At 37.9% G+C, this 72089-nt stretch overlaps 1 protein-coding gene, 1 long non-coding RNA gene and 1 pseudogene across 3 annotated transcripts; 1 reads left to right on the top strand and 2 right to left on the bottom strand.

Annotated features, from left to right (window-relative positions):
• Window positions 1–32560: 32560 nt before the first annotated feature.
• LOC110912888 (L-ascorbate oxidase homolog) lies at window positions 32561–34305 on the top strand. Its single transcript, XM_022157718.2, has one exon. It carries the CDS (start codon window positions 32597–32599, stop codon window positions 34253–34255), a length of 1659 nt encoding a protein of 552 aa, XP_022013410.1. The 5' UTR covers window positions 32561–32596; the 3' UTR covers window positions 34256–34305.
• Window positions 34306–42639: 8334 nt separating this feature from the next.
• LOC110912887 lies at window positions 42640–44774 on the bottom strand (annotated as a pseudogene).
• A 2792-nt stretch (window positions 44775–47566) lies between these two features.
• On the bottom strand, window positions 47567–53952 carry LOC110912886. 2 transcript variants are annotated; one of them, XR_004880666.1, is made up of 7 exons: window positions 53880–53952; window positions 51062–51232; window positions 49666–49759; window positions 48832–49081; window positions 48272–48330; window positions 48090–48143; window positions 47567–47738 (listed from the first exon to the last, which is right to left on the bottom strand). It is a non-coding gene; the product is annotated as an uncharacterized LOC110912886 (long non-coding RNA). The 2 variants fall into 2 exon arrangements; XR_002578240.2 differs by having other exon boundaries at window positions 48090–48330.
• Window positions 53953–72089: the final 18137 nt, after the last annotated feature.

The following is a 72089-nucleotide window of genomic DNA, read 5'->3' as shown; positions in this document are numbered from 1 at the left end:
ATCTGAACATCGAACGGATTGCCGTCTGATCGGATTGCCATCCGATCGAACGACAATCCGATCGGTTGACATTTGGACCTCAACACTTAATCATTTTATAATTTTCAAAGATCAACAGTTTCTAACGGATTGCCATTCGATCGGAAGACCATCCGATCGAGTGACCGTCCTGCTGTGAACTTGTTCTCAACTGAAAAGTCTCGCCAATCGGATCGCTATCCGATCGAACGACTGTTCGATCGATCGACCTGAAAGGTAGAGATACTTCTCTGTTTTCAAAATGCTACAACAAAAACTTCAAAGCCATCATACACAAACACATCCTTCCCGAACGAATGTCAATCCGAACGAATGGCCATCTGATCGGATGACCATCCGAACGGATTGACATCCGATCAAATAACCATCCGATCGGATTACCATCCGATCGGATTACCATTCGACACTTGGTTCTTTTTACCGTTTAACGCGCCGTTCTTCGCTTATGCTATCGTTAACTGTTCAGGCTAATCTCTCAGCGCTCCCTTCAATCCAAGAGAGTGTTTATTTACTTAAAAACAATCTGTGAGTATACTCGTACCCTTTTTGCTTTACGCACCTGTGGGTGTTACATACGTTAATTATTCAAATCACAATTGACACATAACGCAACACTATTTATACGCTGACTGTTATTGCATGTTACGTGTTATTCGATGAATGCTTGTATGTTATGTTAACACGGTGATTGTTGCTTGACACCTTAGCAACGATAGTACTATAGTTTGGACTCGGCACCTATCGTGGGCATGGGTTGTTAAGGGCCTTACTTCACGTGTCCCAGTGGGGATATGAGTTCCGCATTCTACAACTCGCAGTTACGTCTTGCATATTTCTTTGTCGATAACCTACTAGCCTTCACTTTACTACATGTTATATGTTGGTTATACGTAAACTATTTCGAAATCTATTATACTATTAAACTTGTATGCTCACCTTTACACTATGTGTATTGACTTTATTTTAACGTATGTGACAGGTGTTTGAGATGCTAGGATGTTGCTTGCTTTCGTGGAATTGAGTAGGAGAGTCTAGAAACAAAGACAATTTATTTATTTAATCTGAGTTGTCGGAACAATGATTTGCCTAGAGATATCTATGTCTGTAATAATTGATTTACTTGATGGGTTATGGTATGGGACATAATATTAACTACCTGGTAATTTAGTTGTTATGGAATTTCTCTTGGACAATCTGTTTCGCTCAGTGTCGTGCCCCGATGTTTCCGTCATCGGTTGGGGTGTGACACTTGTGACTATACCTACTGATTACCATGTTGATTAGGCGTAGTGACGAGTCAAAGTTTCGGTCAAAATGCGTATTTATGCCAATTTTGCGACGAAGCTATTTTCAGGTATCAAAACACTTTGTTTTGATATCAATTCAGTTTTCTAACTTAGTTAAACATGTTTTAACATGTTTAACTCGTCACTTTTAGTCTAGTGCTTATATAGGGTCGTAAGTTAAGCGGTCTAAACAACCGCTTAGACTTTCAAACCCGACCCTTTTGGTCAATCATTAGGATCCGACCAAACATATTTTATGACCATAGTTGTATAGGGAATAACCTTTCGAGGTTATACCTTATGATCGCTTAGCTTAATTAGTTGTATGATAGGTAGTTTATATGCCTTAGGAAAATGACCAAAATGCCCTTTTTGCGCATAATTTCATTTTAACATATATAACTTAATTTTTGACACTTAAACTGATTAAGCAATATTATTAAGCATGTTAAGGCATATAATACTTGTCATAGGGCTAGTTAGACCGTCCGAACGCGCTTTTGCGCGAAAGACGCGTTAAAGTAGCAAAAACTACCTTAACGAGTCGTAACGGGTCATAAGCACTTAGGATAGGTTCCGTCTTAGAATATAGGCTTTGTTAAACCATATCATATGAGTTCCAATACTCATTTGTTTTACGAGACCTCATTCTATCCGATCTTCCGATTTAGGTTCGGTTTATTAACATAGTTACCTATATTAGGTGCCGATTAATTCTGTGATCCTTCGAGCGTCACTTGGTTGTTATTCCAAGACTATTAAGCAATATCAAGTGAGTACATAGTCCCCTCTTTTACCGCTTTCAAATATTTTGGGGTGATACACATGTGCCTAGTTGTTACTTTTGTGCTTTTCATGTTTTTCATGACATATACTTGCTATATTCACGTAGTACACATATAGTACATGATTTTAATTGACATTTGCTATGTATGTTGACTGAGCATGCTAGCACATTGATTTCATAAACACATTTGTTGCATATGTTTACTCAGCATATGGACACATTGATTTACATTACATTTCTGCTGCATATGTTTACTCAGCATATGGGCACATTGATTTACATGACATTTCTACTTCGTATGTTTACTTAGCATACTTAGTACATGGTTTTCACATAACATGCTTACATTGGTTATGAAATTTGGTATGTTTAACGGGACAAAAATACGTTCATCAACATTGATCACGCTGCTCGGTAGTATGTAGCGGTACCATAGGAATTGACAACTCTCGTTCCTGGCTTCCTAGGTTTGTTTGGAAGTAAGGAATGACAGAATCCGATATACATAATTGATAAGTCTTTAACTTGTTAAGGGTTTGTCCGACAGTCGTAAGGCTTGAATGTATGCGATAAACATTACTGCATAAGTGTGTGTATCCATAAAGCATTCGTCTTGCAAAACATAACTTTTGATTTAAACTACGGTTCATTCAAAGACATTGTTTGTACATGACATTGGTTTCACATGACATTTGATTATACATTGACATATACATGTGGTTTGAGTAAATACTTTTTATTCACCATACAAGACATTGTTGTTACTTGACATTTGCTATACAATACATGATTATACATGACATTGAAACATTAAACATTGTTATACATGAACATTTGACATTAGTTTGAACATGACAATTTTGATGGTTTATTGGTAAGTGATTTAAATAACAAGGCGTGTGTAATATGATAAAAGCATGGTGGATACGCCGCTGGTACTTCCTATTTATAAGTGCTTTTATGATATTACATATCGTAGCGTTATCTGAATCATTTTGACAAAGACATTATACATTTTCTACAAATGACATATTTTCACAAGACATTGTTTTACAAACGACATATTTTATACAAACTCATTTTTACTTGGTTATTTATTTGACCATGCATTATTCTTTTATATCATCTGATTTCTTATCGATTTTCGTATGATTTATAAAAGAAAACATTTTATAAGGTTCATGACTACTTTTTGTTAAACATTTCTTTTAACTTACAAGTCATGAATCCTGCATCAACAAAACCTATGTATCTCACAGGCATTTTTATGCTGACGTACCTATTTTCACATGTTTTTTCAGGAGCTAATACATGATAAGGATCGTGAAACACTTAGGCGGACTCGGGCCTTAGTGACTTAAAAGATGCAAGAATACTTATGTTATGTTTTCTTTGTTTTAAGACAATGTAATCACTTTAATTCTAATAAAACTAAACTTTGAATGCAATGGTTGTGAAACAATAATTCTGTCGCTCCATTCCCCGACGTTTCCACCGCGGTTTGTTGTTTTACGCGGTCGGGGTGTGACAATCGTCGGAGACGCCGTAGATGGCGGTTGGGTTTTCAAATCGTCGTTGTTTTAGTAGAACAACCTTTGGCATCGCCCTTGATCTGTAGAACAAGCCTCACTGTCACATTCTCCTTTAGCTGGAAAAACCGGTCATCACCATATTCATTGGTACCACCGCCGCTGTTATTAAGAAGTGGTGGATTTGGATTTTACAGGATTCTTTATGTGGATTGGGTAAGTATTGACTAGCTATGATATTGTTTCTAGGGTTTTTATATGAGGCTAGATTATGCATTTTTCTTGCAACGGTTAGGGATTATCCATCCTGTTACAATGTTTGGGGCTGGAAAGAGTTAGCTACACATATAACCATGGTGAGATTAGGGTTTGGGGATGTTCAAATGAAGAAGATGAATGATGGGTATGTTTTTATTAAAGGGTTTATAAGTGGCTAGATGAATTGACATAAATGCCCCTCATGTGAGGGGCACATGATCAGGTTTTAACTGAATAAATGGATGGAGTTAGTAAAGAGGGCCAAAATGGTTAGAAAATCAGACGTTGGGGGCTCATATATTAAAAGATTCTTTTTCAGGCTAAAAAGGTAAAAGTGATATAACTACAAGGGCCAAAATCGTATTTTACTCTTTTAATAGTTATATATCTATATTTGAGACATCAGGTAATAAAAACAAGAATAATGTGACTCGATCAGCAGGTTCTATTTTGATACGTTATCTTCGTTTTATAAAAGTAGAGAGTTCAAATGAAAAGAATTAAAAATTAAGAATAAAAAGAAGAAATGATACAAAGGTAATTTGAACAAATTATTTAATGAGTCTATTAGTTATTTTTTGCTATTCAAATTAATGAACTCTAGTAATTTAATGAGCTTATCTTATAAAATAGTTGTGCACCTTATACAATAAAAACAATCATGCACATGATCTTACATTTTCAGCGTTTCCTACGCCATTAAAACAATATTTTGGTGCAGGATACAGAATGTGTAGGACTCAAACACTTTTAAGTAATTTTGCGACTCGTAATAAAATATATGTAGGACACAAAATTTTTAAATAATTTTGTCACTTCTAATAAAATTTGTGTAGGAGCCAATACATTAATGATAGTGAAAGGGGAATTTATGGTTGCATTAGAGCATTCACATCCAATCCATCAAATTATACATACATTCCACTAAAAAACAACTCCTATATCAATATATTTCCACTAAAAACAAATACTTTTTCTCTCTCCTTTCAATTAAATAATATTATCATTACATTTTTCTCTAACTTCCACTCACAACCACTTTCAAAATATATTAAAAAATTATAACGAGTGAACAGTGTCCCCCCAAATATACAGATGAACAGTAACATTTTCTCTCTCCTCTACTCACAACCACTTTTTATACCTTTTATAATATAAAAACCACTCCTCACATAATTTGATGGTTAGGATGTGAATGCTCTTAATAAGATTTGAGTAACTCTTTAAAATAGTTATTAATGTTCTACATCAAAATGTCTATACTACTCTTAGTAATTAAAGTATTAATTAAAAGTGGACAAAATGATATCTTGATTCATAACCATTGATAAAAAAAATATAGGGTCTAGATTAATTTATTTTTTCTTCTTTTAAGAAGATTTTTCTCAAATGAATCCCTGGGTTTATCATTCATTGTCATCTTTTATATATTTTAGATTTACTCTGGGATTAAATTTACGTCACATAGAAATTAAGTTTAACTGAAATGCAACATAATTACATTTTTAACAATATAGAGCTTTTAGCAAGTATGTTTACCAAAAAGATTTTTCTGATACATTCAAATATGAATAAAATGTTAAATCAGTTTCCAATGTTTTAGATATGACCTTAATTTATAACTTTAAAACAGAACTTATATGTCAAAAATAATATATTTGTTTGTGATATAATTAAAAATAATAGAATGCCATATCAAATATTAATTTTTGTTGATGACTGGTCTACCGAACCACTAAGATTAGTTAAACCTAATCCCCACACCTCACATTCAAAATCTTTTATACTAGTGATTCTACATATACAAATTATATAGGTTTTAAAATAATTCGCACCCTACAAGTTTTAAAATATTTCTGAATTTAATTACAAACTTTTTGCTTCTTCAAAAGCAATAGCAATTTCACTCACGGAATCTGGATTTGTTTTGTCCGTGATCAGTATATATTATCGACTATATTCACATGATCCAATTCATATTTTCCGTTAATGGATAACTTATGACATAAGGTAAACTTTGGGTTTCGAGTTCACACAAGTTTAATCGACACATATAATAATTTTATAACAAAGATGGTGTGATTGAACTTGATCCATTACCAAATATTAGATTAATAGATAAGGTGTATACATTATATTGTATTTTAACAAAAGTTTCATACTTCTTAAAGTCAAAGTATGTGCATGTTACATTGGAGCAAACCTAGTCTTATGTCAATTATTTGGGTGCCCAATCTGTGAGAGGAAGAACCGAAGAACTGGGATATTGATTTATAGATTATTAATATTTTTGAAAAATGAAAAGTGAAAATCAATAAGGTCAAAGGTATAACAATATTTGAAGCATTTTATTGTGATAAACAAACGAACAAAATTATCAGGTATTTGTACTATGTTTATAAATTTTCGAGTAAATTATGATTTTGGCCCCTGTGGTTATATCATTTTTACCCTTTTAGTCCAAAAAGGAATCTTCTAACATCCAAGTCTCCAACGTCTTTTTTTCTAACACTTTTGGTCTCTAACACTAACCCTATCCATTTACCTGGTTAAAAACTTGTCATGTGCCCCTCACATCAGGGGCATTTATGGCAATTCACCTATTATCTAACAAACAAACACAACTTTTCTCTCTTCTCTATCTCTCTGAATCTAAACTTCCACCACCACCTACTTCTACCACAACCACCATCACCACCTCCTTCCGCCACCACAACCACAACCATCACCACATCTAATTTGTGGTCTGATGTTTCAGACTATTAATATCCGCTTAAGATGTAGTCGGTTCCTGAGTGTGCACTTCAACAACATCTTCCTCAAAATCTTTATATTCCTCCTAGTTAATTAACATCAGCGAGCAAAGCAGACCAATTGGGCAGAACATGTTTAGTTTTGGCAGCTATTCGTTTTGTTTCTTCCACAAAACCTTTTATCCGCAAATCCGATAGAAGAGGGCCAAAACTAACAGGAGGTTTTGCTATTTTGTTGTTCCAAAGCTCCTTAATTTTAACACCTACAGCTTTAGGGTTCGCACACTTGTACCCCCAGGAGCCAGCCCTGCCTCTTGTATCAATTTCATGTCATGAGCGATTTTTTAGGCACGAATTTAGGTTAATTCATCCTCCATAGAGAGATGAACAATGTGGGAGTTCAAATTTGCTACACCAGCCACTTGAACAATACCAGTTGAGGTCGGAATCGATTCACCTTAGTTGTTTGATGCACTAGCACTATACACAATGACTTTAGGTGCTGAAATTGGTTCAATTGCACAGCTTGACGAGATTGTGATACCGATTGGACCTTTAATCTTTTCAAAGAAGGCACAAGCTCCCTGAAAAGTTCCCAGATTTGGGTATCCACCTCTATCAGAAGGTGCGGCGCATGAAACCCCCACATATGGGGCTGAGGTTTTGTTAGATGTGGCGATGGTGGAAGGAGGTGGTGGTGGTGGTGGAAGTTCAGATTCAGAGAGAGAGAGAGAGAGAGTAGTGAATAGGTGAATGACAAGTTTTTAACCAAGTAAATGGATGGGGTTAGTGTTAGGTGCCAAAAGGGGTTAGAAAAAAATGACGTTTGGGGCTCAGATGCTAAAAGATTTTTTTTGGGGCTAAAAGGGTAAAAATGATATAACCACAGGGGCCAAAATTGTAATTTACTCTAACTTTTCGATACTTAACATAATAGGGATGGGATCGGTACAGTATCCATACATATACTTGTATCCGTACCAAAAATACCAGTTTCATAGTTGAAGAAAACTAGGTACTACTATACTTAATATATTGGTATGGTACCAGTACTGGTACGGACGGGTATTGGTAAGAATATTTCAGTACGGTACAGGTTTTGGTTCAATCGTCGTTCTGATCAAAAGTCATAAAAAACTGTTTGTAATTTGGAAAAAAAAAACATAACTCCGTTAAGTTTTTTAACGGGGGACCGATGTAGGAAAAATAGGTGAAATGTGGGACTAGTGGAGGAAATATTTAAAAGTGGGACTGTCAATGACCTTTGACCTCTAGTTGGGATTATTGCAGGCCAATTCCCCCTTTTTTAAAAAAAATTGTTGTGGCTAAAACAAACTTATTAGTCACTATATAATTAATAGAAATGACCACACTCATAGTAAAATCATGTTGCCGTTGCTACCCTTTAACCACAGTTATTGGACAAAATTCTTAGTCCTAGCAAGACCCTTTAGCCACACATTTATGAGCTACGACCACACAAAAGTGAATGTGGCCGTATGATACCTACGATGACTCGACTTTTGGTCACATTTGAGTTGGAAAAAAGAAATGTGGCAAAAGATGCATAATCACATTTTTTTATGTGGCCGTAAGCCTTTTTTTTTTTCACTTAGTGTATGTAGTCCACTCTTGGAAAATGCATCCACAACAAAGAAACATGAGGTATTTATTTAACATTAAAGGTTGATACAAATCTATTTAAAAGATTCTGGAATGAGGTATTTATTTAAAAAAAATTATTATCTAAATGGTATATAAAAATCGTAAAATGTTACAAATTAGGCGACGAAGATTCACTGTCACAACTTCAAGAAAACATCTCGCAAAATTAAAGACATCCTGTAACAGTCAACATCGAAAAACATAACATCGTCAGTAGTCTCTCACTCTATGTATTATTGTCTTGCGAAATGCATGTAAAAAAAAAGCGTGACGTAGATAATCGGTGTTTCACTGTTTCCACATACACACTAAACATACGTTATGCTCATGGGTAAAAAGAAAGTGAACCACGTAGAAATGCTCTACACCCATAACACATAATTTTCGATTTGTCTCCATTTTCAAAAGGATGCTAAGCCCAAGGTAAAACTTAAAAAGTTAGCCCTATGTAAAGAAAATAATGTAAATTGGGCCTTAAAAATTTTAGGCCTAAAATCCAAACCTTTTACATCTTCTCTGAGTCCATGGCGAAGGCTAACGAGTAACGACATAACTAGAGTGACAATCGTAGTAAATAGGGCTGTAAACGAACCGAACGTTCAGCGAACAGTTCGTGAATCGTTCGGCGGGAAGTTCGTTTATGTTCGTTCGATAAGCTTAACGAACGAACACGAACAAAAAATTCCGTTCGATAAGCTTAACGAACGAACACGAACAAAGGTCTTGTTCGTTCGACTGCGTTCGTGAACGTTCGATAATATGTTCGTTCGTTTATGTCCGTTCGTGTTCGGTTTTCTATGCTTATTTTTCTTAAAGTTTTTAATGTTTTATTAATTTTTTACTTTCCCCATATGTATTTCCCTCTCTCTGGCCCTCTCCCTCTTTGATATCACGCTCCTTCTTTCAGCCTATCTCCAATCGATTAAACCCAATATCATCCATCCCTTTAATCTTTAAATGGTTATATTTATTTTCTTTGTGTGAAATGTTTAAGATTAACGTTGCCTTTTTAATTTCCAAAATTAAAGTTCAATTGTGTTTGTTTGCGTTCGTGGTTAGTGTTCACGAACTGTTCGCGAACAACCAAAATTCCTTAACGAACGAACACGAACACAAATTTTTGTTCGTCATGTGTTCGCGAACAGTTCACGAACATCCAAAATTACTTAACGAACGAACACGAACATAGCCTTGTTCGTGTTCGTTTGGTTCGTTTACAGCCCTAGTAGTAAACATACATGATACTTTATTTTGTTGCAATTAATAAGCTTCTTTTTTTAATTTATGTGTTGTTTGAATCTTTTTAAAGTGTATTGTGTCCACTAGGGCTGTTCAAATCGTTCATCGCTCATCGCTTTCTTGCCGATTCCTCGGAATATGCTCGCTCAGTTTGGTTCAATTTGCAAATGAGCCAAGCATGAGCAAAAGTCAGTTCGGCTCGAATTAATTTTTATTAATTTATTACATATATAATTATATATGCACACACAAATTACATGTATATTCATATTTTAACACATACCGCTCTATTAGATTTTGACCACTATACTCAAATATACAATTATATTTATCCAAACTAGCCTAAGCATACCAATAACAAATTTAACACTAAATTTAAAACTAAAATTTTAAGTCGTGAAGCGACAGTATTTGACATCTTTCTCTCATCAATCGTCCCTCGCTCTCACCATACGCATCACCTGCCTTAACCAAAGCCTCATCCTCGGACGATCCAACCCCAATCTTATTGTCATCCTCGGACAGTTGGACCTTAGTTGTGACCCGATAACGGAGACATCAACAGAAACATGCTAAATCTATGGTTGTCCAAATTACTCGTCGCTCGCACGGAAATTTATGCGCTCAAATATGATCGTTCGGATTTCGCTTGGTTGTAAACGAGCCAACCACGAGCAAAGGTCCACTCGGTTCGGATGGGCTTGTGAACAGCCCTAGTGTCCACCACCAACACTATTATTATTACTGTGAGTCCAAGGGCCCACTGTACCCACTGTAGGTATTTAAGTTTTCATATTTGTGTGTAGCGCGACGTAAACGATATAGAACCTAGGCTAACTCGGATACCATGTTATAATATGAAAGACTCAATTGATTATTATTGAATAAAGAGTTACAATATATAGAGTCTTTCGTATTTTAACATAATCAAAGCTAGCCTAGGCTCTATATCGTTTATTCAAAAATAATATCAGTTTATATAAGACTAAAAAACATAGTATTAAACTACCAATATAAAAAGAAAAATAAAAGATATATAAGATACCAAACCAATATAAAAAGAAAAATAAAAGATGGAAAATTATTCGACGTAAGAGATCGACTCAAACTCGGTTAGAATTTATAAACAAGCTAATCTTTTTTTTTAACAACAAATTTGGATCATTGATAGATCACTAGAATATCATCGTGCCACCAACGGAACCACCCGATCATATCCATCTCCACTAGACATAATGCCTATGTAAGATTAAATATATTTTATGTTATATTTAATCTAGTAGTCATTATAATCATTTACATTATATGGATCAAAATATATAACAATCTATTAAATAATTAGTTGGTAATTGTTGATGGCCTAATTACCCTTATTAACTAATTAGGGTTTCCTCTTGGGTGCATATATAAGGAGACTTATGTAGAGGTTCTAATGGTTAGACAGATAACCTAATTCTCATAACATCAATTCGACCTCCTCTCCATAGCCGATTCCCCTTTATCGGTTTTCTTCATCGCCATCATTAGATTGCACCCTAAGGAGGAACCAGATCAAGCTGACAATCATGTCAAACACTGTTGCTGCATCTCCATCTGGATTCTCTGCTGGCCTATACTGATACAATCAAAGGTATGTTTTCATATTTTCCATTATGTCTAAACAGAACTGATCAACATGTGGTATCAGAGCATATGTTGATTAGTCAGTTCTGTTTTGTATCCATAAATCTGGTATAAAACTAGAAAACTGTCTTGAAAACCCTAATAAAATTCCGTTTTGCCATCTGAAATCTCCATCACGGATCTAGGTTTTATCATCTCGAATGCATATCGGATCATTACAGATCATTACGGATCATTACGAATCATTACGGATCTGGGGTTTTTATCATTACGGATGAATGTTTGAATATTTTATCTTAGGGTTCATCACATGTTCATAAGAAAATTCGAAAAATTCCTTTAGTTTTGGAATAAAGTCGGATTATAGGGTGTTTGTTTCTGTTTTGATCTATTTTAATCTACTTAAGTTTTTTCGAAATCTGTTATCATTATTAATTGATATAATTTTCGAAATAAACAGATAAATATAATTAATATCTAAACAGAAACTTAATCCCATAATCCCTAAGATTTCGGATTTAAATCTTATCAATTAATAACTGCTTAAATTAAGGATTGTGTGGCTTGAGGAACACATCTCGGATGAATCCGAAATCATCAAGGACTGATCATTCCGGATGAACTTATGCTCGTCCATCACAGATCAATAACTGCTTGAACATTTCGGACTTAGCATCACGGTTCATTTCGGACTAAGCATCATCATCCGAAATCATCCGAAATATATCTGAAATCATCCGAAATGACTCGACTTACGCGTCTTGGACACATCCGAGATCATTCGAAATCATCCATTTCGGATAGTCCGAAATGAATCGAAATCATCATCTCGGATGAATCCAAGACAAGATTCATCTGAAATCATGAGTGTTCATAAAATTTCAAGACTTATTCGAAATCCTGTTACTTTATTGAGCAGTTAATGTGAACTAAATTTTGGTTCGGGGCTCAGCCCCGAACCCCTTGCGGGGGCACGCTGTCCCCCTGCAACCCCAACAAACTCACCGCGGAGTTCGATCCGCGCTAACAAGTGGCTTGTTACTAAATAATTGGTTTTGTAAATACTTAGTTAATTAATAAGGATCAAATAATATTTTACAAAACCAAAATGGCTTTACTCGAATGGGCTTCTGATGTATCATTTTCTGGCCAAAGCTGATTTGATACGTATACTTATCGTTCAAGTATTACGAAAGCTATGTTAAGTGTGCATCATAAACATGAATGTCTTAATATCTGGCCAAAGCTGATTTAATTCCTTCATAGATAGCATACTTAACAAGTGCATAACTAAAGTGATTGTCTCAATTTATGGCCAAAGCTGATTTGTTACAATCATTTTGCACACATGCTTAAATGATTACACTTCTGGCCAAAGCTGATTTGTCTTCGTTTAAGTAGAACTTTAAATAAGTATATTATTTTGATGTTAGTAATAGACATATCACAACCTCTTAATGATCCTTCTTTAATTTTATGATCATTTCGTCTGCCTATTTTTTAGTACCTGTTAGGACTGGATTTTTATGACTTATGATCCTTACATGTGATCCTAACCAGTGATCCTTGTTTCTTTGGCAGATAGTGATCCTCAGAAGAGTTCCAGGATCAGGATCACGGAGTATCCTAGGGATCCTCATACTAACGGTTGTTCTCTTTGGATTTAATGTTGTCTTGCAGGAATTTCGAGTAGGATCCGCTCTTCACAACGTAAACAAGGAACCTGTCACGCTACTTTGGCATGTGCATAGTCAAAGATGGACGTTGTGGACGATATGGAAACTCAGCATAATTTAAGGGCGATAATTTAGGCTAGATTTACTTCTATTCCTAAAGGGGTAACGAGCTAATAGTTAGGTTATTTACCTAAATTACGAACATTTACACTTGTATAAGTAGCACTCTTCCACATTCGGAAGACACAACACACTTCCCACACGCTTTGACACACGATACTATAGTGATCCTTGTACTTAGCTCGTTACCATCCGAAGTTGTAACCTTTATTTGTTATATTGAAGTTTGGTGATCGGTAGTTTCCACCACCCGAGGTTTTTTATGCCGGAGATCATTCATTGATCAAGGGCTTTTTCCTCGTATAAATCCTTGTGTCACTTGTGCATTTTACATTTAAGTGATCCTTCACTTTGTTCATCATACCAAGCATCATTCCCCGTTTACATAAAGTTTGGTTGCATTATCTTTAAGTGATTTTTGACCAAAACAGTTTGGCGCCCACCATGGGGCAATTGGTGCTTCATTCATAAGAAAACTTTTCTGTTGGTGATCATTCCGGAAGTGAAGCATGGCTTCATCGTTGAAGAATACTTCCACAGCGATGTCTGCAATCAATTCATCTAATGGCATTCCACCTTTGCCTCCACCACCAGCTGGATCTCAGAAAAATGCTGAGAAGAGACCAACTCCTATCTCCTCTAAACCATCATCTTCTGCTCTAACTTCTTCTGTTCCCAGTACTAGTGATATATTTACTTTGATTTTGCAGATGAGGGATCGTATGCAGCAGCAGGATGAAACTAATGACAGGATCCTCAGAGAAATCGGAGATCTCAAAAGGCAAAAGAAAACGGCAGAGGATCATTCCCCACTGATGCCCAAATCTTTGAATTTTGATACTCCAATGATTACTTCTCAGCCATCAGAGGTCCCAGGCATTCAACATATGGGTGGATCAAGAGGAGTACATTTCGGCCCAGCAGCAATGACTCAGGCACCAGGATCATATTTCCAACCGGCAGGATCCTACACTCAGCATATGGGATCCCTCATGAGTTTAGGATCCTCCTTTGTTCCAGGATCATCCCAGGTTCAAGGATCCTCCTTTGTTCCAGGATCATCCCAGGTTCAAGGATCCTCCTTTGTTCCAGGATCATACCAGGTTCAAGGATCCTCCTTTGTTCCAGGATCATCCCAGGTTCAAGGATCCTCCTTCGTTCCAGGATCATCCTAGGTTCAAGGATCCTCCTTCGTTCCAGGATCATCCCAGGTTCAAGGATCCCTTCAGATACCAGGATCCTTGAAGAATTTGCAAACAGGAAGTCTAGATGTCCATCAAGGAGATTTTATTCCAATGCAAACCATTGCTTCCACTGGTCCCTCCATCATCCCAGAATCCCAGCAACATGGATTCACATCCAATGTTCCTAACTTGAACCCGATGGGAGGTAACACTTTTAATAATTCTTATACCACTAACCATGGATTCATGCAGGATACAGGTATCAATCATGCTATGGCCAGAGAACTACAAAAACTGAAGGATATGATATCAAGTGTCCCAGGGGTAGTCAAACCTATCCCGGAGATTGCAGATGGAAGCCATAAGGTATCTCGTTTTGCACCACCAATCTGTGATGCTGAGATACACAAAAGGTTCCACATCCCTACTATGAAGCTGTATGATGGTACAACGGATCCTGAGGAACACATAGCACAATACAGGGAAAGGATGGAGATCAATCCAATTCCAGAAAAGCTAAAGGAAGCATGCCTATGTAAAGGATTTGGATCCACTCTTACTGGATCAGCTCTTAAATGGCTGCTAAGTCTTCCCCCTTATTCTATTACTTCGTTTGCTAACTTAGTTAACTTATTCAATAACCAATTTTCTTGTAGTAGAAAATTTGAACGATTAACTAGTGATTTATATAGGGTAACTCAGGGTCATAATGAATCATTAAGGGATTATATAACCAAATTCAGTAAAGAATCCTTGGACATTCCCAACTTGGATATGGCCACAGCTGTTGAGGCCTTCAAAATGGGATTGCTTAGGGATTCACTGTTCTATGATGATCTTGTTATGACACCATGCAGGAACCTAGATGAAGTAAGAACTCGTGCACTCAGGTTCATCCGGCTAGAGGATGACAAAAGGATCCAGGAAAGACAAGTAGGATCCTCAAAACAAGAAAAGCAAGGATCCTCTTTCAAAAGCAACAGATTCAAATCCTACAATAGGAATGACAACCAGAACGTGCACGCCGTTGACCAAGAAGAGGATGATGAGGATTATCCTCCGATTTCTGAATATTGTTTTTCCGTTGATAATCATGAACTAATCCTTGCAATGCAGAATCTAGGAGAAAAAGCCAGATGGCCCAGAAAAAACGACAAACCAACTGGAACTAAAGACAAATCGAAGTGGTGTGCATACCATGAGGATTTTGGGCACTTAACCGAAGAATGCATCGCGTTAAGAAAGGAAATTGGATATCTGCTAAGCAAGGGGCATCTAAAAGAGTTGCTGGGAAGAAAAAAGCAAAGGACTCAGGATCCTGAGAGGATCCCTGAGAAAGCTCCAGCTCCTCCGGCAGATGCACAAGTAATCAACTTTATTTCTAGAGGATCAGACATATGTGGTACATCCTTCTCGGCAGCTAAAAGGCATGCAAAGGAAGCTAAAATGGATAACGGAGAAAGACCTATTCGAACATCAAGTGTCTCGGAAGGAAAAGTTATAACCTTCGATGAGGATGATAGAATTAACATCCAGGATCCTCATCATGATAGTCTAGTCATCACTCTCTTTATCTCTAACCATTTTGTCCGCAGGATCCTTATTGACGGAGGAAGCTCAGTGAATATTATCCAACTTGATGTTCTGAAGAAGATGGGTATCCCTGAATCAGATATCACTCCAAGATCCTCCGTGCTTGTGGGATTTAGTGGCGAAACTAAGAAAACCCTGGGGGACATCAAACTCCCAATTTATGTGGAAGGATTACATAATTATCAAAAATTTTGTGTTATTGACTGTTTGTCTTGTTGTAATGTCATCCTTGGCAGGCCCTGGATACACGATATGAAGGCAGTCCCATCCACCTACCATCAATATGTGAAGCTCCCTAGCCCATGGGGAATAATCAAGATCGATAGTGATCAGCAGGAGGCTAAGGATTGTTACACCTCGTCAATGAAACCAGCCTCGAAGCCAAGGGAGCAATAGCAATTACAGTATCCTCCAAGGAATGTCTTGGAGGCGAGAGAGCAGGATGTGGACGAAATCCTTTTGGATCCTAATGATCCTGAATCAAAAATCTATATCGGATCAGGGATCCTTAGCAAGATGAAAGAAGACATAGTATCCTTCCTCAAAAGAAGAAAGTCTACCTTTGCATGGAAACATGAGGATATAACAGGTATATCTAAGGATATTATAACTCATAAACTTGGCATTGACAGGACAATCAAACCAATCCATCAAAAAAGGAGGAAGTTTGCACCGGAAAGAAATGCCATTATCCAGGAAGAAGTAGAAAGATTACTTCGAGCAGGTATGATTAGAGAGGTAAAATATCCAAAATGGCTAGCCAATGTGGTTGTTGTTCAAAAGAAAAACGGAAAGTGGAGGGTATGTGTCGATTTCACTGATTTAAATAAGGCATGTCCCAAGGATCCTTTCCCATTACCCCACATTGACTCCATGGTGGATGCAACGGCGGGTCATGAACTGTTAACCTTTATGGATGCATCATCTGGATTCCAACAAATTCAGATGGAACCATCTGACCAGGAGGATACGGCTTTTATGACCCCAACCGGTTTATATTGTTATATTGCTATGCATTTTGGATTAAGAAATGCAGGTGCAACATATCAAAGGCTGGTGAATATGATGTTCAAAGATCAAATTGGACAAACTATGGAAGTATACATAGACGATATGGTAGTAAAGTCAAAGAAAGCTGAGGATCACCTAAGGGACTTGGGGGAAGCATTTGATATCCTTGATAATTATAACATGAAGCTTAACCCTTCAAAATGTCACTTTGGTGTTAAAGCAGGTAAATTCTTAGGATATATGGTGTCACACCCCAACCGATGGCAGAAACATCGGGATGAGACGAAATAGATTGCAAGAGACTTCATAACGCTATTTATGTCGAGGATTTAATAATTACTTTTTTTTTGAATCGATTGAACCAGAATATAACAAAGTTGAATAACGACAAGTGTAAAAGAACTAAAATTTCATTTCATTAATAACGGTTTAATACAAGGCTTGGAAACAAAATACAACATGTTTGAAAATAAAATACAGTACAACAAGTATTAAAGTTTAAATGTGTTTCTAGGCAATCCTACTAGATTCCTTGCATCATCAAAATCCTACAACATGTATTAAAAGCATAGATCAATACAAAAGTACTGGCGAGCATACAAGTTTGAAAAAAAAAGATATGAGTATAAAAGTTTGTCTCAAATCCAACATGTTAAACTTACATTCAAGTTGTAACTAGCATACATAAACAACCTAAGCATAACAAATAGCATGGATCTACAAGTTGAAACTAGCATACATAAATAGCCTAAGCATAACAAATAACATGTATGATGGATTGAGTGGTTGAATGCGTTTGATTGTGTATATTGTGAATTTTGTTAATTGATACATGTTACACCCAAAAATATATTAAAGCGTAAAAGGGTCAAGTATGCTCACATTGATTGCGTTGCGATTTCTTGTAATAACGCACGAGTAAAGATGGAGAATCCAAGAGAATGAACCAGATACGTTTATCCTAGATATTAGAATACCGCAACGATCTCGTTAAATAAAATTCCTAACATTCATTGTTTCCATAATAAAAGAATTAAAATATATAATTCATTTTTTTTATTAATAACTTATGGTAAAAGAGATAAAATATGTTTCTTTTTAATCCATGTTGTTCTGCATAAGTTTTTGTGTTAGATTAAGAAAGTTATATATATATTTTTTTTAAAACATATCATCCTGTCATCTTCTTCCTTTCTAACAGAACCATTCGAATGCAAGTTGTTACTTTACCAAAAGTTCATTTATATTCGAGGTGGTTTTGGTCATATTGACAAAACACATTTGAAAAGAAGGATAATGAAACTTATTTTATTTTACCTAGAACTGCTTTGCCTCATAGTTCATTTTCTTTACTAACAAAACCAGTTACGTAAACTGTTAAGGTAATAAACTCATGGATTTAATTATTACATATAATTTTCATAGTTTCAGTTGGTTAGAACAAGTATAACGTCTAGAGAAAAATATGCATAACAACAGGTGATTAAACGAAAAGAAAGTATACCGAACACGATGACAACAGTTCCCGTTGACTTCCGTACGGCCCCGGCGAAGCTCGGTTTCTCCGGTGTAACTCCGGTTACTGCGGCGAAACCACAAGGAAAAGCCACGGGTCTCGAAGGTGAGTCGTCGTACTCCCGTTATGCACCTCCGATTCTGGCGAAGTGATTGGAGTCTCCGGCGGCGTATGGTTTTTCCGGCAAGTGCTTGAAGTGTAACGAAGGGTGTTGCGGAGGTGGCGACTCCGTTTGCTCCAACGACGTTTCGAATTTTCCGGCAACGTATTATTGTAACAGAGAGATGAGAGGGTGATGAGGGCAACCAGTGGGTGGAGATGTGTGTTCAAGTTTTGAGAGATGAAGTTTTTTCTTTGTGTGCTTGTGTGTGTCTGGATGTGAGTTTGAGAGGAAAACAAAGAAGGAGGATAAGGTGTCGGCTGATTAGTGTGAATGAGTGTAGGGTTTACTTCTCCTTTATAGCTAGGTTAAGATTAGTGGGCTTGGGCTTGGGCCCAAGGCCCACAAGCCCAAATCTCGTGTTTTAAGTGGCCCGCCAACTCCTACGAACCCGTTTTCGAAACCCGAAATCATCGGAACGTCATAGAATAAAAATTTAGTATTTAAATCATGTAAAATCGCGTAATTTGCGTCGTTGGCCGCGTGTCATTTTGTTTTTTTTTATCCGTTTTTTTTTTCGTTCCGGTTTCGACTGTGGTTCTAAAATTAGAAACCAAACACGAACTTTATAAAAACAGAAAATCACGGAAATACGAGGCGTTACAGTCTCCCCTACTTAGGAAATTTCGTCCCGAAATTTATTCAAGAGTAAAGATTGTGAGTGATTAAGGTTTGTATTCGATAAGGTCTAAGGAAACACCGAATTTCTCATGGCACGTTTTTATGAAAGTTTGGTAATATGGTAGGAACACTTATATATAGGAAGTACCAGCGGCGTATCCACCATGTTCATATCATGTTACGTCCGTTTCACGATTCGGTGTCATGGTACACAGTAGAACCTACTATGGTTTTCATGCATCTACCAATATAATCCCGTATGCATCCGCGATTATTTTGGTATGTGCATGATCCGTATAGTTTGTACTAGTAGTGTACGGGTCCGGGTACATTAACGTTTTACGAGTGAGAATGATAGAGTATAGAAATTTTAAGTATGCATGTATGATTGGTATTCAAGTATGAGAGAGGTTATAAGTATGGGTATGATTAAAGTCTTTGAATAGTCCACACAAAATATTTAGTTAACTAGATTAACGCATTACTGGCATGTGATCTCACTGGTCAAACCATCGTGTCCGCAAGTATGTATGAATGTCTTAACATGACCGCAAATCCATGCGGCGGGCGTTACTCCTATAGCGCTACACAAGCGCTATATATGTTAAGGTGAGGCTTCATCCGAAGTTAATGACAAAATGTGAACCCAACGTTTAACGCAAGCGTCATCTAATCATAGCACATGTCATCATTTCGTTGCTATGAAAAGATCCGTAAATGTTTAACTTAACATGACCCCAAGTCCATGAGGCGGTGCGCTACTCCTATAGTGCTTCACAACACTATATATGTTAAGGTGAGGCTCGAACAAATCGAACCAACGTGTCCGCTAGTATAATCTCTATAGCACATGTCATCATTTCGTTGCTATAAAGACCGTAAAAGTTTAACTTAACGTAACCACAAGTCTACGGGCGGTGCGCTACTCCTATAGTGCCTCAGAAGCACTATATACGTTAAGGTGTGGCTTCTTACGAAGCTAATGACCAGTTCATCACATAAAGAATGTCCAGTAATCCCGAATCAAGTGTAGCGTATCAGTATGCGTGTATTAATTTATTGTGTAAAATGATGATTAGGTAACAAGTATTAAATCGCATAAAAGTTAAGTTAATATAAAAGAGAGGCTTGACAAGTATTGGAGTGCTTCGGGTTTAGAAACTTCGACTAATCCAAAGTGAATCGCAAGTCCTTCCGAATTAGGGAGACATGCTTTGGCCTAACAGGTATAATACTCTCTTCGCCAGGCGATGAACGGTATTTTACCCTTCCAGTTAGTACATGTCCATAATTTGATCGAAAATACGAAACTTTGGCGAGATTGAAAATCGTAGAGCGGGACCAGTCACCAAGGTGTGGATATCAATCCTAGCTTGACAATTTCGTCCCCAAAATGTGGTTTATTGAACGAAACAAGATAAAATCTCGACTCGTCAATAAGTAACCACTAGAGTATGAAATGGAAATTCCCACCAAGATACGGATATCACTCCTGACTTGATGGTGAAATTTCGTGCAAAATAACATGTAAGGTGGATTGAAATTCGTCACCAAAGGCGGGAATCACCCCTATTTTAGTGAGTCGTTTCGATTGTGGAATATGAGTATCTTCAAGTATGTATTGTGTGAAATGTCTTAGAAAAGACGCATCATTTATTTAGACAAAAGGAGAGGTAGAAGCAAAGAGGAAGAACTACATATCAAGCAAGAATTTGAAATGGTCGAATTTTGGTACTTAGACTATAGACTAGGTCGAACATGGCAATTCTACCTAATTCCCTATAGTTATGGCTCTGATACCAATCTGTCACACCCCAACCGATGGCGGAAACATCGGGATGAGACGAAATAGATTGCAAGAGACTTCATAACGCTATTTGTGTCGAGGATTTAATAATTACTTTTTTTTTTGAATCGATTGAACCAGAATATAACAAAGTTGAATAACGACAAGTGTAAAAGAACTAAAATTTCATTTCATTAATAACGGTTTAATACAAGGCTTGGAAACAAAATACAACATGTTTGAAAATAAAATACAGTACAACAAGTATTAAAGTTTAAATGTGTTTCTAGGCAATCCTACTAGATTCCTTGCATCATCAAAATCCTGCAACATGTATTAAAAGCATAGATCAATACAAAAGTACCGGCGAGCATACAAGTTTGAAAAAAAAGATATGAGTATAAAAGTTTGTCTCAAATCCAACATGTCAAACTTACATTCAAGTTGTAACTAGCATACATAAACAACCTAAGCATAACAAATAGCATGGATCTACAAGTTGAAACTAGCATACATAAATAGCCTAAGCATAACAAATAACATGTATGATGGATTGAGTGGTTGAATGCGTTTGATTGTGTATATTGTGAATTTTGTTAATTGATACATGTTACACCCAAAAATATATTAAAGCGTAAAAGGGTCAAGTATGCTCACATTGATTGCGTTGCGATTTCTTGTAATAACGCACGAGTAAAGATGGAGAATCCAAGAGAATGAACCAGATACGTTTATCCTAGATATTAGAATACCGCAACGATCTCGTTAAATAAAATTCCTAACATTCATTGTTTCCATAATAAAAGAATTAATATATATAATTCATTTTTTTTTATTAATAACTTATGGTAAAAGAGATAAAATATGTTTCTTTTTAATCCATGTTGTTCTGCATAAGTTTTTGTGTTAGATTAAGAAAGTTATATATATATATTTTTTTAAAACATATCATCCTGTCATCTTCTTCCTTTCTAACAGAACCATTCGAATGCAAGTTGTTACTTTACCAAAAGTTCATTTATATTCGAGGTGGTTTTGGTCATAGTGACAAAACACATTTGAAAAGAAGGATAATGAAACTTATTTTATTTTACCTAGAACTGCTTTGCCTCAAAGTTCATTTTCTTTACTAACAAAACCAGTTACGTAAACTATTAAGGTAATAAACTCATGGATTTAATTATTACATATAATTTTCATAGTTTCAGTTGGTTAGAACAAGTATAACGTCTAGAGAAAAATATGCATAACAACAGGTGATTAAACGAAAAGAAAGTATACCGAACACGATGACAACAGTTCCCGTTGACTTCCGTACGGCCCCGGCGAAGCTCGGTTTCTCCGGTGTAACTCCGGTTACTGCGGCGAAACCACAAGGAAAAGCCACGGGTCTCGAAGGTGAGTCGTCGTACTCCCGTTATGCACCTCCGATTCTGGCGAAGTGATTGGAGTCTCCGGCGGCGTATGGTTTTTCCGGCAAGTGCTTGAAGTGTAACGAAGGGTGTTGCGGAGGTGGCGACTCCGTTTGCTCCGACGACGTTTCGAACTTTCCGGCAACGTATTATTGTAACAGAGAGATGAGAGGGTGATGAGGGCAACCAGTGGGTGGAGATGTGTGTTCAAGTTTTGAGAGATGAAGTTTTTTCTTTGTGTGCTTGTGTGTGTCTGGATGTGAGTTTGAGAGGAAAACAAAGAAGGAGGATAAGGTGTCGGCTGATTAGTGTGAATGAGTGTAGGGTTTACTTCTCTTTTATAGCTAGGTTAAGATTAGTGGGCTTGGGCTTGGGCCCAAGGCCCACAAGCCCAAATCTCGTGTTTTAAGTGGCCCGCCAACTCCTACGAACCCGTTTTCGAAACCCGAAATCATCGGAACGTCATAGAATAAAAATTTAGTATTTAAATCATGTAAAATACGGTCGGTAGTCGTTGTTTGAACGTTTGATCGTCGGTTGCGTAAAAATCGCGTAATTTGCGTCGTTGGCCGCGTGTCATTTTGTTTTTTTTATCCGTTTTTTTTTTCGTTCCGGTTTCGACTGTGGTTCTAAAATTAGAAACCAAACACGAACTTTATAAAAACAGAAAATCACGGAAATACGAGGCGTTACATATGGTAACCCAGAGGGGCATTGAAGCAAGCCCGGAACAAATCAAAGCATTGGTGAATATCAAATCCCCTGCCAACGCTAAGGATTTGGAACGGCTAACAGGCAGGATAGCAGCCCTAAACAGATTCATATCCAAATCCTCAGAAAGGTGTAAAGAATTCTATGATATCCTAAGAAAGAACAAGAAATTTGAGTGGACTGAAAAGCATGAGAATGCTTTACAAGCCCTCAAAGAATACATGTCCTCAGCTCCAGCATTGATGAAACCAGAAAAAGGAGATGTGTTATCCTTATACCTTGCGGTATCCTCAAAAGCAGTAAGTGCGGTCCTTGTTAAGGATCATGAAGGTACACAATATCCTGTCTATTATGTAAGTAAGAGTTTACTTGATGCTGAATCCATGTATTCACACCTTGAAAAACTTTTCCTTGCATTAATTATGGCATCTACTAAACTAAGACATTATTTTGAAACCCATGTTATTGTTGTTAGAACTAATTTTCCAATTAAGAATGTCCTCAGGAAACCAGAAATGTCCGGAAGACTGGCTAAGTGGGCAGTAAAGCTTAGTGCCCATGATATAAGATATGAGCCCAGAACAGCCATCAAATCTCAAGCATTAGCAGACTTTGTGGCTGATTTCAGTAGTGATCTACAAAAGGAAGCCGAATTGGAGGTCCAGCAGCTGGATGAGACCAAGGATCCTTGGATACTACATACTGACGGATCCTCAAATGTCAAAGGCACGGGGCTTGGTATACTACTAAAATCGCCACAGGGGGACATAATACCCCATTCCATAGCTTGTGAATTCCAAGCCACTAATAATGAGGCTGAATATGAAGCCTTAATCGCTGGCTTACAAATTGCTAAGCATATGGGGATCAGGTATCTTGAGGTATACGTGGATTCATTGTTAATCACCAATCACTTTAATGGATCCTATGCTGTGAAAGGTGAAAAACTAACCAAATATTTAGAGATAGTCAAAGAATTGGCACTCTCCTTTGTTTCTTTCAGTTTGTCACAGGTACCAATGGAGGAAAATACAGAAGCTGATGCATTGGCCAATCTAGGATCATCTTTGAAGATCCCAGAGGATATAAGTATCCCCATCATCCATATCCTGGCTCCTGCTATTGAAAAACAGGTGGCCATGGAAATAGAAGAGGATACTGCAATGATCCCTAGTGAGGATACTCAATCTTATTCAGGATCATGGATCTCACCAATCATGAGATACTTACAACACGGGGAGATTCCTATGGGAGAAAATCCTAGGGCTTTCAGGATTAAGGTATCTCAATTCACAATCTTGAATAATGTGCTATATAAGCGATCTCTTGCAGGACCATATTTAAGATGTATCGAGGATCCTGAAATTCAAGAAGCGTTAAAAGACTTCCATGAAGGAGATTGTGGAAACCACACTGGGGGCAGGGCATTGTTCTCAAGGATCCTTAGGACAGGATACTACTGGCCAACTATGAAAAGGGATGCTGTGGAGTATGCTAAGAAGTGTGATCCTTGTCAAAGACACAGCAATATCCTTCATCAGCCGGCTGAATTTCTACATCCTATACCATCCTCTTGGCCATTCATGAGATGGGGGATGGATATAGTTGGCAAGCTCCCTAAGGCACCTGGTGGAAAAGTATTCATGCTTGCCATGACTGACTACTTCTCCAAGTGGATAGAGGCCGAAGCCTTTGCCCAAGTCAGATAAAAGGAAGTGATATCCTTTATTAAAAGAAACATTATAACTAGATTTGGCATTCCTTCTGAAATTGTATGTGATAATGGTTCCCAATTTATTGGGAGCAGGACTACTAACTTTTGTGACAGTTGGGGGATTAAGATGATAACATCAACACCAGTCCACCCACAAGCCAATGGCCAAGCAGAATCATCCAACAAGATCATCATCAACAATCTGAAGAAGAAACTTGGATCCAAGAAGGGGAAATGGGCAGAGGAATTGCCTTATGTGCTTTGGGCTGATAGGACAACTCCCAAGAATGCTACTGGTCAAACACCCTTCTCTTTGGTGTTTGGGGCAGAAGCAGTGATCCCACCAGAAATGGTGGTTCCAACTGCTAGAACAAGTACTCATGATCCTGAAGAGAATGCTGCAAACTTGGCTCAGGACTTGGATACTATTGAGGAAATCAGAGATCTGACTAGGATAAGGTTGGCAAGCTACCAACAAAGAATGGCTGGTACTTACAACAAAAATGTCAGGATAAGGAAATTTCAAGTTGGGGATATGGTGTTGAGGAAAGCATTCCAAAACACCATCAATCCTGCTGATGGGAAATTAGCACCAAAATGGGAAGGCCCTTACTTGATTGAAGCCGAAGCAGGAAAGGGGGCATATAGATTGCTAACCATGGAAGGAAATTTGTTACCAAGAGCCTGGAACGCTGTTCACTTAAAGAAATATTTCATGTGAACAGGATCCTCCTGGCACATATGATCCTTACATTGAAAGCATCCTCGAAGGATCCCAGTGATGTCAATGATCCTTACTCTGGTAAAATCCTAATCCTAAACTATTCCATTTTCTTATTTTTACCTAAGGATAAGGATCATGTATCCTTCATCCTCCTCTCACGAGAATTTGAGTTCTGATAGTCCAGGTACCCTCAGCATATTATTGATAGTCTTTAAAAGCATCTCAGATCCTTGGGTTCAACCCCAGTTATCCTTGGGCTTGTCCCCAGTTTTCGCCTGTAGCGCACGATGATCCTGGTATAGTTCATGTCTTTGGGACCAGTACCCACTCCAGGGGCTGATAACCTCATCGTACTGGCTATACCCAGGATCCTACGTATAATGGTAGACGTACCATACATCCGTTCCTAAGGTTTCTAACGTTTTCACGTTAGCTAAGGTTTTGGCATTTTCATGTCACTAAGTTTGGATAGTCGCCAGTGAGGGCCATACTCCAGTTTACATACGATCCTTGGGCTTGTCCCCAGTTATCCTTCGGGCTTGTCCCCAGTTATCCTTTGGGCTTGTCCCCAGTGATCCTTTGGGCTTGTCCCCAGTTATCCTTTGGGCATGTCCCCAGTTACTAACTTATCTTTTATATTGGCTTAGTCCCAAGTTATATCCCATTTTTTCAGGTTTTCAAAGTTAAACAATTAAGGATCCTTAATCCTTACTATCCATTAAAGTTTTACTTAAGGTTATCCTGATTAAAGGTTAGGATCCTAACTTGGACCCTCAGGTATGATCCTTAACTATTTTTAATTTCATTCATTATTCATTTGAATAACCCTTAGACCTTGACAACTGAACCTATGATCCTTAAAATAAACTACTTTGAAAATTTTCGATTATAGGATATTTGATCCAGGATCATATCCTAAATTTCTTAAATATAATTTGCTTAACTTTTCTTGCTCAAACAAACATGTATCAAAACAATTGAAAATTAAAAGGATAACAATACGAGATGAGCCAAAAAGATTAGAGTTATTTTATTAACAAAGGTTTAAAACCCTTCAAAGTTGTCAAAATTGCCAACCCACGTTTCTACCAGCAAAACGTGGCCCGTCCACATGGGTTGGCAAAGGGTGTCCATTGTTTGTGCGGTCATAGCATGCAGGTAAATAAAAGGCGGCAGGATCACAATGGCTTCATCCCCCAAACAGAGGATCCCTCCACCATTTGCAATCCTACCTATTGTCTGAAGGATCCTGGATCCTTAATCCTAAAACTATTGTTCAAAGTTACAGACCATAATTGTTTAAAAACACAAACAAACACAAAAAAAATTGGGCTCCGACTATGTCTAGAAGTTTCCTTCATCGCCCAATTCTGCAGCTCAAACCTTCGCTGCACCATCACCACCAGCTCCACTTGCTTCTCCACCCTGATCCTTGCCAGCATCACCACCTTCAAGCATCGGGATCTCCTCAGCCTCTTCATCATCCTCCAACTCTGCCAGCCTCGCCTTCCAGCCCTCAACGTCCCATGTGCTCTTATCGAAGGCAGGATCCTGAGCCTCCGCAGCCATCTGCAGCTGGATCTTATACATGGTTATCGCAGCAGAGACCTTGGCATCCTGGGTGATATCATGCTTCTCATAATCAAAGTTGATCAGCATTTTGGCAGCTTCATCCTTGGTAGCCCGGAGCTCCTTCTCAAGATCAGCAATCTTGAGATCCTTCAGCACACCCATCTGTTGGAGGTCAGCAATTTGGCGATCTTGATCCTCGACGTGGCCAACATAAGTCTCTATTTCAGCAAATTTCTGCAAGGAAAACAAGGCATAACGTCAGAAACAAGTGATCCTCAAAACTGTCAGTGGTATATGTGAATACATAATAATGTACAATACCATGACCCATAAAGTTAAGGGCTTACGCATGGAAATAAGTACATTTTTCCAGTACATTACATACTGAGATTTTCACTTGTATAATTTGATGCCTTATAAATCAACTATAACACTCAAAAGTACCAAAGTATAATGAGTGTGTTGATAAGCAACATATGTACAAAGAAATAAATGTTTGAAGCTGGAAAATAAGTTGTTACTCACCTTACAACCACTTAAACTTTAAAAGAGGATTGTTCTAAGGTCCATAGACAAATTATAAGTACTAATTCCACCTCTAAAGTTATTCAAGGGAAAATCTCACTGCATAATTATGCCATTAGACTAGACATAAGCAACGAGACTATCCATTATTCTAAAGAACAGTTGGATAAATTAATTAGATAGTCACTTACTAATGATATTTAAGTCTGGTAATTTTAATATTCCAATTAACACATGATTAGTTGACTCTAGTTCCATACGTTTCCTTACCAGAACTCGACAAATAACTAACATGAGAGTTAGTGACAAAACTAATTGTTAAGGCTATAAGAACAATAATAAGAAGTCTTTAACAAAGCTTTTCGATACCTTACATATTCTGAAGATTAATAAGAATACAGTATCATTACTTAGGCTATGTCATGAAGGTTGTGAGGTTTGCATAGTCAACATAAAGTCACACTTATCTTAAACTCTTATCTTATTTGTTCTAAATATCTGATAGAAACATTACTAAGATGAAACTAGATGATACCTTACATTTTCACAACTTTTGTCATCATGCAAATGAGAATTTGACAAAAGGAAAATGAGACTTATAAATTTCATCCATTATAACCAAAATTCATGAGAAATCATGACATGGTTAATGAGGATGATTTTTTCAACTAATGTCATTCTAAGTGATTTTAAATCATGACGTTACAGCCCTAAATATTACTTGGCTTAAGGAATAAGTATGGGTCCATCATAAGTCATTCAATGACATTCGTGGAACTTATTCCAAATGGAATATTCAGACATAATTCATTTATCATTCAACAGATTGTATCTAAATTTTGTCGCATATGGCACACGGTCTTAGAAGAAATCTATTCATATATATACTTAATAAGATTTCTATTAAAAATGTCCCTAAAGTTTCTTATGATATCTGGACATTAAAGAAATCAAATAAAGTCTAACGTATATGTGATAGGTTCCCACATCACGTAGCTCATTGAAACTTCTCTTGTAGCATTCTAGAGATATTAAAGATCAGTGGGAGCATTAAGTGTCTGAATAATAACTTACAATAGTTGCAAGAGGTGGGGGAGTGAAAATTTTATATTACCTAAATTTACACCTCTTGTACAAGACACTGCTCCATCTTGACACTGTTCTATCATAACTTGTCTCCTTAAAATCTAATGCTACTCTTACAAAAGTTTCATTGTTGCTTAATTGTGGGCACTCTTAGATTTCTTACCTAAACTAACATAATCCTCAACAAGAGAAATCACAACGACTAACATCATTAACTTGTTTCTCTATTAGAATTTGTTGGTCGTTAAACATTGACCCTAAGCATGCTGAGTTCCTAAAGTTTTCTAAGGTCAGTGGGAGCAGTCAAAGTCCTTATCATGACTTGCAAGGAATACAAGAGGCGGGGGGAAGAGTGTCATTAAATTTCACTCTGAATTTAACTCCGATTACACCTCTTGTACACCATACTGCACCAACTCTTACAAACTTAGAATCCTGAAAATGATAGTAACCTAACCAAGAGCTAATCCATAAAACTGAAACTTCTAATAAACCCAATAATCAACTCAGGAGGTCATCCAGGTTTAAAAACCTACTAACTTTGATGATTACATAACCTCCCTAACTAAAGTTGAAATGGATTTTGTAAAAGTTTACTGATCCAATCTCTTCAAATTAAGCCATTAGTGTCAATCAATCTTCTAAATGGAATAAAATAGTTTCTAGCAAAACTGATTTTATGTGTTCGTATAACGTTTGGGATTTGATTGAGTTACCTAAGAGTGTTCATAACTAAACCAAATCCTGATATATAAGCGTTAAGACACAAAGAAGCATGATTGATTGCCAAAGGTTGTACTCAGGAAGAGATAAATTATTAAAGAATCTTTGTTACATATCTAACAAAAGATTTCTTTGAGGATCATCACTGTTCCAGTAGCTTATAATACTTTAAAGCTACATTAGATGAACATTAAAATAATTTTCCCTAACAAAATGGCTGACACATTTACATGTTCATAAAACAACCTGAAAGTTCTAAACTGAAGGTTAAAGAACACTTTGTTTGTAAGCCAATAAAATCCATGTATGGGTTAATGCAAACATCATAATGTGATGAAATCTTAACGTAATTATTTTCATCAACAATCAAGTGGATTAATATACCTACCTCAAAATGAGTGGGAGCAACTAAATTAAATATATAGATGATATTCTTTTGACAAGTATATGTTACATAAGTCAAAGCATTGTTAACACAAACTTTGATATAATAGATCTCAGAGATATCTCTTACGTGATTGATATCATAACATACCGAGATAGACCCAATGGGACATTAGTTTCGTTCCATAAGTTTAACATTAAATGGGCCCTTACATATGTAACAAACAATATTGTTCTCCTTCAGAGGATATATGGTAAATGAGATTATTTATTTACGCTTCATTAATTAGAAGCCTTATGTAAATTCAAGTCTATACTCGTTTAGATATTACTCACATTGCAACACACTAGATTTGTCTAGATTAATGTGAAGCATCTAATAGAGTATTACAATATCTTTAAAAGGAACGAGATGCTACATTTTGAAGAAGAAGTGAGAATTAAAACCAGTTTATTACTTTAACTTTGTGATATTCAAAGATGACAAAATGTAATTTCAGGTATATCTTTATGTCAGCAGACAAAACCTATCTCATGGAGGAGTCATAATGCACTGATAATAACAACCTAAGTTATAACGGCATAATATAGTCACTAAATGTTGTTGGAAATTTATCAGTGGACTCATAAGTTCATTAACTCGATCCATATAATTAATGTTTTGAAGACTTAGTGTGATAAAGCCAGCTACCATGACTCCTTAAACAGTAACAGTTCAAGGGGTGTTGTATTAAATTTCGATACGCAATTAATTATTCATTTATGAACGAATTGAGGAAACTAAGTTTTGTATCGAATACATTCATGATATGCTTAAGGATCCTATAACTGAAGTGCTATTACCCATAAGTCTTATTAAGAGAGCTCATAGACGGGTATTAATTAATGGTCGTGCGCAATTGCATATCGTACTATGAATGACTAAGTATTAGTTAATTTTCCTCATCAGTTTGATTTTGTATGTCTCTAAGAATATGTCAAGTCGACATAATGGCATATAGACAAATAAAGTTACAAATCAAACAAAGGGCTTATGCATATTTTGATCATAACGATTAGGTTTTAAATTAAGGCTATAGTATGACTAATGGGGGTCCTGAGTCGCATAATGATTCAACGGCTGTATTTCTCTACTATAGTTCTTGTTTAAGGCTAATATGAGTGTTAACTCCTGATTGGGCTTATCTAATACTCATAGTAAATGAATACTCGGGTAAGTGGGAGAATGTAAGATTAAATATATTTTATGTTATATTTAATCTAGTAGCCACTATAATCATTTACATTATATGGATCAAAATATATAACAACCTATTAAATAATTAGTTGGTAATTGTTGATGGGCCTAATTACCCTTATTAACTAACTAGGGTTTCCTCTTGGGTGCATATATAAGGAGACTTATGTAGAGGTTCTAATGGTTAGACAGATAACCTAATTCTCATAACATCAATTCGACCTCCTCTCCATAGCCGATTCCCCTTTATCGGTTTTCTTCATCACCATCATTAGATTGCACCCTAAGGAGGAACCAGGTCAAACTGACAATCATGTCAAACACTGTTGCTGCTAGGGGTGTTCAAAATTATCCGTGTCCGAAAATCCGATCCGAAATATCCGATATCCGAATCCGAAATATCCGAAAAATCGGATATCCGAAATTTCGGATATCCGAAAAATCGGATATCCGAAATTTCGGATATCCGAAATTCGGATATCCGAATTTTTCGGATTCGGATTCGGATAGTGATTTTCAAAATTTTTGGATATTTCGGATATCCGAAATATCCGAAAATTTTAATTTTCATTTTTTTCGGATATCCGAATATCCGAAGTATCCGAAAATATCCGAAATATCCGAAATATCCGAAAATATCCGAAATATATCCGAAATATCCGAAAAATATCCGAAGTATCCGAAAAATATCCGAAATATCCGAAACATATCCGAAAATTTATATTCGGATATCCGAAACTATCCAGAATATCCGTTTCCGAATATGAAAAAAATAATAAAAAAATAAAAATTAAATAAAAAGTTGACTTTTCGGATATCCGATTCACTATCCGAATCCGTATCCGAAATTTCGGATATCCGAAATTCGGATATCCGAAATTTCGGATACGGATTCGGATAGTGAAATCTAGTATCCGAAAATTTCGGATATCCGAAATTTGGATATCCGAATTTTCGGATATCCGGTTTTGAACACCCCTAGTTGCTGCATCTCCATCTGGATTCTCTGCTGGCCTATACTGATGCAATCAAAATTATGTTTTCATGTTTTCCATTATGTCTAAACAGAACTGATCAACAACCTATACACCAATTCAGGAGAAAACCCAATAAATATGGGAAAACCCCCTCTTGTGGAAATCGAACCCATGACCTATTGATATCAAAGCCTTATCCCACCCCAATGATGCCACTAGGCTATAAAGCCATTGGCATAAACTAGCTAATCTCAAGCTGAATTGCAATTTTTCGAGCAAAACCAAGAGCTATTCTTAGAACCTTAAATAGCAGGGTGTTGGATATCTAATAATAGTTTGAGAAGATTTAAAACAAGAGATCTCAATTACGGCTTTTGATAAGAAAAATAATGTGATCTGTCTAAAATTACAAACAAGTATTTAACTTCCGCCATAAGAAAATCGTAGAAGGAGCGAATTAAGGTAACAACACAAAAAGAATTTGTGGTGATGAGACAACAATAAAAACGGTCTTTTGGATGTATAAAAATGAAACCTACCATAATACCCAAACGACAATCCCTGGTAGCACCTGGAAGAAGCAAACCTTCTTCTTCCTGGTAGTTTAACAAAACTTGTAATTTTCTTGTGTTCATCTATCTATCCATCTAGCGCGTATATAATCCGGGTGTCCCGGGATTGTAACATGGATACCCGAACGTTTGGTTTTTTCACTTTGTTGTTAATAACGCTAGTGAAGGCGGAAGACCCTTATCACTTTTTCGAATGGAAGATCACATATGGCACCATGTCACCCTTGGGAATCCCTCAACAGGTTATCTTGATCAACGACAAGTTCCCAGGGCCGGTGATTAATTGCACGAGTAACAATAACATTGTTGTCAATGTTTTTAACAATCTAGATGAACCGTTCCTTATGACGTGGAACGGTGTACAACACCGGAAAAATTCTTGGGTGGATGGGACACCTGGGACTATGTGTCCCATCCAACCAGGAACAAATTTTACGTATAAATTCCAGGTGAAGGATCAAATTGGTAGTTATTATTATTTTCCCACGACCGCTCTACATAGAGCGGCGGGTGCGATGGGGGTTATCCAAATACATAGTCGACCGCTAATCCCGGTCCCTTTTGATAACCCAGCCGATGAGTTTGCGGTTATAGTTGGTGACTGGTTTAATAAGGGTCACAAGTCAATGAAGAACCTCCTTGATGGTGGGAAGTCGATTGGCCGGCCTGACGGGCTTCACATCAACGGGAAGTCCGCACAGGTTGGTGCACAGGGTGAACCGTCATGGACGTTTGAGGCCGGAAAGACATACAGGTTCAGGTTTTGTAATGTCGGGATGAGGACTTCGGTGAATTTTAGGTTTCAAGGCCATGACATGAAGCTCGTCGAGCTCGAAGGGTCTCACGTCATGCAAAACGACTACATGTCTCTGGATCTTCACGTGGGTCAATGCTTGTCGGTACTTGTAACCGCCGATCAACCACCCAAAGATTATTACCTAGTGGTGTCAAGTCGGTTCACAAAGCAACCGCATACCACTGTCGCCACCGTCCGGTACAAAGGAAGTAACTCCCCGGCATCGCCCGAGCTTCCACCTCCTCCGCCGGATCACACTGCGGGAATCGCATGGTCAATAAACCAGTTTAGATCATACAGATGGAACTTGACCGCAAGTGCAGCCCGTCCCAACCCACAAGGGTCTTACCACTATGGCCAGATTAACATCACCCGAACCATCAAGCTAGTCAATAGCCGAAATTATGTGGATGGTAAGCTCCGGTTCGCTTTCAATGGCGTCTCCCACGTCGACCCGAAAACTCCGTTAAAACTCTCGGAGTACTTCGGTGTGGCGGACAAGGAGTTCAAGTACGACATCATCGCGGACGAGCCACCCTCGGACGTGGAAAAGAACGTGAAGATCGCCCCAAATGTGGTAAACGCGACATACCGTAACTTTGTGGAGATCATATTCGAGAACCGGGAGAACACGATTCAGACATACCATTTGGACGGATACTCGTTTTTCGCGGTGGCAGTGGAGCCAGGGAGGTGGAGCCCGGAGAAGCGGAAGAACTACAACCTGGAAGACGCGTTGAGCCGACACAATGTAGCTGTGTTCCCGGGGTGTTGGGCGGCTGTGATGCTCACCCTGGATAACGCAGGAATGTGGAGCTTGAGATCAGAGATGTGGGAGAGGTTCTACTTGGGACAACAGTTGTATGTTAGCGTATTATCTCCGGAGCGTTCTCTAAGAGATGAGTACAGCCTGCCGGAAACCACACAACTTTGTGGCATTGTGGCAAATATGCCCAAACCACCAGGCTACATTTAGATTCAATTTTTTCTTTCTTTTTTTAATTGTGTTTTCTTGTGGCCATACGGATTAAGAAATTGCAAGGGGGCATGTACATGATTATCACCCCTTGATCAAATGATACTGGCCACTGTTGAATTTGAATACTATTATAGTGATGTTGTTAGACAAGTTGTGTTAGAGAGTATATCCTCTTGTTGTAAATTGTAATTATTCCTCCATCAATTCAAATATTCTTCATTTTTGTTCACAAAATAGATAGGAATTGTGTAACATCTGAATAATGGTTAGTAATTCTTTTTAGTAGAAAATCCAAACATAAATAAATGTTAATTATATTTTATGTTTATAGTCCCCAGATACACATACATTTTTATGCTTATGTTTTAGCTCTACGTGCTGGCGTAACATCCATTAGACGTTTATTTAAATATGTATCATGTTTAAATATGTATCGTCCTCAAAACAAACATTTAACGCCAAAATATTATACACGTATAGCAGCTACCCGTGAACACCATATGTGAATCAACACAATTCATTTTGATAAGTCGCAAAGAATGGCAAGGAAACGCATCTCTTCGATAAGAATGGACCGGCACCAAAATGTAAACCAACCCTAAAACCAACATATCTGCTCTTTAAAACATGAAACTTCATATCAGCATTAACGTCAAACCGATCATCGCATAACTGAGGAAGAAGAAATAATGAATTTTGTGTTCAATAAATAGGCATTGGCGCTTGCCAGCAACTTAGTTTTTGTGAAGAGTTTTACAACGCCCACAGAGACAGAGTAAGTTTTGTTTAGAGAGATCGAGGGCTTCAACAACAAATTAATTGGGCTTGTTTGTTGGGCTAAATTATCGTAAAAAGGATTGAAAAAAAATAAAAAATAAAAAAAGACTGCTATCGATTTTTTATTCTTAGATTTTTAAAGTGACGAACCTAGGCAAAAAATGGTTAAAGTTTCGATGTTGAATTCCGTGGTCCTTTTGAATTCAATTTTTTTTTTTAGTAAATAAAAATTGATATAACCAGAAAACTTGTTAAGTTACATCAAAACAGAAGGTAGACGGGCAACAAGTTGCGCCGCCAACCCTTTCTGAATTGCAAACCCCAACCTCCCGAAAACAAACCCCTGCCCCCCTGAGATCGAACAATTGCTGTGGATAACCCGTTGAACCCTCGTCAAGAAGTTGATGGCTTCTGGCGCTAGGGAGCCAAAAGTATCAAAGGCAAAAGGGATAAAGACATGTTGGTTCTCTGCGCAAGCTTTAGCGTGCTTGTCCACTTTCTTTGATTCTGCCTTTCTTGCTGCTAGTCCAGCTACAAACCCGTTTTCCCTTAAACCAACCAAAGGGGAAACCCCCGTGAGGTCTACACAAGCATGTTTCCCCCCAGCGCAGCCAAAGACGAGCAGATCTGCTGGTCGCAGAGTAGATCTTCCTTCCATAGGGTCCGTGAGGAATTCAATTGGTTTTTAATTGGGAAATTTACTGGTGGTGCAGCCGCAACGCGCGAGGTAACCTTCTAGTTGTTAAATAAATGGTGAAGTCCATGAAACCGACCAGTTTAACTTAATATTATATTTATTTGAAGTGTCAAAAAAAGTTGATTTTTTTTAAATTGAAGAAAGACATAATGTTATTTATAGTTAGGTGGTAAGTTTTTTGACGAAGGAATATTAAAGAAAAAGCAACAACTTATATCCTTACTTTCAAATTTAAAAATAAATAAATAATTAAATATGAGATGTTCCCTGCCCAAGACTTTCTATCTCTAGTCCATACAACTCTTTTCAAACGTAACACATAGAGGAGAGGATGGTGATGATGATTCTCCAAGGAGAAGCAAGACGTGGTGGGGAAATGGAGTTGGTCAAAGGTAAAGAAAGAAACAAAAAAAAAACATAGATACTCCCTAGTTTCGAACTTGGGTTCCGGAAGAAAAAAAAGTTTCAGCAAGAGAATTGACAGCCAACTGAACTGGCAACCAAACTGTTAACTTTTTACACATATACTCAAACAAACCTTATACTTAAAGAATATTAAATATTTAACCCAATACTTTAACATATACTAATGACAGAATTTAACTTCTATTTCTTCAAAGTTTAAAGCCAACACCTTTTACTGCTATGTCCAAACATCATAAATGACTTTAAGCTTCTCAAGATCCAGGTGCAACTTCTCTTTCCCCTCTTTTTATGTTTTATTAATATTTCTAAATATAATAAATACTACGATTTGCTATTTTCGATGAACAAATGAGACATGAATGGTATTTTTCTTGCTACATTGTCACCTTCTTTGTTTAATTTGTTTCTGCATTTTGGTTTCAATCCTTATATTTTGTTTAATGTTGTTTATGTATCTTTTCTTATCCACTTTAGACTTGTATTCTCAGAGTATTTACACTGTGATGGTTGCAAACACAAAGATATGAAAATTCTGCAGAAAACTGATGGTGCTCTCTCTGTGTTTCTTTCAAAAAGTTTGTATTTGACTTAAAAAGTCAAAAAAGATAACCTTTTGTTCTCAAAATGGCAATTGGCATGAATGTTTCGTAGTTTTATAAAAATTGGTATACATACATAAAGCAAGAACCTTTTTAGTGTAAACTTTATATAGAACTATGTGTTGTGGGTTTTTAAAAACCCAAAATTTTATGAAAAAGGATTGTAAAATTTCATTGAATTATTTGCCTTTTTCCCAAAAAAAATACAAAACATTTTCTAAAATTTCATGCATTTTGTCTTGTTATCTTCATGATGCCATTAAAGTAAACGTAACCTCATTTATTTTTTAATTTTATTTAATTTAGTCTATTGTTCCTTCATCATGAATAAAGATCTCATCTTTGTTAAAGATGTTAAGTATTTCTCTTGACCAAAGCATGTCCTTTTTCAAACATCTATTTTTACAGAAAATACTTGGTAACTTTTATTATTAAAATCAAACATCCCACCCGGCAAGTTGGGAAAGCATCAAAAGTGAGAGTTTCAGGTTTGGGTGCCATGATATGCTATCAAATCATCATATCTCATGTGCTGTCAAATAAAGCTAAAACTACTACCAACAAAGTATTATACCTTTTCTACTCCACTTTCCTTTTGTTTTTCTGCATCTCACCTACTAGGTAGTCCATCCTAGATTCAATATCATGTATGGATTGTTCAAGATGGCTGCAAATTAATGTTGTGCACATACAAGGAGTAGTTTCAAAACCCATGGACAAAATTTGGATAGATACAACAGTACCATGCACCTTATTAGCTAAGTCTCTCATGTATTCCACAAGCGTTTTGAACTCTTGCATTTTGGAGTTCATTTTCTTCATCATTGTTGATGTATTCAACTCTTAAACTTTCTTCTCTCTAAAGTTGAGTTTCAACATTTTTTTTGTTTTTCATCACACTTAGTTTTACATAATCTTCTTGAAGATAATCCGCTAACTCTCCGATCTTGGTTTCAACAGTTCCCTTTACACTATCATACACGTTGCTTTGAAATTAGCATTTAAAGCACTCAAGCCGTTCATTTCCAAATGCTTTTTTTTCACATACTCTACCACCCGGTGGGTTTCCTCAGCTAAGCTTTTGATCACAGATGATACATGATATAGGTATTTCTGCCATATTACTTCTGACAAATCTTGGAAACGAATAGCACACTCGATTTTACTAGCCCCTATAAGCAGGATATCACTGATGTCTTTTTCTCTCTCTTGCATATAACCATAGTATTCCAGTCCGGGAAAATCTTCTCTAACATATGTTGAATGTAGCCCACACATGTTATAAACTTGTTCGTATTTAAGCGCAAGAAAGTCGATGTATCTTGTGAATATAGACCAACAAAGGATAGCAATTTCTGTAATGTGTTGATGCCATATCGTCTTCATATTTTCATACTCTTCTGAATTTAAATCAAAGAATTCAGGAGTATTGTTATTCAACTTTTCTAACAGTTCCTCCACCCGACTATCTAAGTTTGCGATTCTTTCTTGAACCCATGTTTGGGAGAAATCAACTCCAAACATGTCAACTGCCGGCAATTGAGATATCTACACAAAAATCACTTATTCATTCAAGAGAACCTTTGTAATAAATTTAAGGGTAAATTACTTTTTGAGTCCCTATGTTTTAGGGGTTTTAACCACTTGAGTCCAAAATCAAAATGTTTAACGTCCTGAGTCGCTATAGCCACTTTTCTTAACCATTTGAGTCCAAATTTCTAACACCATTCACCAAGTTTATTAACTACAAGGGCAATTTAGTCATTTACACACAAAGAGTAATTTACCCTTATAAAAACCTAAATCCTTCTTTATCTTTTTCTTCTTCTAGGACAAAACCACCATAGCCACCACCTCTGTCATAACCGCTACCACCTACCTGCCACCTCCGACTACTACCACCACTAGCCGTAACCACCACCACATCCGGCGACTGATCTTGTTTCACCAAACACCATGCTTCAAAACTTCACCTGAAGCCCTAATCGAACCACCCACCTCAAACCTTAACCACCCACGTCTGAACCCCCGAATCAAACCACCCAAAACCTCCACTTTGCTGTAAATTGCAACTTTCAGATGTACCGAAAGGTTCTTTTATTGTAAAGGCCCACACACCGATGTCAAACCTTCTCTCGTGACTCAGGTTTAATGAATAATTAGATGTGGATGATCGTTCCCTCATCTCTCTAAACATATCAGATCTCCCCTTTCTTCTCCAAAATCGATCTCCAACTGAATTTCAGCTCGACTTCTGACCGATTTTCTGCAATCAAGTTCGAAGAGAGATGAAGATTTTGAACACACTTCTTGTGAGGGGATCTGTAGCGCTAGCGGAATTTAGCGGCACTCCGGCGAATGCGAGCACAATTGCCAGGCAAATTCGGGAGAAAATCCACGGAAATAATGATATGAATGTTTCTTATTCTCAAGATCGGTATATTTTTCATGTCAAATGTACTGATGGTCTCACTGTTCTCTGTATGGATGACGATGTTGCAGGAAATAAGCTTAATTTTACCTATTTATCAACTTATCTTATGTTTTATGTTTTGATCATTCATATTCTTCAATCGTGTCGATGCTAGGGTTTTACCTGTTTGGATATTGATTTTAATGTGATTATTGTTGTTTCAAGGATCTGCAATTGGAGTTAGCGATGGTTTCTGAGAGTTAGAATCAGAATTAAATTTACAAAACCCTAGGAAATTGATTGCTGTAGTTCATCAGTGCCTTAGGTGATGGTGTGGCAATGGTGCGACGGTGACGGTGGTGGTGGTTTGGTTGAGAGAGAGATAAGGAAGAAAGAGAGAGAGGGAGAGAGAGATGAGGAAGAGAGAGAGAGAGAGAGAGAGAGAGAAATCAGTGTTTGAGGGTGTGTTTCTCTCTCTATATATTAATAATAATAATATACAGGGGCATTTTAGTCTTTTAATGAAAAACTAGTAGAAAATTTAAACGGAGTTAGAAATTTGGACTCACTGAAGTGGTAAACCTTTGGCTAGGGGGGTTATGTCCTAAGGTGCTCGCGGATTTTGTTGCTTCGGCGCCCCTAACCCCTTTGTTGAAGCCTGATAATGGGATTCGCCCCATTGCTGTGGGGGCAATTTGGAGAAGGTTAGTCTCCAAAGTAGCCATGAAGAAAGTTGGGAAAGAAGCTGTTAAGTACTTGGGGGACTATCAATTTGGGGTGGGGGTCCCCAATGGGGCGGAGGCGGTGCTGCACAGCGCTAACAGGTTTCTTAATTCTTTTTATTCAGATGGATCGCTGGCCATGCTTACGGTTGATTTTTCCAACGCTTTCAACTTAGTTGACCGTTCAGTTTTGCTTCGCGAGGTCCATCGCCATTGCCCCTCCATATTCCCATGGGTTCAATTTCTGTATGCTCAGCCTGCTAGGCTATACGTGGGGAGTGACCGCATCGGGGCATTCACGGGGGTGCAGCAAGGGGATCCCTTGGGACCTTTGCTTTTTGCCCTAGCCTTACACCCCTTAGTGCTTCAGGTGCAGGAAAACTGTAAACTCCCCTTCCATGCTTGGTACTTGGATGACGGGACAATTATCGGGGACGCTGTTCAGGTTGCTAAAGCTCTCGACATCATCGGTTCGGAGGGTCCAGCCTTGGGGCTACGGCTTAATATTAGAAAAACTGAAGTATTTTGGCCGACATGCAACGGGGTGAAAGTCCGGCCAGGGCTTTTCCCCAGTGAGATTGGGAGGCCGGAGAAAGGTGTCAAACTGCTACGAGGGGCAGTCACCCGTGATGCAAGTTTTATTAGTGGTCTAGCGGCTAAGAGGGCAACGCGTGCTGTTGACATTATGGGACACCTTCCCTTGTTGCGGGATCCTCAAAGCGAACTCCTCTTGCTTAGATCTTGTATGGGGGTTGCAAAGTTGCTATTTGGTTTGCGAACTTGCCAGCCCCCCTTTGTGGATGATGTTGTTTCATGTTTTAATAAAGATCTTCGGGAGGCAATAGAAGACATTGTCGTATGTGGGGGTCCTTTTTTTGGTGATCTACAGTGGCGAATCGTGACCTTGCCAATGAGGCTTGGTGGGTTGGGCCTTCTCTCGGCACGGGATGTGGCTGCCTATGCCTTTGTGGCTTCCAGGTCTCAATCTTGGGAGTTGCAGGACCACATCTTACGTAACAGTGGGGTTGCTAACACTGATCCGGATTATGCCAGCGCCTTGGAACGCTTGCATGAATCTCTACCTGACTTTGATCTCGGCGGTTTCTCTAACAAGGACACCGCCCCCAAAAAGCCACAGAAAACTTTGGTGAATGCCCTTTGTTGTCGAATCGCACAAAGTTTGGGAGAAGATTTCCATTTGTCACCCCGCCAGAAAGCCGTCATTGAATGCCTACAGAGGCCTCACGCTCAGGATTTCTTAACTGTTATTCCTATTGAAGGTTTGGGTCAACGTATGTCAGCGGTGGAGTACCGATGAATCCTTAAGTACCGTTTGATGATCCCCATGTTCCCGAATGATGAAACTTGCCCAGTCTGCCGTAAAGCATGCCTGGATAAATACGGGGAGCATGCGTTACACTGTCGAGAGTTGCCGGGGTTTAAGTATCGCCATGACTTTGTGCGAGACGCGTTAATGGATATTCTCAGACGAGCAGGGATCTCGGCGAAGAAAGAGGCACCGGTTAATTTTCCTACAGACCCGTCGGAGGGGAGATCCACCCTACGCCCAGCTGACGTGCTAGTTTTTGGTTGGGAGGGCGGGAAACATGCTTATGTTGATCTCACAGGTGTATCCCCACTAGCCGGGTTCCGGGAAAATGGGTTTTGGCGGGGCAAGCGGTACTGAAAGCAGAGTCAAAGAAGGTGGAAAAGCACGCGAAAGCTTGTGAGGATAATCAACATGCCTTTGTCCCCCTGGCATTTGACACGTTCGGCTCCTTGGTGCCGGAAGCAGTTCGGTTCTTGTCTAGAGTGCAGCGTGTGGTCCTTAGCAACATTTCGACCCCTCAGGGGCGGGGCTTTGTTTTTAGTAGATTAGGGTTTTCTATTCAGAAAGGGATGGCGGCGCAGTTTGTTGCTCGTCTACCTGCTATCCTTATGTAATTTGCCCTGATGATTGGAATGAAATAAAAATTTCTTTTTGAAAAAAAATGGTTAAGAAAAATGGCTATAGGGACTCAGGGCGTTAAACATTTTGATTTTGGATTCAACTGGTTAAAACCTCAAAAACATAACATAGGGACTCAAAAAGTAATTTACCCTAAATTTAATAAACAAGTAAACCAAAAGTGGTTTTTTTATATGTTATTGGTTAAAATCAAAATCAAGATTTAGGCTTTACAAACCTTATTGAAAAAATGGCTAAGTGTTTAACAAACTAATTAAGAACAAATTTTATAGATTATTGTAATGTCAAAATCAAGAAATGGTATCAACTATCTTAAAAAAAAGTTTTTTTTCATTGACTATATTCTATATCAGAATCAAGAATTCGTCAAAAAGAAGTTTTTTCAAAGATGATTAATTAATGTCAAGAATTAGGTTTTTACATACTTGATCAAGAGTATATCCATAATTAACCACTATTCTAACCAAAAAACCCTTTTTCATAGTTGGGGTTTTTGATAATCAGCTATTGAACTAACCAAAAACATATTTTTTTTTCTTCCTATAATAAAGTTAAAATCAAGAATTACAAACCTTTTGAAATGAGAGATTGATGGGAAGAAATCGAGAAATTGATGGAAAGAAATCCGGCGAAAACGCGAAATTGATGAGTGATCACTCCGTTGGGCGGGTAATGACCCAGCGTGGGCCGTGGGGTTTATATACTTGATTAACAGTTGGAAAGTATTTCAATCCTATTGGGCCACATGGCCAAAAGTTTTGGTCAAAACAAAAAAAGCTGCACAAGTCAAATGTACTTGTTAAAGTAGTGTTTGCACGAAGCTTGTATAACTATTTTTGAGTTAAACTAGGATTTATCACCCGCCGCGATGCGGCGGGGATCCATTCTGCATGATACTTAATAAAACCCGATTGTTTTGTTACATCAACCTTGTGACCAACAACCTAGTACTCCAAGAAATAACTTCAGTTACCCCTAAAAAGCCTACATTTTTGACCCGTTAACTGACCAACTTGTTAGGCTCAGATCTATCGATTCGACCACCATGGCTACAAACAGGTTGCAAGCGGAGAGCCTCACATTTGCCGTCTTTTGATTATGCCAGGCCAAGAAACAAATTCATTTTCTTAAAAGTTGCAGTTGCAACCACACATTCTTTACAAAGTGGTTGATTTCCGTTGACAGCTGATTCTTATGCAAGCTCCTGCTCAATCTTATTTTGCTAACAACTGCAGCAACATAGCCTATTTAAACAACAAAATATGAATTCTATTAAAAAAGTGATTTGCCCCACTCAAACATATAACCTAGACACCCTTTGTGATTGTTTTAATCACCTAACCACACCATCATTTCCTTGCCTCTTTTCTTGTCAGGTACCCACCCCAAGGCCCAAAGACCCCAACTTTGTGAATTTTTTTGATACTCGTACACTCAAACACAAACTACCATGCACATATTAATAGCTAAACAATAACGAAATTCCAAAGTTAGTAAAATCACTTAACGTATAATAGTTAAATCAAATTAAATTATAAAACAAAATCGTATGAAAACAATCCGACATAGCCTACGCCAAATTTCCTGTAGCCTACGCCCGTGGTGTAATGGTTAGTGTAACTGTCAGGGTAATCATGTAAATGTACATGTGACAACATGAACAGGCTAGCTGACTCACGGGTTAAAACGGGTTGGGTTGAGACGAATTGAACCGATATACTTGTATTATACTTTATTTACAGTGCGAATTATGATCAATAGGCATGATTACCTCACTATTAATAATATATAATATGTGAGAAAAGTTCTATTACAGATTTACAATTTCAAAAATCTATAAACCAAAACATTGGTCTAGTTTTGGCTCAAAACTGAACCGAGCCATGTTCGCTCTTCAGGACTGTATACCAGATTGTGTTTACCATTAAATATGCGGATCGTAACGTAGTTTACTAAATAATACAAATAACAAAATACGTAGTTACAATGTCGGTTTATCACATCATGTCAATATGATAAACTTTTGTATCAAACATGATTGAAGTCAAACAGATATATATTTTCAAGTAACTGAAACAAACTGTACATTTGGCCATTCAAACAGATGTTTCCAATGAAGGGAAGTTTTATGGTTGATTTAGGTACAAACAGCAATTACAAAGACAGATAGACGGAAGGTGATTAGCATATAGATACATACATAATGTATATATGCAATAAATAGAAATGAGGGTTGTGGCATACCTCTATTCAGATGAGTAGGCATATTATGAGATAAATGCTTTGGTGACTTCAGTATAGTTGCAAACCAACCTACAACCAAAACGCAAAAAAGAAAACTAATCATATTAAATCTCAACAAAACTACTAAAACAACTACAAATTAAGTATAGAACAAAACTCATTCACAACAAAAAACGGAAAAAAAAAACCGCAAATTCAAAAAACAACTCACATCGTTCTGGACCGGGTCCGCCATCGGAATCAAGCGAATCAAAGCGACCTGACATACGATTCTTCCGTTCAGCGTCAGTTTCTTCACGGAAACCACGGCCTTTGGTTTTCTTAACAGCGGCAGCGGTGACGGAGCCACCGGTGATGGCGGATTTGAGCTTCGGCGGAAACCCTAGGTGAGGTTGCATCGACGTCAACGGCGGCATCTTCATCCATTAGATCATCGTCATCCGGTTCGAAATCCAGTGCGTCTACGTCTGCAACGTTCGCCATTGTGTTGAATTGTTTGATTACGAAGGTTGTTTTGAGAGGTGTGACGACGGTGCGGCGGCGTTCTACAACGGAGATTGGCTGGGGGTTTATTGGAGACGGAAGATAGGGTTTTGTATGGAATAGGTGGACAGAAAGAAAAGGGCGTGCTGGTTGTACTGTTTTAAGATTGAAATTAACCCTGGATACTGTAGCAAACATACGTTGTCATTTGATATATATAATAATGTAATTTTAGTCCCTGTGCTTTATACTATTTTATCAGTTAAAGGTTTGAAACGTTATTATTTTAGCCCTAATAGTTTTAAACGTTGCTATTTTAGTTCACTGGGTTAACTCCATCCCTTTATTTTGTTAACTAGAAGGGCATTTCGGTCATTTTAAATTTAATTCTGTTAACTAGAAGGGCAATTCGACCATATAAAATGATCGAATTACCCTTCTAGCTAACATAAAAAATGGACAGAGTTAATCCAGTAGACAAAAATGGCAACGCTTAAAACTATTTGGACTAAAATAGCAACGTTTCAAACCTTTGAACTAAACTGGAAAAATGACTCAAACCACATGGAATAAAATGGCATTAACTCATTATTTTTTGTTTGAATTCCATACATTATATCCAGCATTTTTTGTTTGAAATTTGGATAATTATTTTTTGTTAAAGTAGCATTCTTATAGTCAGTCTATTATAAGTAATAACAATCAAGAGCATTCACATCTAACCCTCCAAATTATGTGAGAGGGGTTTTTATTTTATTAAAAGTGGTTATAGGTGATTGTGAATAAAGCACAGAGAAATTGTTACTGTTCGTCTGTAAATTTAAGGAGACACTGTTCACCCTTCATAATTTTTTAATAATATTTTAAAAGTGGTTGTGAGTGAAAGAGAGAGAAAATGTAATGATAAAACTGTTAAAAAAATATTATTTAATTGACAATAAGAAAAAAAATAGTAATTTTTTGTGTAATATAGGATAAAAATTAAGGAGTTGAATGTGAATGCTCTAAGTAATTAACTCATAGTCTCATACCTTACGATTTCAATTTCTTTTTGTTTGCCTAATGTCATGGAGTTATTATTGATCTCTCGTGCGGCACTTAGAATGCTACTAAGTTCAACCTTGTAGTTGGGTTTGGTTATTTATCGCAGCGGAAGTCTTTGTTTGTGTAAACACAAGATTGTTTTTGTAGTGTAATACTACAACAAAGATGAGTTTTGTATTACTTGAACAAAGTTTACAAATAAAGAGTTTACAAGAAGTTGGTTTTTGAATGAGTTATGAAGGGTTATGTGGGGTGATCTCAAATATCATCTATTTATACTAGTTCATACTAGTTCTAGAGAATTCTTAACTAGAGAATTCCATACAAATATCTAGGATATTTATGAGCTGAATTCTAGAGAGTTCCTTCAAAATATCCATGACTTCTAAGTGTTTTCATGGTCATTCTAAAGTGTTCTTGGCTGATCTAGAGTCTTCCGATGTTACCAAGATGTTCCAGCAACTTGTAGGTTGTTCCGAAAACTTTCGGGCAACCCTAGACGTATCTTTAGTGTTCCGGAACCTTCCAGAACTCGCGAAGAAAGTTGTGTATTTAGGCGGATCGTGACACTAAGGTGGAATTTGAAAGTATTTTTTTTTTTTGCTTAGCATCCTATCACATAACATATGTTTTTATACAATTTCTAAAATGTACTAAATCACACAATTCTAATACAACATTTGAGAGACTTAAGAGTTAAGCGAGTTGTGATATAAGACAAAGAATAGAATGTAGCAAGGCCTAAAAGATTTGAGGGTGAACAATATCCGTTCAAATATACAGCTAAATCCTCTCACAACCACTTTTTATGATATGAAAAACACACTCATAATATTTAGCGGAAAGGATGTGAACGCTTTTTATATTTTTCTTGAGTCGGTTACATTTTTCGACGCTATGGTTTGTTTAAAATAACTTTTCTAGTCAATTAGTTTAAAAGTTAACAAAAGAGTACTAGTATTCTTTACAAATGAACTCTAATAATTATTTTCAACAAATCATAGGGATGGAAAGCATAATGAACTCTTTATTTATTTATTTTTTTGAACGACTAACAAATCAATCTCGAGCACTCTCGAGGCATCTACTGGACAAACGGAGTACTCCGAGAGTAACCCAAGTCATCCACCACTAATTCTGGGGAAAACCCAGTAACCCACCCGCCTGTAGGCACGACGGTAAATTACCGGTAAAACTCGTTTGGCTCAAGGATCGAACCCAAGTTTCTCTGGGTTTCCTATCACTGCCCATCAATGCCTCACTCTTTTTTACACCAAATAATTGAACTTGAGTTTTCAAAGAAGAACTCAAGTCCTCCTACCACTTGAGCTAGAGGTTATTGGCTAACTCTTTATTTATTTATATTGTAATTTTAACAAGGGTTTTTTTTAGCATATTTTCATTCCTAAGATGACTTATTAAATATTTACTTAATCATTAAAAACAATTACATATTTCTATTTATATTCTTGGTAAACTCCAATCACATGCCATGTTTATACAAATCCTAAAAGCACTAATCGCCCTTTGAAAATATATTCAAGTCATACTGATGTTTGTCTATGTCCTATGTAGTGTCATAATATTAATATTTTTAAAATATATGAGGAAACTAATTTATATTTTAATAAAAAGGTCCCATCAAACCTAAACCTTGGTTTCAATTTGATGTTTAGCTAGAAACAAGAAAAGCGCAACAACAAAAACCAATTTTGACAAACGGGTTCTTGAATTGTAAACAAAAAATGTGAATGATTTGTGTTGATAAGATGTCTTTTTTTTCCTCTCATCTCTGTTCTTGTTATCTTGCTGCTTCTTTTTCTAAGTCGCAGATTTAACTTATTGTGCCATTATATTATCTTACTAGTCTAAGATTCCGCGAGTTTCGCGGGTGGCTTAACACAAACATATAATATCTACTGACATTGAGATGGACTTTGTAATGAAAAAACTTTTCAATATAAATCTATTGATTTAATAAATTAAACATAGACGTAAATTTATTGATTTACTCCCTCTTCAATAATTTCTTCTCCATTCTCACTCAGCTCCTCATTTTTCATTCACAGTCTTCCAACTCAAAATACAGTGGCATTCACGTAGTACCTGTAGCATGTAGATGTAGATGGCATGATAATTGTATAAAAAAATTGATACCTATGAGTAAACAGTAAAATAATTTATACTTAAATTTGATAGCTTGTTAATATTAGAATAGGTTCTAAACTTCAAGTTAGCTGTTGTTTTCAATTTGAGAATTATGAAGAATGAGCTTTATAGTGTCCTGTAGAAGCCAATGATACTTATATTTTATCTTATCAATATACAAGTCAGTTAGTTTAGTTGTAAAATCGAATAGCAACTATGTAAGAAAGAAAGCAAGTATAATAGTTTTATTATGGTACTCCGTATAAGAAACAAAATGCATCATATAAGGATAAAAGACAAATATATTACCTTGTTAGCATACAGTCCCCGCACCAGCTAGCATGGAAATACTCCATCCTGACCCTAGAGAAAAAGAAGTCAAGTATATGAAGAGAGTTATATACATTGGTAGCTCAACAATAAGTTTTGTAGAGATTAAGGTAACTAAAAAAAGAAAAGAACATCTCTAGAGCCGAATTTTCAAAACAAACGTTTTCAGTGATGAAATCTTTCCCCTTAAATGGCAATTCTTCATTAAACCCTGCTTCTCCTACAAATTCAAAAATTAAAATGTTAGCACCATTCCAAAACCCTAAATGATAAATATGCAATTATAGTGAAATCCATCTCTCTACCTATGTTCTAAATATAGTTTTGAAAACTCAAAATTTCATCTTCATAAAAACCATAGAACGCTTAATTTCGTGATCCCTCACCGTAGCAATATTATTGTAGGTGGCAATTTCAAATAGGTCAAATAAAAAAAATAACTAAAAGTGGAATGGGTCAAATGATTAGGAATGGTTAAGGCAAAAACTTGAAAAAAAAGTTTAGCGCATACAACCTACTAATTTGTTTAATTCAATGATTTAGATTGTTATTTGCATAATATTATATTTGAATTCTTAATCAACACAAGTCATATAAAAACTGGACATGAATTATTATATGGGACCACCCTTCTTGACCCGGCCCAATTGTTGATCAATTTTGTCCCAAACTCATTTTGACCCGTTACTTGACACACCGAGTTGCTACATGTATATAATACCTTTGGAAAGGACATGCATCTTTATAAGAATTTGGGCGTTGATGGCTAGGACTGCTTTGACCAGTTGGTAAAACAATCCTTTTTTAAATAGCAACCATCTCCTTGTGCCGTCTAATAGACCATCTGGGGAACCTTTAGAGTCGGTAGCCACCGTTTATCCTCTTCCCACTTTTACATGCTCTTTGCTTCATTACCATTTTAGATGCACAAGTAAACTCCCAGTCACCTTTAAAGTTATCTAGGCATTCCGCTTCACCCACATGTTACATATCAACACACAAAAAAGCAATCAATATCACAGAGGCGGAAAATTGATAGGTTGGATGATGGGCCAATATTTTGTATCATCAGGTACAACTCGGCTTGACGCATTATGATAACATATATTAATCAAGTTTAAATAGACAGACTTTTATAGGTCGATTTGGATAATAATGAGCTATGCATGGATGATGATGTTGCCTCAGAAAGTGATTGCAACATGTTTAGACGCTATTAAGGTTTACAAAGAAATCAATACCTGAAACGCTCTGGTTTTATATAATTTTTTAGGTAAGTTCACTTTTAACAGCAGTAGTGTGCTCATATTAATCAAGTAGCAAATGACAAAGAGAAAATTATCTAAAACTCAGTTAGTAACCTAGACACGCTTAACCCATGTAACCTGAACATGAACCACGTAATCTGTTTAGATAGAAATAACTATTTTTAATAAATAACCGTCTATTTATTCAAACATTGAGAACAAAAATGCTTACTTTACAGTCATACCAGAGGAAAATAAGAAAAAAAAACTTAGGTTTGAATGGCGTAACTTAGAGAAAAAAAACTTACCTTTACCGGGGCACCTTTCTTTACAAAACTTGACTCTGTCTGAGTTGAACAATGACATTAATGGATGAGTATTTGATCTTACATCTGAACAAAACTGGAAGAATGAAATACTTTATGCATCAGTAATCGAATCTTAAATAACCATGTCTAGAATTAAAAAAAAAAAAATCTTGCAACATTAGCATCAAACTGAACGAATGGCGTAATCAAGATTCAAGTCATAAAAAATGACTGAAACAATCTCTATGAGATGAAATGCAAAAGAAAGCAATCAGATATAAGAAAAGAAGAAAGAAACAATTGTAGCATTGCTTCAAGTAATTGTTTTACAAACATACATCAAATTATGGGTTTATTCCTTGTTCTTCTAATCTGATCTTGGCATTCCATATAGCAGAATGCGTTTCTTGCACATGAGCAGGCACTGTTAGAATTTTAGAATTCTCCATTAATGTTCTTGAAAAGCCCCGCAATTATTTATAATATATTAAAAATGGACAAAAAATGTGGCTGAGTCGGCCCAATCCTAACTTGCCATGTTATGGAAAAACATAAAACTACCCATTTCATCCAATAACCCAACCCATTTTAACTCCAAGGTGTATGACTTGAAACCTGACTTGTACCGGAACATGTGAACGGATAAAGAGCGTGGGACAATTGATAAGTTCAAAGTTGCAAGGAAACTTTTTACAAAAGTTGTTTTAATTAAATATTGAGAGCAAGGCATCTGATTTCATCCAACTGATATATTAAAGTAATCATGATATAATATATATTTATGTAGACCCATATCTTCTGTAAACACCACCATAAATAGTACCGTCGTCACTAGTTAAGTTCGAAACCATCTTCGCCGGAGTGAAAGGAACGACCGAAAGGCATAATTGTCATGCTTTCTCACTCCTTCTCTATCTCTCTGCTCATCTTTGAATTCTATATATTAAAGCACAAACATGGCAACACGTAGGAGTGGAAAAGGACGTGTGGTGGCTGAATAAGTTAATATGGTCAAACTGTTGGATCATAACACTAATTAAGCTTTAATAAAAGCATGAAGATGTATTCGGAAATGAAGTAGTTTACCCATATGAATATTTGTGTTTTTCATCACCCCTTCATGTTTCATATCAATTCGCACACAAAATCGTCAATGATTCTTATATTATGTTTAAGATCAGCTTCCGAAGAGATGTTAACAAGTCTGTTAACCTCCATAGAGGATCAAAATATCCCAATATACTAAACTATTTGACTAATCAGAAGCTTGAAAATTTTGATTATTTGCCTCATCTAACCCTGTTAGGAGTATTAAGATTGAACCCAGATCTCACCTTGGATCAAAAAAAAATCCTAAACCAAAACAAAACAAAAAATAATCAAAATAGATCGGCACCTGGATGGTTTGGATTAATGATTTGTTCTGCAAAATTGCTTATCCATGGATTGCTTAGCCGCCCAAATCAATCGACTTATAGGTAAATGGGTCGAGTCAAGATGATGAAAGGAATATACCTTAAGTCTTCCTTCATGCCAAAGAGCTGGTGTAGTTAACAATGTTGAGTACCTACAATGAAGAATACGTGCTTATTAAGTCCATACAGAAGAATCTTGGAGAAGAAACTGTCACGACATGTAAATTGGGTCACTCGATACCTATAAATTCATACACATCAAATACCTAATATCATAAAATACTGAACATCAAATAATAAATTAAAGTTAATAATACTTCATCTGTCTTCGGAATGATCCAATTCCCACCAAACAACACCAAAGCAGGCATATTCTTGACAAAAATGGTTAATATGAAATTGCATATTAATACATCAGTGGGTCAAAAATCTAGTTAACCAAACTGCATTTTAATGCATACAAAGCCTCAAATCGCAATATTTAGATATTATTTAAAAGAACAGTAAGTATAACTATATTTAACTCATTAATTATTTGTAAAATACGGGTCAACCAAACTCAAAGTGGCCTAAATAAAACCTAAATTAAACCAAAGAACTTATATGCAATAACCCAGATTGTTTCATTCAAAGATATAAATTCCTATAGTGATTAAAGCTCAACCTAAGAACTCAATGACAAAGGATTTTAACCAGTATTCTGAAGTTTAAAATATGATGATCACATAAAACGAAACATGATTTGCCAAAAAACATCATAAAACTCAGAAAAAGTGCAAACCCGTCACTACTTCCTTTGTATATCCCTTTTGCATCTGGACTCCAAGTGTCCCATAACATACGCCCACCAAAGTGGCCACCTCTTCCTCCACCGCCACCACCAAAGTTGCCACCTCTTCCTCCACCGCCACCACCAAAGTTGCCACCTCTTCCACCACCGTCTCTCATCCAACCACGACCTCCAAATCCCACATCACGACCACCAAATCCAACCTGTTTTGACCCATTACGAACCTCAACCCACACATCTTGCCACCTCTACTACTTACCATTTATTAATTACCAATTAATTACCACCATAAGTCCATTTATAAAAATGACTGCCATCTTTTATATCTTTAAAAGTAAAATACTAATTCAAATCTATCATATGATTTTACCTTTTGATTGTCTTCCACAAAGAATCTAAGGAAGTAACCTTCAAACTTCTTTCTATCATCATGTGAAACCAATTTAATACTCATATCTTGACCGTAAGTTGCATCGCAAATTGGATCCCATCATTAATGACAGTACTTACATTAGTTGCTAAAAAAATTCTTTAAAAAAGTTTTATATAGCTGGTGTAATTGGCATACTTGTCAAACTCGTACAAATAGCATTAAAAAGAGCAGACTCGGTCCCTGACACGAATCACAAGTGACTCGCATCAAGCTTTACGGATTTTGGACCGACTCATTTAGAGTCGACTTGATTTGTAACGATCAGTAAACAAAAAACAAATATTGTGCATTTTTTCATCCAAATCAGTAGTCCATCATTTCTCACCTCAAAACATGCAAGATTATAGTTGTATTTCTTAACAAAAAAAAAAAAGATTCATCTTCATCGGTCTCTCCTCCTCTGATTTGAGTTATAAAAATCTCCTTTTCTTTGAGTGTATCTCAGATTTGAGTTATAAAAATCTCCTTTTCTTTGAGGTTTAAAGATTCATCTTCATCGGTCTCTCCTCCTCAGGTGTAACACTGGTCTGCAATTTCATATCCATCACTGCTTTGCATTTAGCGTCTCTTCATCTTCATGCTTATCATAAAGTACGTAACATTTCATCAGTCTCCTTTTTCTTGACTAATTTTTCTCTCTTAAAAAGTTGAAGAAAGATTCTTGGTGGTTTTAACTTTTACGGCTTATTGGTGGAGGTAAGTGGCTTAAATTTTGTGCCTAAGCATTAACTTGTGTTAAATGCTTCACCAATCACTACAAGTTATTATCTCTCGTTTCTCTGGAACTTCACAAAATGATGGATGAGCATCAAACCATTTTAAATCCCATTTCTTACACTCAAGTAAAGTGGCAAATACACTTCCATGTTAAAAGTCTTAATATGTATAAGAAATTCTATCAATATTACGTTATTAATCTTAGTTTATATCTGATGAACTTCTCCTACCAATCCATGATTCTCCTCCACCGCAAGCCGCGATAACTCTTCGTGAAAAGCGCGCGCAATCATCTCATCATTTTCAACATTACTATAGCTCAACCCTTTTATCATTCCCAACACTCACAACATTAAACATCTCATCATTCTCACCACCAACATCATCTGATTCACAATAACCTTCACTCACATACTCAACGCTAGACAAATCTTTATCATAATGAGTAAAAACTCCTGGAGACCCGCCATTACTCACCGAACAAACTTCCATAAGATGATGTAGACCCCACCTAACAATATCAAGATCGTGTTCCATTTCAGGCATCTTCATCTACAGATTATTTATATTAGCTGTTGTTGCTATTGTAGATTTATTAGCTGCATATTTTACTTCCGAAAGTCAATTTAATTTTATATAATTTCAACAAAACCTTCAAAACCCTAAGCTCAAATTGAACATTCCTAAAACATCCAAAAGTAAAGTCAATACAAATAACCTAATTTAATTCAACAACAAAAGCGGATTAAGTACCTCTAACATTGAACTGTATATTTGAATCTACAGTTCTATACAATTATTATACAATTTCAAATATGAATAACTGTATGATTAATTAAAACTCTAGAAATAATAATACCTTCAAACTATAATCGGAGAAACCTTGAAAGCAGAGGGAGATGGGTGTGAACGCTGTTATGGGTGAAATTCTGAGCCCATATCCTGAAAAATATCTTGATATATATCTTGTTTATATTGTATCTGTTTACATCCGGGATGCTAGTTCAGGATATCGGTAACATCCTGAATGGTATCCTCGGGATTACTAATGGATTATGTGCAGGCACGTGGGTTAGAAGCTAGCAACGTTAACAAGACCTATTCCACGGAAGACTCGGTCCAAGTCGTTCAAGGGAAGACGTTGGAGTCGTATTACTCGGTTTATAACGTTCATAATGGAATATTCGGAGTAGCCCATATTTGTAGGGATTATTGTTTGTAATTCATTACTATAAATAGGTGGGTATATCAGATCAACTAGGACATCACAATCACACTCTCTACACTCTAACACTTGCTCTCTCGCAACTCTCACACAAATTCATTGTAACACTTAGCGATCTGATCTATATCCTGCACTGTATCCTGAAGTTTAAAGCAATAAGAAGAACAAGGCAGCTGCGATTGTCAGCTCCCGAGGTTTTGTGCCGGCGATCTAGATTGATCAAGGGCTTTCCTCGTACATCTCGTGTCATTTACTTTACCTTTTTGCTCATTGTTTGATCGTAGATACAGCTCAATATCCTGAGCCGTATCCTGAACATTGTTTTTCCAAAGAACATAACTAGTATATTTTCAACACATTTTTTAGCACACTACCTCACTTAACTAATTTGATCACTTAATTGCTTCGGTAATTTTTGACCAAAACAATTTGGCGCCCACCGTGGGGCAAGTGGTGCTCTCTTTACTAAAAATATTTGTGAAATCGCTAATCGGTTTTTTGTTTTCAAAACTTTTTGCCACATTGTTTACAATGGCCTCAAGATCAAACATGAGCTCTTCTACTGTGTCTGCTACAACTTCTACAACAGTTGGTTTGGTGCTTCCACCACCTCCTCCAAGGATGCCAGCCTCTACACAATCTCAAGATGTTATCCCTACTCGGAGTGTCCAAGGATCTACTCCTGTCTTAGCTTCTAACGATGAAATTCTAACCTTGTTTGGAAGTGTGCAGGAACAAATGAGGCAGCAACAGGAAACGAACCAAATGCTTTTAAGGGAAATACAACTCCTGAAGTCTGGCTCGAGCAGATCTGCTGAGGATAATGTCACTCCATTACACCCTAGAGCGTTGAACTTTAGTTCAGCTGTGTATACTGAGGATAACAGGGGGAATATTGTGCCCAGCCTCCCTCAGAACCATACTCCTGAAATACCCTCCTCGGTCAGGATATCAACCATGAGGAGCTCAGGATATGCTTCGGGATATGGGCAAAATCCTCCAACGGGTAACGTATCAAATAATAATAATGCTATTACCACTAACAGTGTTGGATCTTTGTAGGATACAACTGTAACGTCAGAATTATCCAGGGAGCTTCAGAAATTAAAGGATATGATATCCAGTGTACCTGGGGTGGTGCAGCCAATCCCTGAAGTATCCCAGGATAGCCACAGGATATCTCGGTTCGCGCATCCTATATGTGATGCTGAAATCCCAAAAAGATTTCAGACTCCGAACATGAAGCTTTACGACGGAACCACGGATCCTGAAGAGCATATTGCCCAGTATAGGGAAAGGATGGAGATCAACCCTATCCCTCCAGATCTCAAGGAAGCATGCTTGTGCAAGGGTTTTGGTTCAACCTTGACAGGATCGGCTTTGAAATGGCTCTTGAATGTTCCTCCACATTCGATTACATCTTTTGCTCACTTAGTGAATTTCTTTAATAGTCAATTTTCTTGTAGTAGAAGCTTTGAAAAATTAACAAGTGATCTCTACAGGATAACACAAGGGCCTCAGGAATCCCTTAGGGATTATGTGAACAAGTTCAGCCGGGAATCACTAGACATTCCCCATCTTGATGTTGCAACAGCTGTGCAAGCTTTCAAGATGGGGCTGCAAAAGGATTCTCAATTCTATCAAGACCTTGTAATGAACCCATGCAGGAACCTGGATGAAGCCCGGAACAGGGCTCTAAGATATATTCGGTTGGAGGATGACAGAAAAATGCAAGAAAGGATGAATGCATCCTCAACATACGAATCGACTAACAGGAAATCGGAATCCTCATATAGGCCATATCGCTCTAAGCCATATGGCAGAAATGATAACAAGAGAGTGAATGCTGTTGAAGACGAGGATCCTGAAGAATATCCTGAATTATCTGAATATTGTTTTTCTGTTAATATACCGGAACTAATGTATGCTATGCAGGGTTTGGGAGATAAAGCCAGGTGGCCTCGAAAGAATCAACAAAAAGCAGATTGGAAAGACAAGTCTAAATGGTGTGCTTTCCACGAAGATTTTGGACATATGACTGAGGATTGCATCGCTCTGAGGAAAGAAATAAGCTATCTTCTAAGCAAGGGATATTTGAAAGATCTCTTAGGGATAAAGAAGAATAAGGCTCAGGATACCGAGAAGGATCCTGAGCGAGCGGCATCACCTCCCGCCGATGCCAAGATAATCAACTTCATTTCGGGAGGATCTGACATTTGTGGAACTTCGTATTCGGCAGCAAAGAGACATGCAAAGGAAGCTAAGGCCGAGAGGGGAGACAAACCTGTCAGGATGACTACCCTCACAACTGACAAAGTGATCACTTTTGATGCAGATGATAGGGATACTGTCCAGGATCCTCACCATGATGCTCTGGTAATAACATTATATGTGGCTAACCATTTTGTACGCAGGATACTGGTTGATAATGGCAGCTCCGTCAACATAATACAACTGGAGACTCTGAAGAGAATGAATGTGTCTCTGATGGATATCACCTCGAAGTCCACTGTGCTCGTTGGTTTCAGTGGAGAAGCTAGGAACACAGTGGGAGAGATAAAGCTGCCCGTATATGTCGAAGGAGTCAACAAGATGCAACGTTTCTGTGTGATGGATTCTCTATCCTGCTATAACATCATCCTAGGAAGACCATGGATCCACGATATGAAGGCCGTACCATCAACATATCCCCAATGCATCAAGATCCCTACCCCTTGGGGGGTTGTCAAGATCGACAGTGATCAGCAGGAGGCGAAAGAATGCTACTCATCCTCGATGAAATCCTCAACCAAACCTAGTGCAGCATAGCAATTAAAGTCGCGGGCCCAGGATATCGTGGGGGATCCGGAGCAGGATGTGAAGAAAATTATCCTAGACCAGGATAATCCCGATATTTCGGTGCTCGTGGGAACCAATATCCCTCAGGATATTGAAGAACAATTAATTAACTTTTTGAAATGAAGGATGTCAACGTTTGCATGGAAGCATGAGGATATGACAGGTATATCTAAAGACATTATTACTCACAAGCTTGGAATTGACAGGTCATTCAAGCCTATACAACAAAAGAGAAGGAAATTCGCCCCTGAGCGGAATGCAATCATCCAAGAGGAAGTTGAAAGATTATTGAAGTCCAGGATGATTAGAGAAGTCAAATTCCCTAGATGGCTAGCAAATGTGGTAGTGGTTCAAAAGAAGAATGGGAAGTGGAGAGTCTGTGTAGACTACACAGACCTGAACAAAGCTTGTCCAAAAGACCCATTCCCTCTGCCTCATATAGACTCGATGGTGGATGCCACTGCCGGTCATGAAATGTTGACCTTCATGGATGCATCCTCAGGATTCCAGCAGATTCAAATGGAACCTTCGGACCAAGAGGATACTGCTTTCATGACACCAACAGGTATTTATTGTTATACTGCTATGCCTTTCGGTTTAAAAAATGCAGGTGCAACGTACCAGAGATTGGTGAATATGATGTTTAAAGACAAACTGGGGGACACCATGGAGGTGTACATTGACGATATGGTGGTTAAATCCAAGAAAGCTGAGGATCATCTTCAGGATATTAAAGGAGCATTCGATATCCTGGACCAGTATAATATGAAACTTAATCCTGCAAAGTGCCATTTCAGAGTGGGGGCAGGAAAGTTTTTAGGATACATGGTGACAAAAAGAGGGATAGAGGCAAGCCCGGAGCAGATAAAAGCTATCTTGGATATAAAGTCTCCCTCAAATATGAAGGATGCTCAACGGTTAACAGGACGAGTGGCAGCCTTAAATAGATTTATATCAAGATCCTCGGAAAAGTGTAAAGAATTCTATGATATCCTGAAAAATTAATAAAAAGTTTGAATGGGGTGAGAAGCATGAAGCAGCCCTGCAGGATTTGAAGCAGTATCTCTCAACCGTACCTCTATTGATGAAGCCTGAGGATGGTGAACCATTATCCTTGTATCTGGCAGTATCAGGGAATGCAGTAAGTGCAGTACTCGTAAAGGATCACAAAGGTCAGCAGTATCCTGTTTATTATGTTAGCAAAAGTTTGTTAAATGCTGAAACTAGATATTCTCACCTAGAAAAACTAATACTGGCTCTAGTAGTGGCATCAACAAAGCTTAGACATTATTTTGAAACACATAGGATTCATGTTAAAACTAATTATCCTGTTAAGAATGTGCTTAGAAAACCGGAGATGTCGGGTAGAATGGCCAAGTGGTCAGTAAAATTAAGTGCCTATGATTTAATATATGAACCTAGAAATGCAATAAAGTCTCAGGCTCTAGCAGACTTTGTGGCTGATTTCAGTAGTGATATTCAAAATGAAGTAGACCTAGAAGTACAACAATTAGGAGAAAACTTAGGATCCTGGATACTATATACTGATGGTGCATCTAATGTAAGGGGTGTAGGCTTAGGTATACTACTAAAATCGCCACAGGGGGACATAATACCCCAGGCTGTTAGATGTGAATTCCCTGCTACTAATAATGAGGCAGAATACGAAGCCTTAATCGCAGGATTAGAATTGGCTAAGAATATGAATATCAAGAATTTGCAAGTATATGTTGATTCCTTGTTAATTACTAATCATTTTAATGGATCCTATGCAGTCAAGGGTGAGAAACTAATGGAATACCTCGGTATTCTTAAAAAATTAGCAGGATATTTCCATGTTTTTACACTTGAACAGGTACCAAGAGAGGATAACGCTGAAGCAGACGCATTGGCAAATTTGGGATCATCAATCAGGATACCGGAAGGAATCCCAATACCGATATTACATATCCTGTATCCTGCAACGGATCCTCAGCATAAGGAAGTAGCGAGTATTCAAGATCCTGAAGTGGTGTATCCTGGAGAGGATCCTAAATCCTGGACAACTCCAATTATGAGATATCTCAAGGAAGGATATATCCCCGAAGATGAAAATCCTAAGGCATTTAGGATGAAGGTATCACGATTCACTATTATAAATAATATTTTATACAAGAAATCTCTTGCAGGACCATACTTGAGATGCTTGGAGGATCCTGAAGCCAAAGAAGTACTTCAGGATATACATGAAGGGGATTGTGGTAACCATACCGGGGGCAGGTCATTATTTTCGAAAGTGCTAAGGACAGGTTATTATTGGCCAACAATGAGAAAAGATGCTGCAGAATATGCTCGAAGATGTGATGCATGTCAGAGGCATAGTAACATATTGCATCAACTAGCTGAACCACTATATCCTGTAGCATCCCCTTGGCCATTCATGAAATGGGGGATGGATATAGTAGGGAAGTTACCAAAAGCTCCGGGAGGAAAAGTCTTTATGCTGGCAATGACGGATTATTTCTCTAAGTGGGTTGAAGCTGAAGCATTTGTGCAAGTTAGAGACCAAGAAGTAGTATCCTTCATAAAGAGGAATATCCTGACCAGGTTTGGAGTACCAGCTGAAATCATTTGTGATAATGGGTCCCAGTTTATAAGCAGAAGGACTACTGACTTTTGCAAGAATTGGGGAATCAAAATGATAACGTCTACTCCGGTGCATCCTCAAGCGAATGGACAAGCTGAATCTTCAAACAAGATAATAGTGAATAACTTAAAGAAGAGACTTGGAGCCAAAAAAGGAAGATGGGCAGAGGAATTACCCTTTGTGTTATGGGCTGACAGGACAACGGTAAAAAATGCAACCGGCCAAACCCCATTCTCCTTAGTATTCGGAGCAGAAGCAGTAATTCCAACGGAAATGGCGATACCTACTGCAAGATCTATCCTACAGAATCCTGAGCAGAATCCTGAAACCTTATGTCAAGATTTGGATACCATAGACGAAAAAAGAGACGCAGCAAGGCTAAGGATGGCAGCATATCAACAAAGAATATCCAGAGCATATAACAAGAACATAAGGACTAGGAGATTTCAAGTTGGTGATTGGGTGCTAAGAAAGGCTTTTCAGAATACTACTAATCCTGCCGATGGCAAGTTAGCTCCAAAATGGGAAGGACCATATGAAGTTGAATCAGAAGCAGGGAAAGGAGCATACAGACTCAAGGATATGGAAGGGGATATGCTACCAAGGTCTTGGAATGCTATACACTTAAAGCTCTATTTCAAGTAAGAATAGAATTTAATTCCTATCCCAGAATGGTATGTATTCTATCTCTTTTAAATATATTCGTTTATTATCTTGAACCCAATACTGACTTAGGCATCGGAGGGGTGTTAGCCAAGCTAACACCCACCTTAGTTTACAATTGTTTTGCAGCATATGCTCCAGGATATAGCTCCAGGATGTGTACTTAGGATAACTCGGAAGATTAGAGGATTGGCCCCCTCTCTCACGTTTAAGGGATACTGATCCCTTCACAGGTTTAAAGGTATTCACCTTTCTCCCGAATTGGGTTTAAACACCCCGCCTGGAGCACAAGTTATTCAGGGATAGTTCAAGGTGGCGGGACCAGTCCATGTAAAAGTGGCTGATAATTTCGTTACTGTTGGCTATATCCTGAATCCTAAAGGTATATGAGGATTGATCATCCTCTCTCGCGAAAGGGTATTTTCATACTCTCTAAGGTTTAAAGGTTTTCACCTTTCTAAGTCTTGGAGTTTATACACTCCCGCCTGTAGCGCATGAAACTCAGGGTTTATCCCCAGTATACTAAGGGTTCATTTCAAGATATCAAGGGTTTTGCCCTGGGGTATTTGGAATTCATTCGAGTCAAAATATGAATACATTTGTGTTTCTGTGTCAAGCACAGGGGACATACATTATACTATTCAAAGGATGGATCCAGATTTATAAGTATGCACTGGGGACAAGCTTATAATGGAGAATTCTAGACTTACTTTGATGTAACGTTACGTGCTTATGAGAACTGAATTATATGATTTAATGAATGATATGTTACGTGCATGGTGTATATTATATGTGTGTATGTTTTTGACTCGAACCGCACAACACATACACACAACGATCGCACAAGCCCATGTTGGGCTACTTCAATCGCACACGGCCCAAGGGCAGCCCAAGCAAGGGCCGGCCCACTCCTTTTATTCGTACAAACACCCAAGTGGTGGGTTTGTTTCTCACAACTAGCAAACACAAGAACACACACACAACCCTAGACTTCTCTCTCTCTCTCGTCTTGCTTGGAACTCGACGGCGAACAACTATCCTTCGGATCAAGGATCTCGGCTCACCTTCTCTTTGTTTCAATCCAATCGGTTAGTATAGGTTTGATTGTGTTCATGTATGATTAGTGTGATAATAACCGAATGATATGTTTCGCATGAATATTGTAATGTTTGTTAATCGGCTAACATGTACGGTTATGTTATATGCTCGGTTTATTGTATGATAATATTAATCCATTTGTTATGTTCGGCTGTGATATGATTGTCGTTGATGTTCATAAATCGGCTCACATGTTTGGTTAGGGTTCACATGTATGATGTTCTTCAGTTTGATTTGATGATGATCATATGATTAAGTGTTATGAATGTTGTCATTGTTCATGTTGTTGTGAATTAGGGTTCATACGGATTTAGTGTTAAAAATCCTGTTTAATCGATGGATTGCTAGTTGGATAATAAGAATTGTGTTGATTGATAGAATGATAATTTTGGTAATAATTGGTAAATTGTAACCGAATGGCTTAATAATCGGATATTGAACTAATCGCACACGAGACCTCTTGGTCGCACAAGGGGCTCATTCGCACAAGCTGAACCGGATCGTACAAGAACCCTCTGGACCGCACAAGTGACTAACTATTGGGCCGAGGGCATGTTGGGTTGGGCTGGTCAGTCGCACAACCTAACCGGGTCGCACAAGTTAATTAAATCGCACAAGTTGTATTCCTTGATAGCTTTTGGGCCGCTCATGCATGCTGAATGTTTATATACGGATGGGCCTTGAAGCCCAGGTCACAAGCGCACAACCCGGTCGGATCGCACAAGACCGTCCGACCGCACAAGAGCACCACGGGTTGTTGGGCCGAGACCTTAATGTTTAATTTGTTATCTGTTGGGCCACTTTCTGATGGGTTTAATATTTGGGCCGGGTAGGCTTGGGAAACATATGATGGATCGCACAAGACGGCTGGGCTTGTGCGAGCCCAATCTTGACTATAATATAACTGTTGAACATGAGGTTACGTATTTGCCATGATTCGCGTGTGTTTCCTATATGCTATCTTATGTGACACATACGTGCATTACCTTAGTCAAAACCTGACTTGTATTACAACCATGATAGGACGTGATTGACCATTTACTAGCTTATCTGTACTCTTTGTGTATCTGCCGAGCAAACCAAGGTGAGTTCACACAGCCAAGGCATGGGATTCCCGGGTGGGAATTGGGTTGGAATGATTTGATATGGAATGATTACTCGTACTTACGCAATCACTAGACTATAGACCATCGTCCTCAGGATAGTCAGGACACGTTACGTAAATCCTGCGTAACCCAGTAATTGCCAATTGTCTCCCGGGTTGGGAGGACACGTTACGTAAATCCTGCGTAACCCAATACCTTCTACTGTCTTCCGGGTCGGAAGGACACGCTGCGTAAATCCTGCGTAGCCCCCACGCGTACCACTGTTCTCGGGGAAGGGCACGTCACGTAAATCCTGCGTGACCCTGTATGGGAAGCCCCCACTAGATGAACTTACGCATTCCTGTTCTCGGTTTAAGAAGAACACATGGTTGCACTAGTCTAGTAAGTACCATAATGGGAATCCCCCATTGTTAAGGATAAACGTGAGAATCACTCACAAATAGTATATACTTGTATGGGAAGCCCCCACTAGATGAACTTACGCATTACTGTTACGAACTTACTTTCTGTGAACTCGCTCAACTAGTTTGTTGATTGTTTGCTGCATGCCTTGCAGGACCTTAGGTACTTTATGGAGCTTGCACAAGGAGGAGCGGGTCGTTGTGGACAAGGATTTATGAATGTTTACTAAACACTTATGATATTTCGTACGTTAACACTTATGATTGGGTTTTACTTAAATGCTTCCGCTACATATACAATGTTTGATTTTGAACATCAATTTTGTCTATGGTTACTATTAAATGCTATGTTTGATATAATTGGTGGCTTGATCCTGGTCATGTCACGCTCCCAAGCGGTGATACTCCGCAGGTGGATTTTGAGGGTGTGACAGATTGGTATCAGAGCAGCAAGTTTAAACTTTGCCTAAACTAGCCCTTGTATTTAAACTTTGCCCTATTCGTACACAATAGGTCAACCAGCGCAGCAAGCTTGCACTTTTAAGAACTTCATGGACTGTCGTCCAAGTACCTTCAGCGGCACAGAGGGGGCAGTGGGACTCCTCCATTGGTTTGAGAAGTTAGAGTCAGTGTTTGAAATGTGCGAGTGCCCTGAGGCTCGCAAGGTCAAGTATGCAACTGGCACCTTGGAAGGAATCGCGCTAACCTGGTGGAATGCGCAGGTGCAAATTCTGGGGTTGGCAGCTGCTAACGCCACACCCTGGAACGAATTTAAGGAACTTATCAAGAGGGAGTATTGTACGCGTGAAGATATTCACAAGTTGGAAGACGAGCTGTATAATCTGAAAATGGTTGGGTCAGAGATCGAAGCGTATACTAAACGGTCGAATAAGCTGGCTGTGCTGTGTCCAACTATGGTGGACCCTCCATACAAGCGCATCGAGATGTATCTCAAGGGGTTGGCACCAGAAATCCAGAGCCACGTAACCTCGGCTAATCTCGATAACATCCAGGATATTCAGCGCCTCGCTCATCGCATCACCGACCAGGCAGTGGATCAGAATAAACTGCCTAAGCGTGTCAGCGCTACTGCTACAGTCCCTCCTTCAGCTACTCCCACTACTACTAGCGACAACAAAAGAAAGTGGGATAGAGATTCTAGTAAAGGTTCAGCATCCGTTCAGTCTCAAGCTCAGCAACAGAAGACTGACCACTACCAGAGTCCCAGTCAGCAATCCTCTGGTGGTCAAAGACGAGGAAGATATCAGGGATTTCACCCCAAGTGTCACAATTGCAACAGGCACCATAGCGGCCCATGCAACAAGGGTCGTTGCCAAAGGTGTCTCAAGATGGGGCACGAGGCCAAAGACTGTAGCAGCCCTCGTCCTGCAAATCAGAACCAGCAACCTCAACTACCAGCTCCGCAAAACCAGAACCAGCAATAGCAGCCACAGCGTGGAAACCGGGGATGTTTTCAGTGTGGGGCTGAAGGTCACTTCAAGCGGGATTGCCCTCAATTGAACCAGAACCAGAACCGCAACAACAACCAGGGCAACGGGAATAACAACAACGGGGGAAACAACAATGGCAACGAGGCTAGGGGACGCGCTTTTGTGCTAGGTCGAGGTGACGCTGTGAACGATCCCAATGTGGTTATGGGTAAGTTTCTCCTCGACAATATTTACGTTACTGTTTTGTTTGATTCGGGTGCGGATACAAGCTATATGTCTGTGAAAATGTGTCAACTCCTAAAACGTGCACCAACACTTTTACCCACCAAACATGTAGTAGAGTTAGCTAACGGTAAAAGTCTAGAAGCCACGCACGTAGTTCAGGGTTGTAATCTTATCCTAGCTGGTCAAGCTTTCTCTATCGATCTTATTCCCATAGTTTTGGGTAGTTTCGACGTCGTGATTGGGATGGATTGGTTATCCCAACACCAGGCAGAAATCTTATGCAGTGAGAAGATAATTCGCATACCTCGTGCGGGTCAGGAACCTCTTGAAGTTCAAGGCGACAAGAGTGGTGCTGTGGTCGGCATCATCTCTTTCTTAAAGGCGCAGAAATGTTTACGAAAGGGGCACACTGCCATTCTGGCACTCGTTACAGACGCATCAGCAAGGGAAAAGAAATTGGAGGATATTCCAATCGTACGTGACTTTCCTCAGGTGTTTCCTGAAGACTTACCTGGATTACCGCCTCATCGTCAGGTCGAATTTCAAATCGAGCTCGCTCCAGGAGCAGCACCCATAGCTCGCGCACCATATCGTCTAGCTCCATCAGAATTGGAGGAACTGTCAAAGCAGCTACAAGAGCTCTTGGAAAAGGGCTTCATTCGTCCAAGCTCTTCGCCTTGGGGAGCTCCAGTACTATTTGTGAAAAAGAAAGACGGTACGTTCAGAATGTGCATCGACTACCGTGAACTCAACAAGGTGACGGTGAAGAACCGTTATCCTCTTCCGCGCATCGACGACTTATTCGACCAGTTGCAAGGGTCGTGTTACTATTCGAAGATAGACTTGAGGTCTGGTTATCATCAGCTGAGAGTCCGGGATGAGGACGTCTCCAAAACCGCATTCAGAATTCGTTATGGCCACTACGAGTTTCTTGTCATGCCGTTCGGGTTAACGAACGCGCCTGCCGTATTTATGGATCTTATGAACAGGGTATGCAAACCCTACCTGGACAAGTTCGTCATAGTGTTCATCGACGACATTCTGATTTACTCCAAGAGTCAGGAGGAACACGAGCAGCATCTTCGCCTAATATTGGAACTCCTTCGGAAGGAACAGCTGTACGCCAAGCTTTCTAAATGCGACTTCTGGCTTCGTGAAGTCCATTTCTTAGGCCACGTAGTAAACAAGGATGGGATCCATGTCGATCCATCCAAGGTAGACTCGATCAGAAACTGGCCTGCACCACGAACGCCAACGGAAATACGCCAATTCTTGGGTTTGGCAGGTTACTACAGACGGTTTATCAAGGATTTCTCGAAGATTGCGCAGCCGCTTACGCTACTGACACAGAAGGGTGTCACCTACCGTTGGGGAGATCCCCAGGAGACTGCTTTTCAGCATCTAAAGGATAGACTTTGCAGTGCACCTATCCTCTCTCTGCCAGAGGGCACAGATGACTTCGTGGTTTATTGTGATGCATCCATTCGGGGACTTGGATGTGTGTTAATGCAGCGCGACAAGGTTATTGCTTACGCCTCTCGTCAACTCAAGGTTCATGAACGGAACTACACGACGCACGATTTAGAGCTGGGAGCTGTTGTTTTCGCGCTTAAGATATGGCGACACTACCTGTACGGTACCAGGTGCACAATTTACACCGATCACAGGAGTCTCGAGCATATCCTTAAGCAGAAGGATTTGAACATGCGTCAACGAAGATGGGTTGAATTACTGAATGACTACGAATGCGCTATCAAGTATCACCCAGGCAAAGCCAATGTTGTGGCTGATGCCCTCAGTTGGAAAGACACTTTACCACGGCGCGTACGAGCGCTACAGCTTACGATTCAGTCTAGCCTCCCTGCACAGATACGAAATGCTCAGGTAGAAGCATTGAAACCTGAAAATGTCAAAGCTGAAGCCTTACGCGGCTCACGACAACGAATGGAACAGAAGGCAGACGGCGCCTACTATGTAACGGGGCGTATTTGGGTCCCACTTTATGGCGGACTACGCGAACTTGTGATGGACGAAGCTCACAAGTCTCGCTACTCGGTACATCCAGGGTCGGACAAAATGTACCACGACATCAGCACTACTTATTGGTGGCCTAGTATGAAGGCCCACATTGCTACGTACGTTGGAAAATGCTTGACCTGTGCGAGAGTCAAGGTTGAATATCAGAAACCAGCTGGCCTACTTCAGAAGCCTAAGATACCTCAATGGAAATGGGAAGAAATTTCCATGGATTTTGTTACAGGCCTACCTAGATCCCAGCGTGGGAATGATACCATATGGGTGATCGTGGATCGACTCACCAAGTCTGCACACTTCCTACCTATAAAGGAAACGGATAAGTTCTCCACTCTCGCAGACGTCTATCTTAAAGAAGTTGTTTCGAGGCACGGGGTGCCCACATCCATCATTTCGGATCGCGATGCACTATTCACGTCAGAACTTTGGCAAGCAATGCACAAATCATTCGGCTCACGATTAGACATGAGCACAGCATATCATCCTCAGACGGATGGGCAGTCTGAGCGAACGATCCAAACTCTAGAAGACATGCTTCGGGCATGTGTCATCGATTTCGGCAACGGCTGGGAAAAGCATCTCCCTTTGGTGGAGTTCTCGTATAATAATAGTTATCACACCTGTCACAACCCCCGATCCCTCAGGAACGGGCGGCCGTGAGCCAGTTTCGGTGGTATCGCGTATTGTCTAATTTGGCAGCGGAATTTTTTTCATCAGGACCGTAGTTAGGAAATATTTTTATCAGAGTAAAACCACCACATTTTCATAATATTAAACACATGGGTAAAACCCAAGTTTTCAGTATACACGCTTTCATAGGAATAAATCCTATTTTTATTAATAAAAACAGCTATTTTATTTTAGGTAACTTTATAGCCACTTTTCCAAGCCTTCAGTGCTCTCCAGCTGGCTTTTATTGGCTTCACACTAAGTTACCTGAAACACGTGTTTAAAACATTTTATCAGCAGGAAATACTGGTGAGTGAATCCCAGTTTAATCAGTTTTAAATAAAACCAATTTGCAGTATTGAGGGCACATCCGCAATTACATTTGTATCCAAGACATCACAATTAACATCAGTGGTACGGTCATACTCAACTTATGGGATGTTACCACGCCAGTAACCAATTTTGTATACAAAACCCCAACATATCCACTATAATTGTATTCTTTACAAATACTCAATAACTGCTTTGTATGTATTTAATTAAGTGAGGTTTTGTAAAAACAGTTAACAAAAAGAGGATTACTCACAAAAATGAGTACATAAAAAGAAGGATCAACTCACATTGCTATTATAGGGCTTTCCTTTGTGACTTTCTGGTTATAATCTAATTAAATAAACAATGCACACGCGTTAGTATAATAACCCATTTTAACATTAGTAATACCCTCCCCGAGACGGCATTCCAACGACTACGTCGGGCAGAACCACGACAGCCGTTACGGAACCCTAGATCAATCGGGCAGAGTACCTAATACGTATCCAGGGGTTATGATACTTACAACGAGGCAGAGCTTCGCTAATTAGGGGGGTATTATACCCGTGTATAAAGCCTACTATTCAGAAATTGAGATTGAGAAACGAAGAATGAACGAATTCTGGTTGAACCCGATGGCCTTCTTATATAGTTGCTGAAACTGGTCTTCTCGCGGCCCGCGTAACACATGGGCTGGGCTTACGCGGCCCGCGTTGACTCCAGATCAACGTATAGCTTGTCCTGGTCATGATCTAGCCTTGCCATGATGATGACACGTGTCATCACCGGGCTGCGCCACCAATTGGGACCCTCGCGGCCCGCATAAACTAAGGGTGTGGCCTTACGCGGCCCGCATGAACTAAAGAATTCAGTGGAGTCCAGTTACACCCTCACACGGCCCGCGTTAAGTTTGGGGTGGGTCTACGCGGCCCGCCTCAACTTACTTTTTCTGGTTTCCCATTATTTTCAATGCTATATTATATTTCGGGTTTAGTTTTCCCATACGGGATGTATTTTAGGAAGTGTAGGGTGTCAGAAAAATATTCGGGAGGGTTGTTATATTTTTGGGTACAATTCCTGGATTATTTAATAAAATATATATAGTGCACCCACATTAAGTATAGTAACCCAATTCTACTTTATCCCTACGTCACGAGACAGAACCCCAACGAATTTAGGCAGAGCCTTGACATACGTTACGGGGCCCTACGTCAGTCGGACAGGGTATCAGTGATCAAGGGTTAAAACACTTAAAACGGGTCAGGGCTTTGGTGAGTTACCAAGAAATTATAGGGACAAGAGTGAATGATATGGCAAAAAAAGAAAGAAGCTGAGCTTCCTATTTATACTCCTTTTAGCTTTGAGTTCACGCAAGCTAAAGATACACGTACACGAATTCATCATTCATATGTTCAATATTAGAGCTACACGTATACATGTGTTGACTTTAAAGTTAGGATTTTCATGCATTTACTTTTCATTTCCATTTTCATGTATTCTATTCTATTTACGTAGAATGAGTCCTAGGTTTAAAAGTAGGAGTTTTAGTTCATAGATTATTTTATTTATATTATTTAATATATATATATATTATAATTAATTTAACTGTTTCACTTATTCGGCGTCTATGATTTATAAAACATAACGTTTTATAAAATAATAAATATGCCATAAAAAGGAGAATAATTTTATCTACATTTTGAACCAAGTTTCATTAAAAACAACGTAGGTTCAAATATAAGGTATTTAATTATTAAATGGTTCCTACGCTTGCTCAAACTACCTCATATTTCCATTGGTCAATTTATCCATGATGCATCCTTTTAATAATGTAAAAATTTTAGGAATGTTACATTCTCCCCACCTTGTTTTAAATCTCGTCCTCGAGATTCCCTGAAATTTGGATGAATATTTTTAGATAGTTTAGTTTCTAGGTATATTCTGGTCCTCATTTTGACTTTGACCAGAACTATTCTCTATGCTTTGAGATTCTTACCTTTAATTTATATGATCTTTTAATGGATTTAATTCTTCATTTACCTCTATAATTTTGAAGAGGTACAACTAAAGATTTATCATTAGGTATGTATTCCTGTCATTTCAAATAAATTTAAGGGTTCCCAATGGTAAATCTTAGTAAAATCATAGGGGAAGAGAGTTTTTTTTGTAAGTATATCTAGTCGTGGTTACTCTTATCTTGTCAAGAGCTCTTAATAAAGGTAAACCGATTCTCTATAAGTTTTTAGATGTTTTGTGTCTTGGCACAACTTTTGGTTACAGGCTTCCTAATGCATTAATAATCGCAAAGGGAAATCTTATATTTTCCTTGGCGTCCCAACTTATAGGGTTCCCGTCGTTCATCTTGTCGCACGAGTTTCGAGACTGATAATCAAACGAAATAGTGTTTGATATCGAAATTATAGACGTATACGAGAGATTCCTGATAAATATATCTAAAATTATCATTGACATCCTTGTTCGTGATTTATCCCTAATTGTCAATCAATATGGTCTTTGGATTTCTTCATAGATATACATATCTATATAATCATATATTTCACATATTGTAACATACACACCATTCATTAGGTTAGTGTATTTATCATATTCATATTTCCAAAAACAGGTCAGACATCAAGTCATGGTACTATTTAGGGAATTCCATTATCATAACATATACCCCATCTCACCCGGTTTCACCGGAGAGGTACCCTCATCTTACCCGGACAAGCTGGAGAGTCTACCAGTCTTGCCGGAGAGGTAATTATCATTGTATTTCCCTTAAATAGAATTTCTCTCAAATCATGATTTTAAAAGCGCATCATTTATTTTGACTTATATCAAGAAACAAGGAAATTAGTATTCTCATGATGGATCATATTCTAGAACCGAGTAGTATTAATAAACAAGAAATAACAGTGGCCAGTTGGTATCGCTTATTTATCATACTTGCACTGTTCTAGTCATCATCCTCACGGGATACCAATAACCATCACACTTTATCTATGCAAGTAATTGGTTTATCTCAAAGCTTTATACTAAGGCATTTTTCTTAGATTCAAGTCTAAATTTTGTCCTGGTTGTTACCAGTGAATATCAATATCCTAACTCCTTCATTTAAGCATAGATATTATTATGGTTGTGGTTTTCTTTTGGAAAATGGAGTTTCAAATATATCATTGTCTCCATTGATACTATAGCTAGATTCAATGTAATAAGTATGCTTACAGCTAACTCTATTCATGCTTATATATTATGAGATTCCGATGCACGGAATATTTTGTTGAAACAGATGGTATTTTTAAAACATAGTAGGTTTCATGATTTATTCTTATAATGGCTTCATGTCTTTATAAGAATTACCAGTGCTATTTTCTCTTATGTTTATCTTCAGAAGATATTTGTATACCATCAAGAGATTTTATTATTTGGAAACAAACAAAATTTTCAAATCTCTAGTTTAATATTTAAACTTACGTAATACACACACATATATGTATGATATTAAATTATTTTATAATATCTTTAACAATACAACTATATAATCGATGGTACCAATCATCGAGCTCATTCCCATTACTTTATTTATCCTTTTATAATAGTATAAATTTCTTGTCAAATATACTATTTTGGAATTAAAAGTTTAGGGAAATAATTTACTCCAATTATAAATTTTCTGGACTCATAAGAACAATTTCATTTTTAACTAATGGGTTAAACTATACCAGGCTTACTATTTATATTACCTTAATAATTTCTGTTCAAGTAACCATCTATATATTTATTCCAATTATCACATTCCTACCTTTTCCTTTATAAGAATCCATTATAATATATTTTTAAGATTTAAAGGCATTATACATATGTGACTCATGACATGGTATTTATGGGTTACCCAGAGATATATGTACTATATATAAATTACTTTCTGTAATTGAAAACTTTAGTTATAACAATATAGCGGGTATATATATATAAAATTTAATATATATAGTATAAACTTAAAACACATAACATTTATGATTATTTTGCCCTCTGTAGCTTACTTCATCCCATGCTATCAAAGTATGTCTATTTTATATTCAAAATATGTTAAGAAATATATATTCAAGATTTATTTTTCCAAGTGTTTAACTAAATAGATCTTGTATAGATTCACGTAACCTACTTTATAAACTTTATTTGTGTCACGGGTACATCACTGATATTTTATTACTATAGTTATTTTATGAGAATCTCCATCTCCATTATTATTCTTTTAGTATTAAGTTTAACCAATCACAGTTCAATCTCATTTTTTTTTATCTTCATTATAATCTTTTTAAAGTATGAGAACTTCGAGATTACTTAAAGTAAATTTAACATCCAATTCATCAACTCAACTCATTTACTAATATTGTATTATTTAGCTATTATACATC

This window comes from Helianthus annuus, chromosome 15 (genome assembly GCF_002127325.2).
Source record: "Helianthus annuus cultivar XRQ/B chromosome 15, HanXRQr2.0-SUNRISE, whole genome shotgun sequence".
Lineage (NCBI taxonomy): Eukaryota > Viridiplantae > Streptophyta > Magnoliopsida > Asterales > Asteraceae > Helianthus > Helianthus annuus.
The sequence above is the reverse complement of the archived record's forward strand: the minus strand, read 5'-3'. Positions and strand labels throughout refer to the sequence as shown.

Bases quoted from the DNA above. Each gene is read 5' to 3' on its own strand.
- LOC110912888 (XM_022157718.2), top strand. From the start codon at position 32,597: ATGGATACCCGAACGTTTGGTTTTTTCACTTTGTTGTTAATAACGCTA.